Genomic DNA, 72,089 nt, shown 5'->3' on the forward strand with positions numbered 1-72,089 from the left:
ACCTGTCCTTGACCTGATCGCTGCTGCGGGAGGAAGGGTGGGGTAGGGGCAGGGTAAGGTGGGGTGGGGCAGTCAGAGTGAGATACCTTCAAACCATATTCTGGGAGAGGAAATGCCATTTTCATAGTGTTCTCTTTGAGGTCCTCTTTGCACGCCCTAGAGGGCTCGATTCTCGGCTCTGTTCCTTAGGAGCCAGCACCTGGGTCCCACCCAGAGGTGGTTGTAATTTGGCATGGGCATGGGCCTGGAAGAGATCCTGTTAAAGCTTCCCAGATGGCTTCCGTGTGCAGCCAGGGAGGACACCATTGTTCAGGAGTCACAGTCCCTTCTCCCAAAGGCAGTGAAAAGCCAAGGCCTGGGGCAGATTCGAACCTGAGAACTCAGCTCCCCACCTGACCTCTGTTCCGAGGTCTGGGTAGGACACAACCCAAGACACTGCTCCTGCTGTCCCTCCCCACCATGACTGTCTCCACCCCACGGAGGGTAGCAGTCAGAGGACACACCCAGCTACTATTAGGGGATCAGGGCTAACCTCTCCTTGGGACAGCTTGGGCTCTTTCCAGGGATTTGAGACCAAGGTCAGTGTTTCTGTTCCAGCCTCTGGTGCAACCCTGCACAAACCTCTCCTCTCACCTCAGGTGTGGAACAGCCCCCTCACCACTCATTCTCAAGCTCACACCCCTCCTCCCCGAACTTTGCCTCTACTCCATGTCAGATCCAGCAGGCCCCACATTCTGTGTGCTCACCCGCTGACCTCCCTCTTCTCCACTTCTTCCTGTTCTCTTTCTCTTTTCCTTCTTTCTCCTGACCTCTCTCCCATCTGTCCTTTGTCTTTCTCGTTTTCATGGGTTTTCTCACTGTCCTTGTATATGAGGAGCAGGAATGATGGGTGTGGAGCTGGGGAGATGCTCAGTGGTTTCGGGTCTTACACCCCAAGCATGAAGACTGGAGTTAGGGCCAGCATGGCATAGCACCAGTAAGTCCAGCCTCAGAAGGTACAACAGGGCAGAACTTGTCTCACGGCTGAGCTCTGGGTTTGATTTAGAAACTGTGCCTTGGTGAATAAAGTGGAAGAGCTGTGGAGGATGATTCGGACAGTAGCCCCACATACTGTCATACCTACACACATGTATACTCCCACACACATGTGGTCATACATACTCTCATACATACAAGATGTGTATTCACATACACTACATACACACATACACACCATACATAGACACACAAACACACACATACACAGTCACACACCATATATACATACATACATATGCACACACACCATACATACTCACACAAACTCTAACACACATCATACATGTATATGTACACTCACGCCATACACACATATATACCCACACCATACATATATACATACATACATATGCACACATACCATACATATACACATATGTATATACACATATACATACACCACATATACATACATATATGTGCACATATATGCACACATATACACACCATACATACATACTCATACAAACTCTCACACACATCATACATGTATATACACACACCATACATATGCACACTCATATATGCACTATACATACATATATACATATGCACACACATACCATATATACAAATATACACATATATACATACATATATACATACATACCACATACACACATCATATATACACACTTACCCACACCATACATACATATACCCCATACATACACACTCACACATACTCATAGCATACATACATACTCACACACACATACACCATACATACACAATCACATACACTCACAGCATACATATATACTCACACACATCATATATACACACTCATACACACACCATGCATACACACTCACACTCATACCATACATAGACACTCATACACAATCACACCATCCGTATATATTCACACACAGTCACTTCATACATACACACTCACACCATTCATTTATACTCACATATACTCACACCACACACACACACACACATACACACACACACACACTCTCTCTCACAGACACACTATACACATCGCACATGAAATGTATGGAAAAGGGGAAACAGTGGTAATTACTCAAGCATTTTAGAGTTTCAGGGTAAAGACTGACACAGAATGTTTTCAGAGTTCTTCGGAGTATATTAGTGTGCACAGAGATTAAGATCCACTCTCCCAAAGCCACCAGAAGGAAAGGCACAATGAGAAAAGACATGGATGTAAAGTTAGGAGACCCAGGGGCTGCCCAGGACTCTTCCCCAGGTGGTCAGTTGATGCTGAGCAAATCACCCCTCTTGGTTTGCTGCCAATTTCCCAGGCTGCAAGATGGAGAATGGCTCATCTTATCCCAAGCTGCCAGACTGTGTCTGATAGTAGCAAGGAGGTCTGTCTTCAGACAGGTAGACTTCTCTGCTTTGTGCAACCTTATTACTTTTCCCACCCCTAAGAATGAAACCTCACTGCCACAACCAGTTAGATTGGTGAGCCAAATCTCTTTCTCGGCCTTTGATAACACAGGGCCAAGGACATTGTGAACCGAACACAGGCCACCTCCCCTGTTGCCTTGGCCAGGGTGGAAGGAGATGGATGGTAGATCAGATGAAAATTATCCAAAGAGCACTCCATTCTCCACCAGACTCCAGGTTTCACCTCATACTTCTGAGCTCCGGAAGCCCTGTTTGGCAGCTTGAAGTGGGGTGGAAACTTTGCCTCTGTGGTGGGGGTCAATATCTCCCATAACAGGCAGGCACTGTAGCGGAAGACAAATGCACAAGCCGAGTTCTGAAACTGGCCTCAGCCTGTAGCATGAGGTAAGTGACCCCTGGTTCCGTGTCATTGACCACCAGGAGTTGCTGGGTCCCAGGACCAGTTTCCCTGCAGGGTGGGACAGGCAGGTGAAAGAGACTGTTTCTGGAAGTACTCCCAGGGAAGGTTACCGAGCCCCGAGACACCCACCGGCACCCACAACGGCAACTTATCTGCCCAACAGACTCTTTCCCTTTCAAAGGAAGTCCTCTGCCTAGTGGAAAGGACACCCTACACCGTCACTGCCTGCCACTCCGAATCCATAACTATCTGGGCGCAAGCACAGAGGCCTGTCTGTCTGTCTGGAGTGTGTGTGGCTCTAGACAGTGTGCGTTTCCTGACGACTCTACAATCTGAGCCAGGCTAAGTGTGCGGAAAAGGAGCTATGCTCTGATGTTTAAAAGAAAAGATAAAAAAGATGTAGTTTTATTTAACTGTGCATGTGTGTGTGCGCACATGCCCGTGTGTGTGTGTGTGTGTGTGTGTGTGTGAATATGCTGATGTGTGTTTGAGTGTGTGTGTGTGTACACATGCCCGTGTGTGTGTGAATATGCTGACATGTGTTTTCGTGTGTGTGTACACATGCCTGTGTGTGTGTGTGTGCATGCGCATGTGTGCGTGTGTGCGAATATGCCCATGTGTGTTTGTATGTGCATGCGGGTGCACACCAGTGCTTGAGAGCATTCCCGCACTCGAATGCAGGCTTGTGGAAGTCAGACGCTTTGGATTCCCTGGGGCCTTTGGACACGGGTGCTGGGGACTACACTTGGGTCCCAGGCAAAAGCAGTACGTGCTCTTACGCGCTGAGCCATCTCTTCTGACACTTTGAAACCTGTCGGACCGGTTGGCTCTCCCTTTTGGGAGGATGAGAATGTCACAGAGTTGTGGGTGTGAGCTGTGTTCTCTGCACCCTTTCCTTGGGAGGTGTATGGTGAAGGCTGGGAGAAGATGCCTCTCTAAGATCCAGGCTCCTGGGCTTGTTCCAAGTGCACCTAAACTTTTTGAGCTTGAACGTTAGGCTTTTTGTGGCTTTGTTGACATTCACGGTCTGCCCCCACCACCACCACCCCATGCAAGGTCATTTATTTTGTGGTCTCCCTTCAGTGGTTGAATTCCAATTCTCTTGGTGGTAGGCTAGGCTGGGAGAAAAGGGGAGGCGAGGAGGGGCTTTGTTAGGCGAGGCAGAGGCTGCTGCTGTGCTGGAGGCTGGGTTTCACACGCCCTCAGTACTCTGCAGTGGGAAGGTACGGGGTGGGGGCAGTTTTTCAGAGTGCGAATTGCAAAGTAGTTACAGATTCCCAAAGTTGGAAGCGATCTTGGGTCAGGTTTCCATCCACTCGACCTGAGAGAATCCTACGTGAGGCTTACAGTTCTAGAAATGGGGGGTCCGAGAGGTGTGGTGACACATCGGAGGTCTTCCTGGGAGCCAGTCAGCAGAGTGTGAACTGTGCACTCTCCCTGGCTGCCAGGAAGCTCTCAGCCTCTGGATTTGCTTCTGTACCCTATGACCTACTTTTACTGTCCCCGGACTCTGGGAAGGCCACCCAGCTTTGAGGTTTTTGGCAAATGTCTTGAATGGGCTGTCACTCACTCCAGCTTTTCAAAAGGCAGCTCCTTGAGAAGCCAGCTGTGGCGCCCACTGCCGCTCTCCTGGCAAGTTGTCCATGGCTTAGGAAGAATCGGCCATGGAGGGTTTGAGGAGACTTATTGACACCTTCACAAAGGCTTGGTCTAGGCATAAATCCTGACCAGAGTGCTAAAGAGAAATGTACGAAATGATATATGCTCACAGGGAGACCCTCACCGTCGCCTTCCCACACTCATCCATAGAATTAACTTCCAGGGGGGAAAAATGCAAAAGAGGAAGAATTCAAATAGGGCCAGACCTGTTGACTGCATCTGAAGAGAGGGGCCAAGAGACCACTACTAACTTAACTGATCAAGTAAGGCTTCCCACAGAAAAAAAATCACTCAAAAGACTTGCTTTAAAAATGTTACCTTTCACCAGAGAGTTCTAGAAGGAACAGCCCCTCTCACAAGGCCTGTGCCAGTCCCATCTAGAGAGAAAACGTGGGGATAGAGTAGGGATGGCTATTGTCTGAGATCGAGGCCAGAGGTAGTGGCAGGGTCAAGAGCAGCCCCTGGTCTTTCCTGCCTGTCTAGGGCTTAACCTCACCATGTGGCTGTTTGCCTGGGTGAAGATCAAGGCTGCACCTCTGTGTTGCTCAAGCAGGTACCTTGGCAGCCTGCCAGGTGACAGCACAGAGCTGACCTCAGCCTGATAACAGGGTAGGAATGAACTCCCTTCCCCAGCTTTCGGGCTCCAGGAGAGAGATGACAGAAAGCCACAGGGTAGGTGCAGGCATGATTCCAAGTCTCCTCAAGAGCTTCCTGAGGTGAAGTGACCAAGGGTGGGGATGGCGGAAAAACATGTATATGTTAACTGAGGCCCCGGAGGCACTGACCATTTCCAAGACTCTTTCAGTGTGGGAGCTCAGGCAGCTATGCAGCCGGTATGGGCAAGAAGAAAAGCTGGGACCCAACAGGGCATTCGTCAGGGGTAGGGGAGGCCCAACAACCTACAGGCCTAAAAGAGGTGACAGAGAGGTCACTTTTAGCACAGAGGAGACAGGTCCCAGCTGGGGAGGTGGAGGGCTGCTGGTGCAGTAAGTAGGCAGGCAAGGTAGGGAGTCCTCTGGTTCTCCTAGGAGTGACCCATTGTGTCAGGGCCCCACGGCTCAGCAGCCTTAAGCACTCAGGCTTTGCAATCAGACAGAGGGCTGACTCAGCCTCTTACCACCTGTGTGAGCACAGGCAAGTTACTTAACTCTTTGAGCTTTAGCTTCCTTATTGGGAGGGTGGGGATTAGAATGCCAACTCATAGGTCATCGCTGGGACTTTAACACAACAATGTTTCAAATGTTTATCGGAGTGGGACTTTAATACAACAATGTTTCAAATGTTTATCAGAGGTGCCTGGTACCCAGTGTAGATCATCACCATTGTCTTTGTCCTTCCGGGGTCGTTTCTAAAGACTGTGAAACTGCTGGTGTATAGAACCAGAATCTTTACGGAACTTGAATTCTTTTTTTTCCCTGGTACCGAGGAGAGATACAAGAGTGAAAGAATCCATTTGTCCTTTCTGTGAGACCTGGCTGTTTCTTTTGATTTCAGCTAGAGTGGATGGGGACAGTAAGACGTGAGGAGTGGCAATGTGGCTGTATGTCCGCATGCTTCCAAACGCTCTTTCTTACGATGGAGGCTGGAAATGAGGTCCTTCCTTCCCTGTCTTTGTTGAGGCTACTTTTGTCCCCCAGTTCTTGCTAATCTTTATGGTAGGGCAAGGGAGTTAGAAAGCTGACTCCAGATCTAGCTTAAAGCCTTGCCTTGACCCCATGCCTTAGGTAGAAGCCGTTGTCTCTCAGTACTCTATGTGGAACCAGGTGACCTCTCTCTGAGGGCTTAAGCTTGCCTGGCCAGTCTGGTTACTCCAGGCAAGATTCTTCCACGAGTTCTTCCTCAGAGCCTGGGGACCCTTCCTCGGCCTTTGGGCTGTATTGCACTCATAGGCTATGACTCACAGGAGGATTAGGAAAGTGTTGTGCTTTGAGGCATCCTGAGAAAGGGTCTACAACCTCCAACAGACCCGGGGGTGGATCAGGAGTCAGAGCAGGGACTTGTGCAGAATTTCTACAGGCCGAGGTATATCCCTCAAAGACCTCAGCTGTACCTCAAAATCAGCTTAGCACAAATATTTAAAGAACTGAAGTAGAAGATGATTGGCAGGCAGTGAGTGGTCTTGGTCTGAACCCGACTCCACAAAACAATCACACGACGGCAGAGACTATCAACAGCCAAGGCAGACTTACTTTCTTTTTCTTGCACACTGGCCACACTCAGTCCCCATATGCCTTTGCAGCTGGGCATGGCCATGCCACTGGGAGTGCCAGCATGCCCCCACCCCTCCAAGTCCGATATCTCAGATACGTGCCCATATGCCTCTTTCTCCCTTTTGGCCAAATGAAAATGTTAGCCAAGTTGTCACTCAGAACCATGGCTCAGACTGGCAGTAGCCATAGAGGCTGAGTCCCTGCACTGAGTTGACTCATTGACCTACTACATAAACCAGAAATAAGTGATGGACTTAAACTCTTAGGAATTTTGGGTCCATTTTCTAGAGCAGTATACTTACAAGCTTTTGAGCCACAGAGAGTCTCTGGGCTGTCTCTGCTTTTTATGCAGAATTTAGAATCTGTCGAGTATATTGGCTTTGATGTACGAAGGTGTGAATCCACAAGTCTGGAGCCTGTAAGTTATGAGACGAGGCTTCCCTGGCTCACAGCGGAAGCCTGTGTCCTGATGTCTTCATGTGTAAGTCCCAGCCTGATAGGATTAGAGAGGAATGAACTCAGGAGTGTGGGGTCATCGTGGAGGCTGTGTTGTGGCTCCTAGCGTGTCCATTCCTACAGTTTGTGTTTACATCGTTTATTCAAAACCACCTCTCTCCAGGAGGTTGTGATTAATTTTTAAAATGACCGAGACCAGCAGGATGTAGCTTATCCGGGTTTTCCATGGCAGTCTTTAGACCTGACATATCATGGGAACATTCTTAACTGCATGACTGCATGACGTTTGCTTTCACTTCAAGCCTTTGCACACATTCTCTTGTGAGGAAATCCACATCTTTCGTCCTCTTTCTTTTATAATTATCATTTTACATGTGTATATGTGCGTACACGTGTGTGCATGTGTATCTGAGTGTTTGTGTGCGTGTGTGGTGCGTTCAGTTTTACATGGAGACCACGCAGGTTTTTTAACACAGGGGCTGGGGATCTGAACTCTGTTCTTCACACTTGTACAGCTCAGACTTTACCTGCTGAGCCGTCTCACATCTTCTCTCTTCTTTTCCTCATCCCAAGCTCCATGCATCTACCCATCGATTCTTTCAAGTTCGGTTCCGATGCGAGTTCCCATTTGGTGTCAGTCTTTAAACATTTTCAAGGTTCCTGTAACAAAATACCTGACGCTGAGTGATTTACAAAGGAAAGAGGTTCACTTTGACTCGTGATTCTGGAGTGCTAGAAACCCAAGATCAGATGGCCACATCAGATGAGGGCCTTGTGCTGAGTTAGTTCATGGCAGAAAACAGAAAAGTGGAGATGAGCAAGAGACGAAATACAGGGGCAGCACCATCTACTTACAGCCAGCACCCAGCTAACTAAGCGAGTCTAGAGAGAAAGCCTCATTCCAAAAGCAGTTCCTCCACAAAGGCAGATTTCCTAGAACCCAAACACTTCTTAGAGGCCCCTCAGCCCCTACCATTGTTTCACCGGGGACTGGTGCTTCTCCTCTCAACACACTATAGCAAGGATCGCAGAACTTTCAAGAATTTCCCTTAAATTTACCTAACGTGGATGTAGAGATAATATCTTACTATTCTATGGATGTATCACCTATTAATTAAAAAGCCTATGGCCTATAGCTTAGACAGGAAATAGAAGGTGGAGCTGGGAGGAGAAAGAATTCTGGGATAGATTCAGGCTCTGGGAGGAGGGAATGCCTGGAGGGATGTGAGGAGACAGATGTCTGTACCCTAGCACCGGAAACCCTCCACAGGGTGAATGTAGGATAAGATAGATGGGTTATCTTCAGTTATGATTCTAGTCAGAGAAGAGGTTAGTGTAAGGTCAAGGTGTTTGTAAATGTATCTTGGGTCTGAGTCTTATTTCTGGGAGCATGGGGACGGGAGGAAGAACCAGGGCCCAACTGTAACACATAGAAGATGTCGCCCTTGTGTGCCACCTGCGTTTGAGCTGGTGATTGTGCAGGGGGAATGGGGGGGCAGGTCGTAGCATCTGTCTGCTCTCAAATGTGATGTCAATTGAACCTCTGCCTAGGACCCAAGGTGCTGATGGGGATGGGGCATTTCCTAGACATTCTGCCTATGAGTGCGTTTGTTTTAGTACCATCTCCCCACCAGTCTCTACCCATGGCATCCTGATTCCTCCTCTCAGCACACTTACTGTTGTGCGAATTTCTTCTGGACAGTGTAGGCTAAGCCTTTAGCCATTGTGATTTGTCTCTGAGTGACCACCCACATCAGGAAGGGGTCCATTTGGTGATTCAGTAAGTTTTGTCCCTAAGGGCTACAAGGCAGCGAAAGGCTTTCTTTTTCCCTTTTATGAGGCGCTTTTTCTGTTCTTCTCAAGCAGGTCCTGGGGCAGTTTCCCTCTTGCTCTCTGCCGGCTTGGAGACTTTCTGCACGTGCCTCGCCAGCACCTTGCTCTGCAATGTGTTCCTGAGACTCTGCAGGGTGGCCTCTCTCCACAAAGTGGGACCTGTTCTACATGTACCCCAGAGAGGAAGGAAATGTCAGACAGGTGGAGTTATGAGAATTACAGAGGAAGCAGTCAAAATGTCACCCCATAACTAATTCAATGCAATAGAAATGTAATACGGTAGGCTGAGCCTTTTACATCACATACCTTCTTTCATCTGACCATGGAAAATATTAATCTTTTCGGTCCCATGGTCTGGTTTATGCTACAGTCCTTTCTGTGTTTTGTGTTTTTGTTTTTTTTGGGTTTTTTTTCCTATTCCCCAAGGCAAAGAAAGAGTAACTGACTTATTCAGTCTGCTACAATGGTGCCTCAGATTTGAGAGAAGTTGGCACTGGTATTATTTGCAGCCCTGGGGACAGGACAAGGGTTTGGAAAACAAAGCTCACTTCTCTGTAGCCAAATGGTCACCCAGTGAAATGCCTTCCCCGTGGACCGGCTTTCTCAGGTGAGCACACTGATTTAGTTCAAGCTAAAATTAAAAAAAAAAAAATGAAGGAAGGAAGAAAGAAAGAAAGAAAAAGCTAACCTAAATAAAGCGACATGACATGGACTCTCCCAGGTTTCTGAGGGTGTCCCCTGGCTTTGCCCTTGAGAGCCTTTGACAGTTGGCTTGGGAATTCTTTAGACTTATTTTGTAAATATAGCTAAACATATGTGCAGGGACACATTTCAGGGTCCAAGGAGACCCTCAGGGGCCATAGCATCAGAGTTTAGGGACAATGTCACAATGTAACAGCAGCCAAGAAGAGGGGTGGGAGGGGTCATTGGTGGCCACGCTTTTCCTAGTCTTAATGAAACAGTATCCAGGGAACACAGTGTATCAAGTGGTTCTGGAAGCTAAGTTGAGATTCCTTATGGATCTGCCATGACCTTTCTGCATGTCTCCTTCAGATTGTATAGTCCCTTTGTTTCTACCGAATGTATTCGGGGTCTAAGAGAAAATGCTTGAAACAGGAAGACAACAGGGAGAAGAGGTGAAGAGAGAACGCGTGATTAATGAACTCAGGAGGCGGGTGCTTACACTGCATTGCTAGTGGTCTCTCTAAACCAAAAGGCGAAAGCTAGAGAGAAGCAGCAGGTTAAAGTATGTGGTTTGTCGGGAAGGAAGAAGTATTTAGGCTAGGTACTCAGGCAAGAGAACGTTTTATCCAGCACTGTTTTGATTTCTAGAAAAAAAAAAAAACGTTTTGAAAGATCTGTCTACAAAACACATTAGTAGACAAAGGACTATCTTTTTGTCTTTTGTTTGGTGTGTGTGTATGTGTGTGTGTGTGTGTGTGTGTGTGTGTGTGTGTGTGTGTGTGTGTGTAAGGGCAACTGTGTTATTCGATGCCTCTAGGAATTTCTTTATCCTCCATCTGTGCTTGAAGACAGTTAGGGGTGAAGGGAGGATGCACGGGTTTCTGCCTTGTTTTGGTTGTTGATGGTAAAACCAGCTTCTAGACAACTCAAGCAGAAAGGTAAACTTTTCAGAGCGTAGAGTAGTGGAACCATTCCTGGTTACTGGCCAGTGCTCAGGCAGAGCCACGTGGCTCTCAGCTCTGGTGGACAGTCCTTCTGAGCTCATAAACAAGAGGAGTGACATACAGGCTCTTCGTCCTGGCATCCCTGTGCTCGGGACAGAGCACAGTGATGGTCCCAGGTGTCAAAGCTCACACCCCGTGTCTGCTCTTTGCTTAAGAAGGTGGTTCTCAACCTTCCTAATGCTGTGAACTTTTAATACACTACTTAATGATATGGTGACCCCCAACCATAAAATCATTGCTACTTCATAACTGTGATTTTGCTACTGTTATAGATCGTAATATATATATATATATATATATATATATATATATATATATATATATATATATATATGATAGTTGACCCTCCCCACAAAGTTTGTAGCCCAAAGTTTGAGACCTGCTGGCTTAGGGCATGGGAGGAAGTTTGACAACTCCTAAACCTAATGTTATTCATCTGGGAGAGAGGAGGCCCTAAACAAAGTTGGAATGAATGCCCTTTATGATAGCTTTAGTTCTAGCCAGAAACTCAGTGCCAGCCCAGACTGCTTTACTTTAAGAAAACTCCTGGATTCAACACCACATCCTGCTTTCTGCAGGTTTTCTTTGTCTGAATCATCTTGGGGAGTGTTTCACGATTAACTGACATGACAATTGCCCAGTGGTCCATGATCAAAAAAGGAGCCCAGGAGGCGGTGTCTGGGCTTCCCAGGGCAGCCATGACAAATGATCACAAAGAGGGTGACTTCAGATAGCCGAAATGTATACACTTTAGAGTATGGGGACCAGCAGTTGGAACCAGGTCGCCAGCAGGGTCGTGTTCATCCTGAAGGCTATGGGGAGAATCTATACGTCCATCCCCATAGGTTTTGGTGGTTGTCTGTAAATCTTGGAGTCCATTGTGTTATTCCAAATGCTGCCTCCTCTGTCCGTGTGGATGCTTCCTCGTGTGTCTGTGACTTCACGAGGTATTTTCCTCTTCTTAAAGGGTATTAGCAACCAGATGTAGGGCCCACTATAACATACTAAGAATGACTTTTAACAGGTGTCAATTTATATCTACTAATACCGTTTTCAGATAGGCATGCTCCTTAGAGGAAATTATAAGACCCAATAATAATAGAGAATGGAGGTTGTTCCCCCTCTGGTGCTGGAGGAAGTCAATTTAAAGAAACTTAAACAAAAAATGTTTTTGATCATGGATTTTTAACAAGGGAAGCCTCCCCCAGGGACGTTTACTAGTTCCTCCTTCTCCTCCTTCTCTTCTTCCTCTTTCTCCTCCTCCTCCTCTTCCTTCTCTTCTTCCTCCTCTTCCTCCTCCTTCTTCTGGCTCTAAACACCTTCCAGAGGTGCTTGGATTTCACAACTCTCTAAGAAAGCTGTGCGGGTTTCAGACTAGGCCATGGCTATGTCGGGACTTGGTTTCTCAAGTCAGTTTAAGTTTGCTCTATCATGAGGAAAGAAAGACAAACCTCTTTTTTCCTTTTGATGGGTTAATAAATTTGCAGGGTGTGGGTGTGCCCAGACCTTCAGAGTTCTGGTTGCTCTCACCAGCATGTGCTCACTGACTGCAGACCGCTTTTGTTTCTGCTGCCTGTTCTTCTCAACTTCCTTTCCTCAAACAAGGAACCGACATCCCTTGAGTTACTTCCAGAAGAGAAGGATAAGGCGTCTGGTCTCTAAGGGAGATTCAGAAAGGGAACAGGGGCTCTAGCTGTTTTGTCCCTCTCCGTGTTTAAGCTCTCTTTACATTAAGTCACAGAGATGTGGTTCCCACGGAGACCCTCCAGAGGTGGGAGCCTATTCTGTCCCCCCAATAACACAACAGTCATAAGAGGAAGTGAGTGGGTTTGACTTAATGAGGATGGACTGGGTCCTGCAGGATTAGGTCACTGGGTTTTGAGCAATGGGGTTGGGAGTGGTAGACGGGCACCAGAATTGCTAAATGACATGTTAAAACAGATTTGTCCAAGAAACCTTTCCTTCTCAGACTGTAGCATCATAACACTTAGTTGTGAAAAATGAAGATTTTTCCCCCCCTCACCCTCCACCTCCCCTGACCACCGTCCCAAGAAACACTACAGGGAATGTTTATGGAGTCTTGCAAGTAGAAGGCTGGACTTTAAATTTTTTATTTTATTTTATTTTTTTTAAAGACTGGAGTTTTAGCAAGAGTATTTTGATATTGAAGGAGAACAAATTGATGAGGTTGTTTTGTGACTTGGCTTTTTTGTGTTATTGGTTCACTCTGTATCCCTATAAAGCCCGTAGCTTGCTATTTAGACCAGGCTGGCTTCAAACTCCGGGAGATTCACCTGCCTCTGCCTCCCTCCGGAGTGCTGGGTTTAAAGGCGTGCACCACCATACCTGGTAGCGAATCCAGCATTTTGTGCAATACTTCAATACTGTGCTCCACGTGTGGTGCCTGAATTGTCCACCATTTTCGTTGCTGTAGAAACATCGGCTCGCTTAGTTCTTGAAAACTTCCCTAGGAGTTAGTTCTCTCTGTATCTCTGCTCTTCAGCTGAGGCCCTGAGGGAGAGACACTTGCTAGGAGGAAAGGCGTGGTGCTCACTGGGAGGAGGCACTCGAGCAAAAGGACACCAACGGTAATCATTTCACAGAATGTGGGGGTGGAAGTGTCCTCTGTTGGCTCCATGATTCTCCTTTCACATTGTGGTTGGTGATTTTTTTTTTTTTTTAGGAAGGGAGATCCCTCCCAGCTCCTTAGTTACCTTTCTACTGCTGTGAAGGGACGCCGTGACCAAGGCAATTTATAGAAATAAAACAGCTCCCTGGGGGAATCACAATTTCAGCGACTAAGTTCATGACCATCGTGGAGGGGAGTGTGACTGCAAGCAGGCAGGCACGGCATTAGCATAGTTGCCGGGAGCTCACACCTTGAAACATGATGGCAAGGCAGAGAGTGCTAAGTGGGAATGGCATGAGCTTTTGAAACCCCAATCAAAACCCACCTCCAGTGACATGCCTCTGCCAACAAGGCCACACCTCCTAATCCTTGCCGAGCAGTTCCACTGACTGGGGACCTTAAATATAGGAGCCTATAAGGGTCATTATGATTCAAGCCACCACACTCAGGGATGGAGAGCTGGCTCAGTGTCAAGAGCCCTGGCTGCTTTTCTGAAGGACCTGGATTTAATTCGAGACCCACACAGCAGCTCACAACTGTCTGTACCTCCAGTTCCAGGGGATCTGACACCCTCACACGCACATACCAAAATACAAATAAATCATAAGAAAAAAATACCTACCACATTCTACAAATGTACTTCATGTCCGACTGCACCAGACTCAAAATTAAGGAGTCCAGTTCATAGACTCATCTCTCTGTCCATAGCATGCTATGGAGTGAGATATCAATATCAGCTTCTCCATCAATAAAGTGAACTTATCGACCAGGCAATATTTCTTTTGCTGTGGACCTACAAGGACACAAAGTGCCCTAAGTTTCAAAGACAGTATGAAAAAATGCTACCTGGGCCTGTCACATGGGGGTCACTGAAGAGAGAATGGATAATGGGTTTGTGGTGAGGGATTGGAAGAGTTCACACAGGGACAGCACTTAGATCATATGCTGGACACATGAGTATTTGTTATCATTATAGTTAACTCTCAATGTCGCTACATTCAATCATGGCGTCTTAGATCTTTCTAACGACTCATCATCAGTCCAGAAGAAAGAGTGATTGGAACTTGAAAGACAAATAACGTCTGATACCTTCTCTGGAAATTCTCACTCCAAGCACAGACTGAGTAGGCCAGCCTCTCTATAAGTGGCAGGCTGTCTCTGAGTGGCTAAAATCTCACATGGTGAATGTGGTTTCCCCGTGGAGACTGCTTTGCCTAATGGTAAGCATCTGCTATTGGGATGACTGTATATTGTTGTAAGAAACAGATGGGTGTCTTCAAACATCTTCTACATATTGATTAGGGATGTACCAGACTCAGAGTCTCTCACACACTCTAGGCAAATGCTGTCTCGATGAGTTATACTAGAAGACAAGCCTTCTGAAGTTCCTAAGAACTATTAATCAAGGAAAGGTATTTTGGTCCATTTCTTGAGGGTTTTTGATCACATACTTAAGTTTAGAAAGTATCCTTTGAGGGGTTTCAAGAAAATTTATTTATTTTCATTCATTCGTTTATCCATTCAACCAACAGCATTAAGACTATTTCCTTTGAGGCTGGAGAGATGGCTCAGCAGTTAAGAGCACTGACTGCTCTTCCAGAGGTCCTGAGTTCAATTCCCAGCAACCACATGGTGGCTCACAACCATCTGTAATGGGATCTGATGCCCTCTTCTGGTGTGTCTGAAGACAGCTACAGTGTACTCATATAAATAAATAAATCTTTAAAAATTAAAAAAAAAAGACTATTTCCTTCATGCTGAGGTACTAACATGCCGGTGTCCCTGTATTATTTACGTATATTGTAGGTTGTAAGACCAGAAATCATCTGAACCCACTTTTTTCCAACTCTGGGTGCCTTAGGGTCCCGTCACAGGGATCTTCTTGGGGTCATTGACTAGGTAGTCCTTATGTATATGGGAAATTTCTTCTAAGAGAAAGCCTTAGTTAAGTACTGATAACCTTAGGATTCTTTCTGACTGAAATCACATTCAAGCAACTTGTGTTGGGACAGGTAACAGGAGACAGGTAACAGCCTCTCGTGCTGTGGTGGAGAACAGGCTCTGTCTGTCTGGTGGGAAGTTTGCTGCATTTTCAGCTCTGGATTAAACCCTATGGGGAGCTGGGACCACATCTCTTCTCATACTTCCCCTTTACTCATCCCTCTACTGGTTTCCAAAGTTCTCCACCAATTGTGGTTTATTATTATATTATTATTATTATTATTATTATTATTGTTATTATTATCTGTCTCAGTAACTGTTTCCTGGTCTCATACTGTCATAATGTTAACCCAGTGTGGTCTTCAGATTAAAGACTCATCTCTCCATCCCTTTAGGGTTGAAGTCATGAAAAGTCTAGGCTGAAAGGAAAGAGGGACAAGGAGGTGACATGTGAAACATCTCATAGTTCTTTTTAGGCCTATTTGATTCCTGATTGGCAAAGTCTGACCAGTTGACTGCAGCATTGAGGAATAAGGCACCGATTCTTTCTTGGTCTTGAGCTGAATGGCACAGGGAAGGCCAGTGTCCTTTCTAGGCTACTAAGCTTCTTGATGAGTTGCTAAGGTCTTGAGTTTGGAGACAGCCCCTTGGTATCAGGAGCACTAGGCAGTTTGAAGTATTCTGTGGACACCTCAGAAGGCACTGGTCACTCCTGAGAACCTACAGAGATCTAAGGTCAGCCTTTGCTCATTTTCTCATCTTCCTTTTCGGTCATCCTATAGGCCAGTTACCTGAACCATCACGGACCTGATGAGTCCCCAGGTCTGCACAGTGGAATATGGCAGCCATTTGCCCCATACTATGAGCACTGGACAGTCTGTACTGAGATAGTCTATACGTCAGAGTTACCAAGTCTGACAACATGTTACCACAGGAGGATATGGACTATGTCACTGATAATTTTATAACACTGAACAGGGTGGTGGTGGCATATGCCTTTAGTCCCAGAACTTGGGAGGTAGAGGCAGAGGATCTATGAGTTCGAGGCCAGCCTGGTCTACAGAGTATGTTCTAGGACAGCTAGGGCTACATAGAGAAACCCTGTCTTGAAAAACAAAACAAAACAAAGCAAAAAAAAAAAAAAAAAAAGCCAACCCTGAATATATTGAGTTAGATTAAGTATATTTAAAATTTAAAGGGCCCAAAAGGCTCACATTTTGTTCCTTTGGTGGGTGCTGGCCCTCATTCTTAGGCTGCTAATTGAAGACTGTCGGTATTTAAATCCTGAGAAGAGATTTAATTGAATGGGGTCATCTGTCACTCAAGGTACAGGACAATATATAAGCTCAGTCATACTTCTAATCACTTTGTTTTTAGACATTATGGCACCCTTGGCTGTTAACATCATGTTTTTGAAAAGAACTCTTTTAACTATTATAGGCTGGATTGTACACACACACACACACCACACACGCCACACAACACACACACACACACACACACACACACACACACACACACACACACACGCACATACACACACCATATATTGAAGCCCCCAAATTGTAGAACGTTATCATATTTGGAGGATTGAGTTAAATGAGGTCATTTAGGTGGACTATAGAAGCCAGTCTGACTGATGTCCTTCCTTATAAAGAGACGAAATCTAGATACCCAGGGAGACATACAGAACAAAGATCGTATGAGATCACAGGGAGGAGTCTGTCACCTGCAAACCAGTGACGCAGGCGTGAGAAGGTGCCAATCATTGTGGCATCCTTAATCACTCTTTAGCCTCCATAGCTGGGAGACGATACGACCCCCGCCCCTTTTAAATTTTCTTTCTCCTTACATTCCCATTGTGTAACCCACTCAGGCTGGGGGACACCGTGGAGCAGTCCTAACAGACCAACGCAGAGCTGGAGGAAGTTCGGGGATAGAAGAAACCAATGGCCGGAAAGTGGGCTTCCTGCTTTCATCTGTTGGCAACCCAAAGATAACTTGGACTATTTCTTGTTCTGCCTCTGCCTTGGGCCCATGCTCTTTTTCCTGCTCCTATATTCATCTTGGATTTTCCTGTATCTCCAGTTCTGTTGCGCTCCCCTCTGCTCTCTGATAGATAATGATTTAAGAAGCAGTAGTGTGAGAAAAGAGGCATCCTGAAGATTTCAAATCTATATACAGAAAATCTTCCTTTTTGCTATCTTGAGGTCTTCCGTTAAGCATGCAAGAATGACGGAGTCCGGTGGATTAAATGGCCAAGAGTTTGTGAGTGTTCATCCGCAGAACCCCGCAAGCGCAAGCTCACAGCGAGTCAGAAGGGAGGAGAGCAAATCACGTGACCTCTAGCTGGGGGGGGTGTTGTTGTTGTTGCTGTTTTTGTTATTTTGTTTTGTTTTGTTTTCTGCTAGCTTTAAGATCCACAAGTCTACCACTCTCTGCTTTAAGTTTCATCTGTTCCTTTAGGGGAGCTCTCTCACTGATGGATCCGGGAAACATCCAAGTGCATTCTGGGTAGTGAATTCCTGGCTGGGTTTCATCTCTATAGACAGGCTGTCCGCTAGAACAGGGTTAAGGTCAACACCTCTCTGCCAAGAAGTCAAAAACCTGACTTCTTAACTAGCTTCACAGGAGAGACATTAGATATTCTCAGGCGACCACCTGGCAAATAAGGGAGACTTTTCGAATTTCAGAACATGTGTCTATCCACTGGCTTGGACCCAAAATCGATGAGGAGAGAAAAGAAACGCAAAGATTACGATAGACTCAGAGATTATCTCCTTGGCGTTCTCTACAGCAGCTGCCTGGCAGATGTTACACTGAGTCCTAGAGTACTTGAGAAACGTTGTTTTGAAGAACACATAGGGGAACTACCAGATGGATCTGCCCTCGCTGTTTTGGTCACATAAGAATTTTAAGGATGATTTCAGTGAGGTCATCCTGGAGACGGCTTTATCCGTTTCTGCCACAACTGTGAGTTGGTGCCTGTGGTCACCGATGTTCCTCCTTTTCCTCTTCACTATCAAGAAAAATACATTAGTCCACATTTTGTTTATTTGCACATATGCTGGCCTGGAACTCACTACATAGCACAGGCTGGCCTTGAACTCATGATCCTCCCACTTCAGCCTCCCTAGTGTTGGAATTACAGGTGCATGCTTGACTTCCAAAGGAATATCAAATAAAAGAACTTCCCCATGTGTCACTAAGCATCTTGAGTGAGAATGTATGTGAAATTGTGAAATATGTATTTGCTGTGAATTAATATCTGTGTTCCTTAGTTTTCTTTCAGGCTTTATACAAGGGTAATCATTCTATATTTAGTGGCACAGATTGTGTGTGTGTGTGTGTGTATGCGCACTCGTGCACATGCGTGCGTTCACACACACGGAGAGATAGGATATTAAATTATAGCAAAACAATGATCAGAATACAATAACTGGGTACAGGGCTAGGGTAGAGAGCTGTGGCAAAGGGTAAGCTTAGCATAGCAAGGATCTCTCACCGTGTTCTCATTAACACCAGAATTCCAGGGGAGGGGGACAGAAGTCATACACTATCTTGTAGCATTTACAGTCGTTAGAGCCACAAGGTCCATGAACTCTGAGTGCTTGCCTCATTTGACATGTGACTAGAGCAAGTAGTGTGGCTGACATGAGTAGGGCCTCTGAGTGATGAGAGTTCCTCCCTGAGCCCGAGAAGCTGAGGAGAGTACAGCACGATTGTTGCGAGGCAATGCATGGGGAGGCAGGGGGGATCTGACAGGGAAAGGCGTGTGCCAGGCCAGCAATGTGTCCAGAGGCCTGAGCTCTGCTGTGGATCCCACTGACTTTCTGTGCACACCCTGGTTAAACAATGCAAGAATTTGATTTCCAGGCCAACCCCACAAAGCTTTTTCTGTAGGGGTGGAGAGGTGGCTCAGCCATTAAGAGCAGTGCACTCTTCTTCTAGGCGGCGGCCTGCTTTCAGTTCCCAGCAACTATGTCACGGAGCCCAGAATCACCTGTAACTCCAACTTCAGGGGAACCCAATGGGCACCTGCACTCACATGGACATATCCATATACCCACAACACATACATAATTAATGTAGGAAATGAATTCTATACCCCACCCCCAATTGCATTTATATGTATGGTGTGTGTCAGTTAACACTAATTGTGGGGACTTTGTACCTGGTTGGGAAATCAAACTGCAATGTACGGTGTTTCTAGGATCCAACTAATAATTTTTATACATTATGGCTTTTATTTTATTTAATTTATGGGGTGTTGTGCCTACACGTATGTTTGTTTTAACATGTACATGCAGTGCCCAGTAGGGCCAGAAGGGGATATGAGTCCCTTCATACTGTAATGACAGACAGTTCTGAGAAGCCATGTGGGGCTGGGAATGGAACCCAGGTCCTCTGGAAGAGTAGCCAATACTTTTAACTCCAGCCCCCTAGATAATAATTTTCATAATAATCTTCAGAACATAGCAGAGTTTTGAACTGGGGACCCAGCCTGCTTCTCTTAGAGAGAATGGAAGGCCACTGTGGTCCTTGTGGAATGCTGTAGAAATAAAATACTCCAAGCATCCCCCCAAGCCTGGCGTCTCTTTGAGAGTAAAGGGTTAAAGTAGCTGCAATCCACATTAGGGCCAGCTATATAGAGCACTTGGAACGTTTCCATGCACTTCATGCCTTCCACGGAAGAAAGGAGCATGTGGTAGGCGCATGCGTCCTCAGAGGCATGGCTTCACTTTCCCTTTCTGCGCTTGTCATTATATATCCGGCTCAATAACAGATTCAGTAGGTGTTGGAGAATTCTACTGGCACCGAGGTAAAGAAAAAAAAAAGAGCCTTTCTGAACTGCTCCAGACAATGTATATTCAGACAAGGAAGGGAGGAGGGTCATGGGGGGTGGAAGGTATGGAGAGGAATAGAGAGGGGGTAAGGGAGGAAGCAAGGGTAAGCCTGACACTGAGAGAAGAAAAGAGACATGCGCATCCGCATCAGGGAGCAGCAGAGAGGATAGCGGGCGGGACACAGTGAGGTATGCCGGAGTGCTGGCTTCCTGTGCCCCACACTGAAGGAACATGCATCCCTGCTGGCCCCCTCTTAGGAAACCCAGCATTCACACTGGATGGCTTGAAAAGCATCAACGGAAAAAAAAATATGTATTAAAGCATTCTTCCGAATGGAAGCTATTTCAATATTTTAAACTTACTGAAGGTAAAATGAGAGAGCTGTTGCCAAGGGGAGACTGAGGTAGCCATTTCCTGGAGGAGGTGACCAAGGAATGTTTGAAGCCTGCTACTTGGAAGACTTGCAAAAGTAATAGAGCAATCCCCCACCCCTAATCCCCCACCTTCCACCCCCTCAAGCCAACCCCCCCACACACACACCCGCAAGTCTGAATATCCTGCTACCTAGTTTCTACCCTGGAGAATATGTTACTTTATGATGGTAATGTAACCAGCAAAATAAGACAACTCCTGATACAATGTCATGGCCAGTCATCTTCAGTTGCTACTCCTGTCTTATCTGTGCATCCTGTCATGTTCTGGATGAAGGGTGGGCCCGAATCATCAGGTACATGTACCTGTCCACTCTATTTAGTCTCCTTCACTCAGAAGAGTCGTTCAGATTTCCCTAGGCTCCTGTAACTTCGTCACTCCGACTACTGCATATGGATTTTATGTAAATGTCCCTCCGTTTGAATGTGACTGATGTTCCCTCCTGACTGGATGTAGGTCATTCGTCTTGGGCGAGTGTACCACGGGCGGTGCTATAGTGTCCTTGTGTCTGTGAAGGGGGTGAGTGGTTTCAGTGTGACCCAGTCCTTCTGGGGTTATTTGTGCTGACCATGCAATTAAGATGGTGTTTGTAGAGGTGTTTCAGTGTGACCTCACTCCTTTTCTCTGTGAAGTTTGTAAGAACGTGGGGGGTGGAGGTGCTCTGAAGCCATGCACATTTTGTGTTGCTAACTAAATTTCCACTGACCAACTTCGCTGCTTGCAGATGCTCTGGGTTGAAATCATTATTTCTATATTAGTAACCAAGAGATGGCTTTAAAATGTTCATCCTTTCATATTTGTGGATTGGAATTTTACTGCGAGGGAAAGCTGTCTTTTCTAGTTTATTGTTCTCATGCTTGTTGCATAGGCCTGCATTCCTGTTTTACTCGGCGACTACAATATATTATTATCATGGTTATGACCCACTGTTGCCCCAATCAAAAATTATTATTTTGATAGATTGTCTATGATTTGATTGGTGAGTACCTTTTTCCTTTTTGAGCTAGTTTTTTGTTTTTGTTTTTGTGTTTTTTGACTTGGTTCCACTTTTTAAAAGTTGTGAGTCTTTAGGGTGATTCTCTGTTGAGTTTGGTAGATTAGGGGTTCTTCACAAAGTCCAAGGACCTATGCCACCAGCTCCTTTGTTTCCTTCCTTCCTAGTCGTATCTCCTTGAGGGAGTGGTCCTTCTGCTCCAGGCTTAAAATAGAGGTAATTACTGCCTGCAACCATCTGGAGCGGCTGTTGTGAAATTCAGTCTGAGGGAAGTGGAGATTATAATATACCTAACTCCCTTTCCTAGAAACTTCTAGAATCGTTGCATGCACTGATGTTTCACGATGGCCCAGTCAGTTGAGGAGGTACCATTTGGACCATCGGTGTTCTTATCTTGTTGGTAGCCTGAGTTTATTTCCATCCAGTGAGTGTGTCCTTCAGTGGCCCCTTTCATGTCCTGGGGCAGTGAATGGCCGGAATGCTTTCTGCAGAAGTGCTCTGGCCTGGGAGGTGCTCATTTCCTGGGAGGGTGAATCCCAAGAGCCCCTGGCTCTGGAGTGATATCTTCTTTATCTTTCCTCCCTTACAAAGCCTCATCTGCCGCTGGCTCTGAGCCTGACAAACTGATAGAGGGAGATGTGGGAAGGCACAGGACTCCCAGCCCTGTCAAGGCAGTTGTGCAGAGGCAAGAATCCGGTCAGGAATGTCCCCTGTGGCTTTCCAGGTGCAGGTGGCAGGTAGAGGTAAGAAGGACACTCAAAGTCAAATTCTGCAATCTGGTTTTCCCCATCTTGACTTTCAAGCCTTAAAGGGGTTTATGGCCACAGCACCTGGCCTAGTGTCTCCTAACTCCAGTTCCAGAGGATCCCATGTCCTCTTCTGATCTCTCTGGGCACTAGGAATGTACGTGAGGCATTCAGGGAAAATACCTATACCCATAAACGAACAACAAAACGGAAGCAAGGGCCCCAGCATGGAAGCCGGCTTGGGTGTACACGTTCACAACTCTATTGGTCAAGGGGTTGAAGGTGGGAGATGTCCAGTTTCAGTCCAACCTGGACTGCAAAGTTATCTCAAAGTCACACTGGGCTATGGAATAAAACCCTCCCTCAAACTAAGACGAAATGCACGAAATAAAAAGATATACAGTGAGGGTTCCTCCCCTGAGCCCAGCTGTACATGCCTAGCAAGTTCATATCCCACAGGGCAGAACTGAAGAGGCCAAATACCACAGCTCTGCAGGAAGTGAGAGCCTTGGACTGTGAGATCAGCCAGCCCCTAGATGGTCCCCTGAGAAAAGGAACAATTACCAAACAAACAAAATCTCTGGCTCCCTTACACCTCTAGAACGCCCCACCCCTACCCCACCCCATTGTCCCAAATTCCACTCCCACCCCACCCCTTACCCCCGGCTAGGATGGCAGACCCCAGGACCCCTCTCCACCCTAGGGTCTGAGGCTGCACAGCTCCCTGAGCTTGGATTCCAGGCGTTATTTATTTAGAACGGTACTTTCGACACAGCCCATAATCAAGGACTCAGCCTCTCTCGTGCCTGGTGTCTCCTGAGAGGAAGCAGGCCAATCAGGTTTTTTTTGAGTTGCATCCCCCACCCAAAAACATAATTGAGGCCCCGCCCTGGGGACCAACTAGAGAGAAAGGCAGGCTTCCTTCCGAGTCCATTAGTGTGCCTGTGGGTCAGTAGCCTCTTCCTTTAAGAATTCTATCCAAAAGAGGAGAAGAGGAGGAAAGGGTATTTTGCTTAGTCAGGGTGTTAGTTTTCCAGGGTTACCAGAACAAATTATTATGATCTGGGCAGCTCAGCCCAACAGAACTTTATTCTGAAACAGTCCATAATCCAGAAGTCTGAAGCTAATTATCCGCACAGTCACAAACTCTCTCCCAAGGCTGTCATAGAGAAGCTTCTTTTGAGTCTTTGTGCTCTGCTGGCTGTGGAGTCTCTCGGTCTCATGATGGATTAGACCATCCTTGCTTCTAACATCAGTTTTTCTCTTCTAAGAACTCTGGTCTAGGCTGCATCTAGAGATCCAGAATGACGTCATTAGGACAGCTTTAATTTAATTACATATGCAAGTACCCTTTTCATATAAAAGTCGACTTGTGCATTCTTGGACATATCGTCTTAGAGCCACCATTTAATCCACTACACGTGGCAGGATTGATGGGCCCCTTGGGTTTCCTGAGTTCTAGGGGACCCTAGTGATAGTGGTTACAGGACCCAGTTGACAGTGTCAGGAAGAGGAGAGGAGGGTTCAAGATGTAGGAAGAGTCCACGTGACCCTGCTGACTTTCTACTCACCCTAGAATCTGTTACTCCACAAGTTAGTGAGGGTTGCTCTGGTCATTCACATTTCTCTTCTTCCCAGGGATGAAGATTTATTGGTAAATTGGGTTTGTCGCTGCTGTAAGGATAAATACGTCTCCAAATCCCAAGGTTTATAATACCGAGAAATTTTTCTTGCCTGAGGCCCGACAGGTTGACCACAGCCCTGCTGTAGGTCACCTTCATTGTACAGCCTGGCTGATGGAGAGATAGATCTGAGATAGGGCGACCTAGGGCAGGAAGAAGGGCTCTGTTTGCTGGGGAAACACTGTGACCAAGAGCAATCTGAGGAGGAAGGAGTTTATTTCACTTTACAATTTATAATCGACCATTGAAAGAAGTCAGGGCAGGAACCTGGGCCATGGAGGAGTGCCGCTTACTGGTCTGCTCCTCATGGCTTGCTCTGTTTGCTTCTTTACACACCTCAGAACACTGTCCAGGGTGCTACCACCCACGGTGGGATGAGGTCCTCCATGTCAGTCGTCAATCAAGAAAATGTCCCATAGGCCAATCTGGTTTTTTTGTTGTTGTCGTTTTTTTTTTTTTTTTCCCCCCCCCGGAGCTGGGGACCGAACCCAGGGCCTTGTGCTTGCTAGGCAAGCGCTCTACCACTGAGCTAAATCCCCAACCCCCCCCCCCCATAGGCCAATCTGAAGGAGGCATTTTTTTTTCAACTGAGGCTACCTCTTCTCAGATGACTCTTACCTTGTATCAAGTTGTCAAATCACTTACTCTCAATATGGCCTGCACGGGTGCTCTGGGAAGATGGCCTGCTGAGATGCCATCTTGCTCCCCTCGAGGCTTGCTCTCCCGGGTGTGTTAGGCGAGTCCCCAGTCCTGCATGTTTTGACCGTACCCCTGGCTTCCTCCTTGTACATAGGCCCCATTCCCCTTCTCCCAGGAAGGAAAACGACTGAGTTACAGTTTCATGCTGCCCATCTGCTGAACTGCTTTTGGAGGGGGGACAAAAAAAAAGCCTCAAATGGGTGCCTAAATCAATCATTTTCACAGCATCCTTCATCGACTTATAGAGGCTTTGGGAGAGGCCTTTCCTCAATTGCTTGAAGCCCATTAAGCCTAAAGGACCCTGGAGAGAGGCAAGTTCAATTTCTTTTCCTCTGCAAAGATGAAGTCCCTACGCTGTAAGAGAAATGACATGGGTTTTGTTTCGGGTGCATATGTATCTTCTGAAGCTAGGAACCTACCACTTATGTCAGAGTCCCAAAGGCTTTATGAACCCCAGAAGGTTAAGGACCAGGTTGTCCAACCTAATCTCTTCTTTTAACTGTTGACACCTGAACAGAGGTAACGTTCGTTGTGCCAAACAGACTAATCTTATTTAATACAACTCCATCCAAAGCTTGTCCCCGAATCTTGCTCTCTGCAAGCTAATTTCTCTACTGTTACCGTCTACTCTGGGAGAGAGGAGGATGCTTGAGCAAGTTACTTTGCCTTTTAAAGTCACAGGGGTATCGTTTGGTGCATTCCTGCCCCAGCAATTATTACCTTCTGAGAGCCTGCGAGCTGCCTCCTGCTTTCCCCTTGGTCTCCGTAGGGACTCGTTATGTTTCCAGCAGGCAAGTATGAAATCCTATAGCGCTAGCTTACCAGAAGGGTTTGCTACGGGAATTTCACAGACAGAACTGCTTCTCTTAAAGGAATTCACACCCCATGCAGCGGAACAGGGAACGGTTGTGGATGATGGTAACAGGAATTGTATTAATATTACATGTCTGCTAGGCAGAGAACCAATGGGTTCTAATAGCACAGACCTATCTATATCAGTACCCCCCACCACACAAAGTCTGGCTGTGGGGCAGTGGTATTTCCTCCTTATGATTAGGAAAACACGGGCTCAGCGTTTTCTTACCCTCCAGAGCAGGAATCCTTCATCATCATTATTATTGTTATTATCGTTTTTATTTCATGTGCACTGGTGTTTTGCATGCACATATGTCAGTGTGAGAGTGCAGGCTACAGACAGTTGTGAGCTGCCATGTTGAACCCTGGTCCTCTGGAAGAGCAGCCTGCTCTTAACCACTGAGCCATTTCCCCAGCTCACAGAGCGGGAATTCTTAATAAGATCCTTGAGGCTTCAGGTAACTGAGGATTCCTGAGGAGATCTGCAAAGGCAGGTAGGTCATTGATTTGTCCTTGGGTGCAGGGTGGGTGTGGTTTTCCTCTACAGGGTTCTGTGACTGTCAATGGTTCTGAGCCATTATGGTGGCACTCCTACTCTTGCAATTAGCAATACTAATACTAATTAGTAACTATTATGTTTTGGATATGAATCCCCCCTGCCTCCTACTCCTTATGTGTAGAAAGCTTGCTATCCAGCTTGGCGGGCTTAGTCATTTGAGAATTTATTGAATCCCGAGGCCTTTGACTAACTAGTGGGTTAATCCATTCTTGAGGGATTCATACTATGATGGCATCGTTGGGAGGCACAGCCTTATTGGAGGAAGCACATGCCCCGGAAAGAGATAGCGTGGCCCTAACCCTAACCCTTCTAGTTTTCTTTGCTCCCTTATGGCCTTGGCATGAGCAGCCTTTCCTTCCTTGTGCCCTCCAGCCGTGCTGCTTCTGCTTCGTCATAAGCTTAGAGCAGTGCAGTCAGCTGACCATGCTTGAAAGCCCTGGAAGCAAACAGAACAACCTAACCCAGTAAGACGGAAACTTTGCTCCTTCTAAGTCGTATCTTATCACAGTGTTGAACCGGCTAACACAGCAAGTGGGTCCCTGTGGAGGTTCAAGCCCCCATTTTGGTGTGTGTTTTCTCTGACTGCCAGTCTTTCTAATAGTAGGCGAAATCGGATGCAAGAACACTCTTTGGAAGAAACATGTTCAAGTGTTTCCTTACCTATCTCTGTTCTGGAAAGTTTTGCTTCATCTCAAATACTCCTCCCTTCCCCACCCCCGTGGACAGCAGCGTCACTGTAATGCAGAGCCGGAAGAAATCTAAAATCTTCCAGCTACGGAGACAGAGAAACTGAGGCCCAGAGAGTGGATCATGTCCAGATGCTAAGCCAGGGACCGAGTCCTGTCTAGGGCTTGCTCCTTATTAAGGACTGAACTCCGACCATGATTGGAACCTCTTGCCAATATTTCTTAACAAATGACAGTACGACGTGACTCATTTTTGACATTATGCAAATGAAGGAAACAAGACTGAGTGCCCTTCTGTCCAGAGAGCAGGAAGTGAAGGCAGTCTGGGGCCGCATGTTCCCAGGGACATACAGTGTCTGTCACAAATGGGGCCTGGAAGAACCAGCCCTTTGTTCACAGCCGACTTCACTGAGTTCCTCTTCTAAGCCATGTCTAGCAGGATTGGCACCCAACCCGTTCTTCCAGCATCAGCCAGAGGACACTTAGGTTGTCCTCTGGCACCAGAGACACCCCACCCCCACCCCCAACTCTGCCCCCACTGAAGAGAGCATTAGCACTCTCTGGAATAGATGCTTCGGGCTGATTGGTGCCTCCCTTCCACAGGAAGCAGAGCCATTCGCCACAGCGAAGCTTATACTTTTGCTCAGAGAAGAGCTGAGCCGAGGCTGGTAGAGTTTATTGGTGTTTATATTTTAGCTCCCCCCCCCCGCCCCCCTGTCACAGGATAACAGCAGTTACTACGAGGGACCTTCTTGTGCTCACCTCAAGCAGGGATCAGTTATGGAAACTCTCCCAGCTCTGGTTTCTTCCAGTTAGCCAAAAGCAGTTTTTCATCAGAGTTAACTCCGGTGAGATAGCCCAGAAATGGAAGAGTTTATTTATAAGGACAGACGTGCTTTCCAGAGACAAGGAAAGCTGCGGGAGCTTTTAGAGAGCATCAGACACACGAGGAAACTCTGGCCCTGGGAGAAGCAAAGGCTAGGAGACCACAGAAGCCAGGTGGCTGCAGCTGGATCAGAAAGACTGAAAACCGGGCATTAGTGCTGAGCTGGCTGGCACACACTGTGCCAAACACCTGTCTTTCTAGATGTCTCCAGATTTCTGACACAGACCACAAGCTTGTTTTCAAGAGGTATTATTGGTTAACGGAGAGACTCACCAAGAAAAAAAGAAATGTCCACGACTAGGGGCTGGAGAGAGGGTTTAGGACTTAACAGCTCATACTGCTCTTATAGAGGGCCCTGGTTCGGTTCCCATCACCCACAGAGGCAGCTCATAGCCATTTATAGTCCAGCTCCAGGGGAGCCGATGCCTTGCTCTGGGATACCTGCACTCACGTGCACATATATACACACAGACAGGCATATATATGCATAATTTAAAACAAGAAAATAAAGTTAAAAGATATTTTTAAGGACTGGAGGATAAAAGACGTTGAATAGCTTCTTGGGAGCCTTTGAACACATTCTCCCTGGGGTGGGCTGAGGTAGGAAGGCCCCCTTCCTTTCCTGTCCATCTAAATCTTCACTCTTCCTCCGCCTGAGTCAACTGGACCCAGACCAGCCCGACACCCTGTTGCTTCTCCTGTGGCTCGACTGTAACAGGCTAACCAAGCAGAAGGGTCCATTGCTGATCTTGTGGACCTAACTTCTCTTGATCACCTGCCATCGGAGATTTTCAAGCCTTTCCTCGACCCTCCCTTCCCGGCTCCAGCCCGGGTGTTGTGCAAGGGCCAGAGGAATTTGTGATAATGGAGCCACATGCCCAGGCTCAACCCAGGCCCAAGGAACTTGACCTGAAGCAGGAGGGTAAGCAAGAACACTCCTAGCTCCCGGGCCAAAAGGGTGGCCGGCAGCCACAAGGAAACTCCTAGTCTTTCTGAATACTGCCAAGGAGGGGGAGGCTTGCATTCTTATTTATAGCATTGAGATTGCAGGGGGGTGGTACAGGGGGTAGGGGGGAACTCGGATCCCTCTTGAGCTTGGTGTATGATTCATTTCCCCTTGAGAGCTGCGGGCCGAGGCAGGGCGTGCGCTCAGGCAGCCTCCGGCCAGCCGCACACTCCGGCCTGCTCGTTTATTTATGGTGCTTTATCAGGGGCTGTGCACCGCGGCGATAAAGTTTATGAAAAGAGGCGGCGTCTCCGGCGGCGGGCTGGGCCCGGGCGCTCCTTTCCCACACTGATTAGGATCAGCCGGGACTTTGGAAGCGGCAGTTAAGGATCAGGGTGCCGGGAGCTGGCTCGCCTTCCTGCCGCGCCCAGCCTGGCCGGCTGCTGGCCCGCGTGGGTGGGAGGTCCGCGCTGTGACCCGGCACGGGGCGGGCGCAGGGTAGCCTGGAAAATCCAGCGCCCAGATCCCAGCTGAAGCCGTGGACCCGGACTCGGGAGCCATTTCTCTTTTGAATGTGGCAGCTCCGATCCCGTGTTTTTTTTTTTTTTTTAAACTTTTCCTCCTCCCTGTTCTTTCAGTGTGCCTTTGGGCCCCTCCTTTCCTTGGGCACTCGAATCTCTGCAGTGAGAAGACCTTTAATAGCTTGCAGAGATAAATTCGGGATTACTAGTTCCGGTCCGGGGCCTCTCAGAGTCTCAAAGGGTGGATTACAGTGTAACCCACAGCCTAGGGTTATAAAGCTCCGAAGCAGGCACCGAGGCTGGCCCTTGCCTGGGTCTTACTGACTTCCTTAATCTGTGGTGACCTCAGGGAGGTGACACTCCTAGCCAGAACATTTCACTGAGTGATATAAAATGACTCAGAAAGGCAGTGGCTGAACTTCAGTTGGACCTTAGTGGCAGGAAGTGCGGCTCGGTGGTGGCTCAAGGTTTGATTCCCCCAGTCCCCCCCCCCCCCACACACACACACGCTAATCTGAATAAATAGAATCAGAGCCCACTCCGTTAATGTCTGAGAGCGGTGGAAGGCTCTAATGCCCTGCCGGAGAAGGTCACTGAGGTGTCATGGTCTTGAGAACCAGGGGTGGCTGGTGGGTGGGGCTGGGTTATGCGGTCGGTCGTTGTCCACGCGACTGATTTAGAATCACCTACGAGATAAGATGGCTGGGGCTTGCGAGGACGCTTCCAGGGAGTCGTAACTAAAGAGGGAAAAACCCACCCTCAATGTGGGCAGCACCCTCCTATGGGCTGGGCGCCTGGACTGACTATGAAGGAGCTAAACACTGGCGTTCCTCTCTGTTTCTTAAGGGAGATGCAAAGTGACCCTCACGCTCCCAGTACCTTCCATGTCCTGATGACATTCCTTCAGAGCATGAGCCAAAGTGAACCCTTACTTCCTTGAGCTGCTAAGTATTACATCACGGCAAAGAGAAATATAACTCACAGAACTCCATGCTCGCTAGACACGGTGGTGGGAAGGTAGGCGTTTCAGGCAGAGCAAGCGCTGCTTAAAACTGACTGGGGGGTGAGGGTGGGGGTGGGGTGTCTTTTCCCCTTCTGCTTCTCTAAGGAGCGGGAGGGAGGGCAGAAGGCCAGTGATTCTGAATTCTGTGATGGTGGGGTTGCCTTCATAGACTACTTCCTTGATCTGGAGCATTCTGTTTGCAAGCTACTGAAATCCCAGCTCCTCAGATATCTATCAACCACCCGATTCCCCCCCCCCCCCCAGGCTCAGTCTTTATCTCCCTAACATCAGTCCTTCCTTTTGGCCCCCTCACCCCAAACCTACCTTTCTGCCTGAGAGCCCTTTGGAGTTGGGCTCCAGGTATTACCGGACCTCCCTGGTAAAAGTTTTTCCCTTCATATTGCTTTGACCCGGGTTTGCTATGTCACACACAAGAGGTGTTTGGTAACTGTGGTTGGTGAATACATAGGTGTGTATGTCATGGGGGGAGGTTCCGTATTTATCCCTTTGTGGATTTCAAGACCAGGCAGGCTAAAAAGGGTCATCTGTGTCCTCACCAGGGAAGGCCTAGACCACTGTGCCAAGAGAGCACAAAGACTAGAACAGACCTAGCAACCAGGCCGGCTGAGACTAAGTAATCCAAGCTGCTAGCCCTTACAATCCCTCCCAGGGCCTGGACCTAGCGACCAGTCAACAAACGGAAGTCATGTTGCCCTAGTTATGGGGGAGAGTGTTGTGAGGGCTATGAGCCAGGCCGGTCATTGTGCAATCCATCTGGAGAACAGCGAGCCATTCCATGGAGCCAGGGCATGCTGGACATTTGATCCTACGGGGTATAACATCCGCAAAAGGGCACTTTCTAGGCCCATCGCTTAGGGGGTTAGGGTTTTGTGTTGTTCTTTGTTTTGATTTTTTTTTTAAAGTAGATTTTTAGAAGATTAGTCTGAAGACTAATATATAAATATACTCTCAAGAGTAGAATTAGGGGATGAAGAGGCAGCTTCGCAGTTAAGAGCACTGGCTGCTCTTCCAGAGGATCGGAGATTAATTTTCAGCAACCACATGGTGGCTCGTAATTGTCCTCCATAACTCCAGTTCCAGGGCATCTCGACGCCTTCTTTTGACTCCTGTGAATATCGGGCATGAACAAGGTGCACAGACAGACATGCAGACAAAAGATCCATAAAATGAAAAGAGGAGTCAATTTTGATTTAACAGGAATCAAACTCAAAATAAAATAAAATAAAATAATTCAGTACTTGGGAGGCAGAGGCAGGCCTTGTAATCACTATGAGTTCCAGGACAGCTTAGTTGGTCTACGTAGCAAGTTCTGGGTCAGCCAAGACTACAGAGTGAGACCCTGTCTCAAACAATCAGCCAAAGTGGTTATACAAAGAGAATTCCATGCCCAGTCATATACAGCTTGTACCCTCCAAAGTACGAGTTCTCATCAATGAGAACTTCAGAGCTCGGAATGAAGCTTGGTTGATAGTATTCCCACAGCAGGGGTGAAGCCCTGGGTTCAACTTCTAGCATCATATAAAACCAGCGTCTGTAGATGCACAATGAGTTTGAGGCAAGCCTAGGCTATGTGAGACACCTCTTTCTCTCTCTCTCTCTCTCTCTCTCTCTCTCTCTCTCTCTCAATACTTTCTTTCTTCAAAGAGTCAACATTTTGTATTTTTATGATGACCCTGAAGGTTGTTATAAAGTTGATTTATTTGTAGGCAATGTTTACCTGATGGTCTGGATATGAGGACTGCAGTTCATTGGTTTTGAGAATCGTAGATCTAGCCTTTCATGTTCTGAGTGATGTCAGGTACTAAGACAGCGTGGACCACTGTGGTCTGGACCTCTTTCTCACTACCTAGACAAGGTGGGTGCGAAACAGCTCGGATAGATACTGCTAAGCCATTTCCGTGTGGAGAGACGTTCGGGATGGCTCGTGGGGCGATCACCAATGGAGAAACAGCAATTATTTGGCGAGTAGACGCTCACCGATGTATTCACAGACATTCTGTGGTCACTCTGCCATGTGGCATTGGCAGGAGGAGGAGTCGTAGAAATGAGGAGGAGAACCTGCGTCGTCATACAAGAGCAAGCAGAGGCAACTCTGTTCGGCCCCTGCAACCAGCACCATTCAGTCAGAGAAGGAAAGGCTACAAAGAGGTTTAATGTTGAGGCCCATACCAAAGTAAGCTTGTTCTTCCTGGGTTCTCAAGTACCAACAACCTTCCAGGGGTGCTACGCCCCTTCTTAAAGCAATGCTTGCTAGGCCAAGTATCCCTGGGGCCTGTTCCTACAGGGCTGTCCAGCCACTTGAGACCCTGTCTTTCCCCCTACAGTGTGATGGTGTCAGAGCTCCACGCTCTATCTCTCTGTGCTCTGCCTCACACAAGGTCTTACTAAGTCGTCTTTCCAATTCTTTCCCATGGTCTCACTGCTCCCAATGGGACTTTGGTAGGAGTCCAAAGCTTGCATGACGAAAGGATACTGAAATCAGTTGCCCTTCCTTGGCATCGAAGACTATCTTCCTGGATTAACTGGGGCTTTGTCTCCTGTCCCACAGCGTGCAGGTTACCTCCCAGGAGATGAGGGCCTCTCACACAGCTGTCAGACATGCTCAGACATGTCAGGACCCAGCTCAAGTTCAGCCTAGGCTCTGGATTTACGCTAATAATAACCAGCAAGTGTTCAGAAGTTTTTGGACAAAAAAAGATTTTAATGAATTGTTCTACAATGAAGGCTGAAAAGGAGGCTCTGGGTACACATTGTGACAGGGAAGGATTTTAGTGCGTGAAAAAGGCTTTTTCTCTTCCCTCCTTCCACCTGTTTAGGCTTCCTTATTTCCTTCCTTCCTTCCCTCCCCTTCCTTCCCCTACCTTCCCCTTCCTTCCCCTTCCTTCCCCTTCCTTCTTTCCCTCCTTTCCTTCCTTCCTTTTTCCTTCCTTCCTTCCCTCTTTCCCTTCCCTCCCTTCCCTCCCTCCCTCTCTCTCTCTTTCTCTCTCTCTTTCTTTCTTTCTTTCTTTCTTTCTTTCTTTCTTTCTTTCTTTCTTTCTTTCTTTCTTTCTTTCTTTCTTTCTTCTCTTTAAAAGTTCTAAAGATTGAACTGAGCCTAAGGTCTCATGCCTGCTAGGTACTAAGCTATATTCCATGTGCATCTTCTTCATTTCCCCCCTTTGTTTTTGACACTGGTTCTCACCGAGTTGCCCAGGTTGGCTTTGAACTCACGCTGTAGCCCAGACAGCCCTGAACTTGTGCTCCTCCCGAATCAGCCTCCCAAGTAGCTAGGATTATAGACTTGGGCCACCAGACCGGCCAAATCATTTCTTGAACGAGTGCGATCATAAGGCGAGTTATTAGTGTCTCCTCGGGTAAAGTCTAGTATTTTCTTGCTATCGGAGCAAGTTCAGTCCTTGGGGCTCCTGAAGTGAACTGAGGCGCTCCAGTTTTAAAATAGAATATTCCCGGTCCTTTCCTTAATTCAAGCCACATGAGTGTTCCGTGGAGCTTTTTCTCCACACATTTTTTTTTTCTTAACGTCTTAAAACTTTACACCTGCAGGCAACAAAGCTAATGAACAAGCAGTAAACAGATATGAACAAGGAAGGCCGGGAATTACGCTAGCCCGATGCTCTTTTTAAAGGACATGTGTTTGAGGTTTTATGTAGCTGACCCACAATGCAGGCATCTTTTCTGTTCATAGGAGGGAGAGAAACAGACCACTGTTCTCGGTTGTTCTTCATGTTTTGGAAAGCACAGTGACTCTTATTTCTCTGTCAGCCGAGAGCACACTTGAATGCTACATTGTAGGCTAGGGGTAGGGGACTGGCTCCCTTCCCCTCACCTCCCAACTCTGCTGTTTGCACCACCACGGCCTGGGCTGACTCTCCACCTCTGCCAGTCTAAAGATAACTTGTCCATCTGGGACATTACCCACAGGCTAAATTAATCTCAGGGGTGAGCTGGGGCTACCCTGACCTGTGACTCTGGGCAAGCACTAGGGGCACTCGGCTCTAAGTCAACTCGAGAGGTCAAATGGAAGGAGAAGAGGGATAAAAGATACAGACAGGGTTATCGAGAAGCTGCCAAAAAAGACTTCAGAGAAAGAGGGACACACCCCGTGACACACTGTGATTTGAGAATAAGCCTTGTGAGCCTTGAAGGATTTGACTGCTCCTAGCAAAGAGTTCTTCGCTGTCAGTTACAATGTTACTGTAATACAACCCCAGAAGGAAAAGCCCAGTGTTAATCAGGGCTCAAGAAGTCAGTGGACTTGATGTACAGAATGGGGTATTTAATTTTATGATGTGGCTATGGGTTACATGGGAGACTAATAAAAGAACTCCATAAAATGTGGCTTGCAGCAATGGGGTTCTAGCTTCTGCCAGAGGGGCAGCTCGGCTCAGAAGTGGTTTCAGACCGGAGCTGCTCTCTAGCTGGTATGTGCACATGTGGTCACTCTGGTTCCGAAACTAGTCAAACCCTTCTGTGGTCATCATTAAGAAACTACTGCTCGAAGCTTCCCTGAGAGCTGCCCTGCTACCACAAGCTGTCCAACCCTCACCCCAGACATGCTCAGGAGGAGCCAAACAGTAAAAGCAGAGAGCCTTCAGACCCAGCCCTCTAGACTATGTCTCTAATGTTCTCTCCCTCTTGAGAGGCTAATAGTTCTGTAGAATTTTTGTCTGCCCTTTAAATATTACCGGTGCTGCAAAAGCATCTCTTCCTTGGGCCAGACCAGATGACTGTGGGACAGATCAAGGACACGGATCCACCAGATTCTTCTGTAGGAATTCCACAGCACCTATGTGCTTTCCTGGGGAGTGCTGCAAGGACACACCCAATCTTTCCCTTGAATCATACTTGGCAATCTTGAAGGGGAACTTTAATAGGTCTGGAGATGACCTCAGGGCAGAGAAACACTTTGGAAAAAACAGACAACTTTACATAATATTGCCTAACTGAGGTTGCCATACGGTTGGAATCAGAAGGATACTTGCAAAACCTTGAGCTCTCTCTACAGCCAATACAGTCCATTCTACGTCACTGTCTCTGGAGAGACTGACAAATCCTTCTGGGCCACACCCATTGCCTAGCTCCTTAAAAAGAAATCTTCTGTATGAACCAACAGGGCCCAAGATCTCCCACAGAACCTTAAGCGTGAGCCCTCCTGTTGAACGGAAGTCTTCCCCATACGACTTGCACTTCAGTCTCCAGTCTTGATAGAATTATTGCAAGCCCCAGGACAGCCATAACACAGCAGAACTGTCTATTAACACACGCTGTGTTACCAAGTGAGCAGAGAATGAATTTAGCCAACCAGAGTTTGCTGAGCAGCTCCTGTGTACCAGGTAACTTAACGTTGCCTGGTGCTGGAGTCAAAACAGTCAGGGAGTCATTCTGCTCTGAAAGACCACACAGGACACTTGTACTCTTATTAGATGGTGGGAGGAGACCTAGCAACTTGGGCGATCATTGCCTCTGAACTTTGTTCCTGGCTCAGGGCCATCCTAGGTGGGGTCCTTCCTAGGTGACTCTGGTCTTTTGCTTCTTCAGGTTACCATCAGCCTGGTGAGTCCACTGGTGAGCTCGTTTTCTAGACTCTGGGGTGGAAATTCCAAGCTTTGATTAACCATCTCCTCCATTCTGAAAACGTTCATGAGAGTTGAACAGGGTCTCCTTCTAATGTGTCTTGCTGAGTGAGCTCCTGGGCAGAATGATGATTTTTGTCTCTCATCAATAGGAACTATTAAATGATGTAGATAAGAAAAAGATATGATATTTATAAACATAGCATCCAATGATAGCAATGTGGTGTTTACCCATGCACACGTTTTTGGTTTTGTTTTTATTTAATATGCCTGTAGATGTGGGAGACAGACACACAAAACACACCCATATACGCTGCCTTTTCAACCACTTTATTCCCTTATACACACAATTTTAATTTAAAATGACATGCTTGTTTGTTTATCATCTGCGTGTGCACGCACAACTGTACCACAACATGTATGTGGAGGTCAGAGGGCAAGTTGGTTCTTTCCTTCTACTTTGTGGGCCCTGAGGTTTGAATTAAGATTGTCGGACTTAGAGGCATACAGCTTTTCCCACTTGGCTATCTTCCTGGCCCATAAACGCAATTTTAAAGGAAATCCAGTGAGCCCAGGGTATTTCTTTAACACTTACAACTTTGAAGATTTTTTTTTCTCTCAAAGAAATCAGAGGAAAGCACATGTTAAATCATTTCAGCCAGGGCCAGCAGAGCCAGTGTGTCCTTTCTATTAAAAGACGTTTGGGGGTTGTCTAGGTTTTGCCAGTGTGGTAGACTCATTGCCGATAGTCAGTTCTCCTGGTGGGACCAATGGAGGTAGACCCTGGAGAAGTGAGAGTATGTTAGACCTTTTGTTGCTGTGACAAAACACTTCAGAAAACCTGAAGTGGGGAGATTTATTGTAGCTCAGAGATATAGATGTTTCGGTCCACAGTTCTGGGTCTGTGATGAGGCAGGGCGTTATGGGAACCTATGGCTGAAACTGTTCACTTGGTGGTAGACAGGAAGCAGAGAGAAAGAATGGGACCAAGGATGAGGCCTAAGTGTCAAGGGCAGAATCACTTCCTCCAGCTAGGGCCCAGCTCCCAAAACAGTGCCTCCAGCAGGGGACCCTGCATTCAATACACAAGCCCAGGAGAGGGGAGCCTTTTCTATTTACACCATTATAGAAGGCTATCCCAGGTTTGATGGAGCCTGGCAGAGATGGCTGGGATGGGGATCCCTTCTCTGGGTACCAGAGGTTGGATGCCAGAGGCCTGTGCTTGGCCTTTCACATCCATGGCCCCAGGGGAAAGGCCAGTCCACATTCGTGTTGGACTACCCTCACCAACTCAGCTGAGAAGAGGCTGGACTAGAAGAGACAGTAGAGCTCCCCATCCTGATGCCTCCATGGCGACTGGAGGGGCCCCGGGTGCTACGAAAGCCCATGAAGCAATTCCCTCTGCGGTGGTTTGCATGAGAGCAGCCTCCACGGGCTCATCTGTTTGAATACTTGGTCGCCAGTTGGCGGAACTTGTCTGCTAAAGATTTAGGTGACACCTCCATCCTTGGGGGGGTTGTCTCACTGTGGGCGAGCTTTGAGTTTTAAAAGACTCATTATCCCCAGCGTGCTCTCTGGCTCCTGGTTGTGGATCAAGATGTGAGCGTTCACAAGTTCTGGTCACCACATCTTCTTCACCCAATCATTGTGGACTCTTGACCCTCCGAAATCACAAGCCCAGGGCTTTCTTTTGTAAGTTGTCTGGGTCATGGGCTGGAGGGTTTGCTCAGTGTTTAAGGGCAAAGGTATTGTGAAAGACACAGGTTTGGTTCCCAGCACCCACACGGAGGCTCTTGACCCACAGGTGCCAAGCATGAATGTGGTGCATAGACACACATGCGGGCAAAAACACTCTTAAGTAATAAAGCCTAAGTTTTTAAAGTTGTTTTGGTCCTGTTGTTTTATCATAGAAATAGAAAAGTGACTAAGACTCATTCCTAGTGACAGGCTTTTGGAACTTCAGGGGCTGAGTCACAGAGGGCAGCGATGTCTCCATGATATGAACTATAATGCGGTGAGGTACCTGGTGGGCCCACGCCTAGGGGTCCCCCTGAGAAATCACACCATGCAACCGATCTGGTATAAGGGGTTTGATCTGGGGGAAGGGAAGGGTCTGAGGGCTTGTGAGAAAGGGTGAGGCAGATGAGTAGACTTACATGCAGATAGACAGACAGATGGACAGACATGAACAGAGCCATGTGGGCAGAGAAGAGGATGGGCACAGAGGAGGAAAGAGACTGGCTGGGAGCACGTGGGGACAGAGAGAAAGAGAGCTGGAGTGCTGGACAGGCCTTTTATACACAGCCCATCTGGCTGCAGCAGGTGATGCCTTCCCTAAGCCCCTGGAGGAGCCTAGTGGAACTGCCTGGAAGCTAACACATGGATCAGGCCAGAGGAGAAGAGAAAACCACTAAGAAAACAATGCTACTGAACGTTAAGAAACAAAACAAAACAAACAAACAAACAAAAGAAAAAACAAGCAAACAAAAAAACTATCAAGAAATTTAAAAGGCATCCTAGAACTCAGGTGCACCCTAAACCAAAATAATCTGTTGGGTGAGTTAAAAAGAAGTGGCTTTGAAAACCAAATGTAAAAGTAGCCCAGTCATAGGAACCAAATCAAGAGATCAAAGCCCAGGAAACCGGATCGGGGGACCTAAGATGTCCATATGGAGTTGCAGAAGAAAGAGAAATAGGAACAGGTGAGGAAGAATAAACAAGGAGGAGGATAATCTCTCTTAGAGAGTTGGGCCAGATGTCTGTTACTGCGTTTCGCATTTACTTGCTGAGGTAGAGGCTCACTCTATGGTCCAAGCTGACCTTGAACTCACCATGGAGCCCAGGCTGACTCCAAGCCTTGCTCCTTCTGCCCTCGCTTCCCGGATACTGTCATCGCCATGCTAGGTGGACTTGAAAGGCTCAAGGAAAGCCCTGTCCTCAAACTCGCTCAGGACACTGTTGAACGCTGGGTGTGCAAAGAAGCGCAGGCGTCCTTCCATATCAAGGAAACATAATCACATGAGGAAAGGAGAGAGGCAGTGCCACCGTGTCTCCCCTCTCCCCCTTACGACAGCGGAAGCCAGAAGGGAATGCTGGTTGTGGTAGAGTCAGCCATAATTCCCTTTACTATGCAGGATGGATCTCTCTCTCTCTCTCTCTCTCTCTCTCTCTCTCTCTCTGTGTGTGTGTGTGTGTGTGTGTCCCACCCCGGAAGCGACTAGTTGATAAGGACATTGCCCCAGAGAAGGGAGCAGGCCGGGGATATGACTGTTCCTTGGAGCTTAAGGCAATTCCTGGAGAGGGGTTTGTAAGGGCTGTCAGCAGCTAACACGCAGCCGCTGGAGGGGGTGGGGCATGGCTCTCATCACCCCTCACAGGGTATGGCATGGTCACATGCAGTGTGTGTGCAGATGCTGCTATGTGCTGGGAAATGTTCCACAGAGGGCTCAGGGCAGAGGGAAGAGGAGAGGAGGGAGTGTTCCTTTGTAGATTTTTACTGATTTTCATGGTATAAATAGTTCTGCTATGACTGATGTCCAGGTACCAGAGTGATGTTGCTGAACGGGGCAGTGTACCTCCAGGCAGACTGAGTAGTTTTGGGGAGCTGTGAGGATGAACAGGCTCACACATTTCCATCAGCAGGGACCTTCCTGGTTTCTTCTCTGTTTGCTCCGCTCATTGTTCCGGCCCTCTTCCTCCAGCCCCACGTTCTCTCCATCAGCGGAGTCCCTTCCCATAGCACTCCGGGAGGAATCCCAGACACTTGTTCATTGAAGGTCGGTAGAGCCAAAGCCTGCTTCATGGTTGGAAGCTGAGGAGACCAGGCCAACTTTATGCAAGAGGCTAGCAGGAAACAGTCTTTGCTTGAGGGACCTGTAGTCCTTGATGCAAAGACAGACCTCCCCCAGGTTATGGTCCTTTGACCCCTGTGTGTGACACTCTTGTATCCCAATGATCAGATAAGGGCTAATTATAGCTATTTCAAAGGCCTCCGAGGGAAGAAATTGATGGAGTCCAGACTGTTGAATCATCAGACTTAGGGGAGGGCTATAGGCCTGAAGGTGGTTATGAATGAGCCCTGCTTCACTAAGGCTAAGGTGGTTGTGATTGTTTTGTTTTGCTAAGTATGAAAAGGAGAAACATTAGAAAGCAAAAGCAAAACTCAAGCCCAATTCTACTAGCAAACCTCTTTCCCAACCAGGGTCCTATTAACTCAACCCTGTGACCAATGGCTGCCAGATGTTGAAGCCATATCCACCCACGCCCATCAGCATGTAGGCACACAACCAGGAAGGAGGCAAGCCTTAATCGTACTATCTCTGAGTAGATCATCAGCACAGACTGAGTACAGTAAGCAAGAACCTTGACATGGCTAAGAAATTAACCATTCTTGGTTTCCCAGCTAGCATGGCCCTGGAACTGCAGATAAGAAAGTCAGAAATCTAGTCACACAAATGGAGTGCACAGGAACCTGTCTTTGAAATCTTTGCGTGCTCTCCCAGCATGCTGATGTAGATACTGAAGCAAGAGCTTCCAAAGACGTTTGGGGCAAGCCTCTTTTCTCCTGGTTCCAAGTTTCACGTCTTTAAATGAGTATTTTAGATTTCTCGGGCAGCATTATGAATTTCTTTGGCTGCGTCCTTGCCTAGAATCTTGAATTTCAGTTTTGAAAAAAGCCCGCAGGTTTAGACCTCTTAACCACCTGTTTTGTAGTTAGTTGAATTCGGCTGTGAATGTTGCTTACTAGCGATTGAAACTTGAACCCCCGAGTCTTATATGTGATAAACATGTGTTCTTCTCTGAGCTAGAACACAATGTAAGACGTCATGAGAGCCGTTCTGTGTGGACATGTTTCTGTGGGCTTGTGTATTAATGCTGATGTTGGGAGAGTTCTTTTTTTTTTTTTTTTTTTTTTTGGTTTTTTCGGAGCTGGGGACCGAACCCAGGGCCTTGCGCTTCCTAGGTAAGCGCTCTACCACTGAGCTAAATCCCCAACCGGGAGAGTTCTTTTCTAAAAGAAAGTTCTTGATTTACTGAATTTTATAGAAGCTTTAAAAAGTCAGAGTGTGAGACGTGCTAATTATTACGGAATACCACATTTCTGCTTGTGGCATCCTTTAAAGTAAGACCTTATTGCCTTGCCCTTGGTGACCAGAAAACTCAGAGAAGAATTCAGTGTCCAGCTATGCCCATCCTGGTTTTCCCAGGAATTACCTTTTGGAGAAACTCTTAATATTTTCTGATTCACAACTTTATGGTCATTTTAAAAAGATATTTTTAATATAATTTTTGAGAGAGAGAGAGAGAGAGCATATGCATGTGTGTTTAGTTCTGTTGGTGTTATCTCTTTCCTGACTGAGGTAACCACCTTTACCCTAAGTGGTCAAGATACCTAACATTGACACTCCCCGCAGTGACACTCCATGGGTCTTTCCTGTCACGAAACCATCTCTTTTGTACCACGTCCACCTCCTTCCCTCCAGCCTAGCCTTTCTTTACCTTTTGGCGACATTGAGATTTTCTAAGCCCACACCTAGTTGTATAACCTACATGTCCCCAGACCATTACCAATTTCCCAAACACTGTTAAGATGCATCCTCATATTGACACATCACCCCGGCATACTCAGTCTACCGTTAGTCCATTAGGTCGCTGTTCACTGTTGTTATAAAAATTACTGTGATGAGAAACTTTATATACGTGTCTACACATCTGTTATTTCCCCATGGTATAGTCGCAGGGTTGACATTAGTATCAGAAGGGCGTAGAGATGCTATAAGTATGGGTTTGTAGTACCAGATTGCCTTCAGAAAGGTTTATCCTTTCAGGTCCTGTCAGTAGAGAGGAATACATGACATACTATCTCTATACTAGATCTTCCTTTTGTAATCAATAGTTACAAAAGTGATTAGGGTGTGTACTGGCTGGTTTTGTATGTCAGCTTGACACAAGTTGGAGTTATCACAGAGAAAGGAGCCTCCCTTGAGGAAATGCCTCCATGAGATCCAGCTGTAAGGCATTTTCTCAATTAGTGAACAAGGTGGGAGGGCCCATTGTTGGTGGTGCCATCCCTGGGCTGGTAGTCCTGGGTTCTACAAGCAAGCTGAGCAAACCAAGGGAAGCAAGCCAGTAAGCAACATCCCTCCATGGCCTCTGCATCAGCTCCTGCTTCCTGACCTGCTTGAGTTCCGGTCTTGATTTTCTTGGTTGGTAAACAGCAATGTGGAAGTGTAAGCTGAATAAACCCTTTCCTCCCCAACTTGCTTCTTGGTTATGATGTTTGTACAGGAATAGAAACCCTGACTAAGACAGGGTGTACATGTTTTGTTTTTACATATGTTCTTGATCATTAATAAATAATTGTGCATATATTTTAGTGACATATATTTTTATCTGAATTATATGTCCACATTTCTTTCATGTAGAAAATGGCAATGCTAATATTTTTCTCATTAACCTGCTACAGATAAACCAGTGAAGGGCTTAAGAATCATTTTACAACAAACCTGATTTACTTTTATTTTTCATATTATGCACATTGGTGATTTGACTGCACGTCTGTGTGGGGGTGTACAGGAGTTACAGACAATTGTGAGCTGCCATGTGGGAACTGAACCTGGAACTTCTAGAAGAGCAGCCAGTGCTCTTAACCACTGACTCATGTCTCTAGGCCCTGTGACAGAGTTAGTGGCATTTTCCTGATGCTCCCTCAGAAAAGCAGCCCCATATATAAGATGGGATCTTCTCAAGCACAGCTGCGGTGCTGTTGGGTGCTGAGTCCTTTCTTTGGGTGGTGTCCTGGTTGTTTTGTATTGCTGTCTGTTAGCAAAATATCTAACAGGAAAGACTGGAGGCAGGAAAGATGTGTCTGGGCTCACGGTTTCAGACGGACTCCAGTCTGTGGTCATAATGTGTGGACATGGTAGAGGTGTGGTGGCAGAAATGTGAGGTAGGGTTTATTCCCCTGTGCTTGTGCTGCTCTGACTAAGAATAATATCTCCCATAGGCTCGCCTCATACACTTAAATACTTAGTCCCCAAGTGGTGGAGCACTTTGAGGAGGTTGAGGAGTTTGTGGCCTTGTTGGAGGAAGTGTGTCACTGGAGGCAGGTTTTGAGCGGCTAAGGATTCCAGCCATTTCCAGTTTGCCCTCTCTGCTTTGCATTTTGCTCTCAGCGGGCACGCTCCTGCCACCGTGCCTGATGCTGGTTTGCTCGTGCCCTATCATCAGCTTTCATCCCTCTGGAATCATAAACCGGAATAAACGGTCTCTTCCTCAAGTTGCCTTTGGTTGTGGTGTCTTATCACAGCAATGGACAAGTAACCAGTACGGTGGTGGCCCACGAAACAGAAAACACAAGCCAGAACTAAAGTGTGTGTGTGTGTGTGTGTGTGTGTGTGTGTGTGTGTGTGTGTGTGTGTGTGTGTTGTGGGAGGTGCGGGGAAGGGCGGGAATAGCTTTCCAAGGCTAGCTTCCATTGGCCCGGCTCTAACTCACTTCAACTCCTTCAAACTCCTTCAAAAGAAGTTTACAGGTTGGGAAACCAAGCGTCCCCCAAGCCTGTGGGGGGGATGTTTCAGATCCAAATCAGAACAGGTAGGAGAGAATACCCAGGGCAGTGTGCTCCATTGCATGGTTGCTTCCCATTACACGTGCCCTTTGGCCTGAATGGATTTCAGCTGTAGCGAGCAAGACCATACTGCTGGCAAAAACCACAAGGCTTATTTTCTCCTGGTCTGTGCTCATGCAGCAGTAAGGGAATCTACAGCCCAGGCTAGACCTTCAGAATTCTAATCGCAGGATTACAGCTGGGTTAGCCAAGCGGCATTGACTGGAGCATGCGCGTGGGCACCAGTGGAACGGGGCCTTAGTTTTGGTGTAACGCCGTGCTATCTATTGAAGTATCATTATCATATTGAAAAATGCCCAGGGCTAGCATTTTTCTCCTGCTTTCCTCCCTCCCTTCCCCTTTATCTTTCTGCTGTTCTAAGCTGTCAAGAATCACTTAGCCCGTTAGACTTGCTCTATTTTCCCGAGAGGCCTCCGTTTTATGTGTCTTCTTCTTTGACGAACACAGGTTTCTGAGGGGACGCAAAGAATAAAATGGCATTTTGAAGGCTGTTCCTGAGGTAGCCCTGGCCGTTTAGGAGAGTGAACAACCAACAACTCCTCTCGGGTGGGCATCCTCTTCAGCCTGATATTTCCAAAGTTTGTTTTGCTTGCCTGTTAAGCAATTTGCTCAATGTCAATAGATAGCACGGCGTTACACCAAAACTCAGGCCCGGGTCCAGTGTCGCCCACGCGCATGCTCCAGTCGATGCCGCTTGGCTAACCCAGCTGTAATCCTGCGATTAGAACACCGAAGGTCTAGCCTTCAATCATGGACCATCAGAAAGCCTGCCCAAAAATCCATGGCAGGTGTTCAGGGGATGGGGCACACGTGGGGCATTTGTCAGAACATTGGATTGCGGGGCTATGAGAATCAGCAAACTGAGAAGTGAGAGAAAAATCTTTAATGGAGACCAGGACACCCTTCCCCTGGGTCAAATGGCTGTGAGGGAGATTGGACCATTGGCAGAGAAAACTAAAGAAGATTAATGGTGATAGGAACAAGGCGGTTCATTTCTCTCCTCGAAGAGTAAATTTACAAACTCCGTATGTTGTCTGGATCAGAAATTGTAAAAGGCTAGGCTGGATATGGTGGTGCACACTTTAACCCTGCATCTGGGCAGAGGCAGGTAGATTTCTGGTTTGAAGCCAGGCTGATGTACACTGAGAGTTCCAGGCCCGTGAGAACTACATAGTGAGATCTTGTCTCTTTAAAAAAAAAAAAAAGAAAAAGAAAAAAAGTTTGCCTCCCCCTCAAAAAACCCTCTGTAGCTAAGGAAGAGTGGGGTGGGGAGAGAGGGTATGGTGCTTAGTTTTGAGAACTTGGCACAATCTAAACTTACCTGCTGTATTAGTTATTTCTCTGTCATGTGATAAAGTACCATGACTGAAGCAACGTCTAGAAGGAAAGAGTGTATTTGGGCTCATGGATCCAGAGACAGAGAGAATTTGGAATGGAGTTAGGGCAGGAGAGGAAGGAAACATGGCAGCAGGCAGTTAGATGAAAAACAGAGATCGCATCTTTAACCACAAACATGAAGCTGAGAGAGCAAACTGGAAGTAGAGCTAAAGTGCAAGCTCTCAAGGTCCAACCCCAGTGACCACCTCTCCAAACAGCACCATTAATTGGGGACCAAGAGTTCAAGTACCTGTGCTTATGGGAACATTCTTATTCAAACCACAACTGGGGAGAGAGTCTCGGTGAGGAGTTGTGTGGATCAGGTTGACCTGTGGGCATGTCTGTGGGGGCTTATCTTGATTACGTTGTTGATTGAGATGGGAAGAACTGCCCATGGTGGGCGGCACCATTCCCTAGATTTGGGTCCAGGACTGTATAAGAATTGAGAAAGTGAGCATGAAGTTCTTGTTCATACTCTCCCTATGTTCTTTTTTTTTTTTTTAAGATTTTTTTTTATTATATATGAGTACACAGTCATTGCCTTCAGACACACCAGATGAGGGCATCGGATCTCATTACAGATGGTTGTGAGCCACCATGTGGTTGCTGGGATTTGAACTCAGGACTCCGGAAGAACAGTCAGTGCTCTTAACCACTGAGCCATCTCTCCAGCACCTCTCCCTATGTTCTTGACTGTGGGTGTAGCTAGCTGCTTTACCAGCTGCCTTGACTTCCTCATAATGATGGATTAGGACCTGGAATCCGGAGTTAAAATAAATTCAACCTTCCTTAAGTTGCTCCTATCAGAGTAATTTATCACAGCAACTGGCAACAAACCGAGGATGGTAGGGTTGTGTGAGGTTATGCCAAGGCACAGCAATGAAGACCAAGGCTTGATCTTTAGGTATAACCAGAAGGAACATATATGACTCCTGGCTTTTACATGTCAGTCCCTCTCTCAAGGTGCATGGTAAATTGTTCCTGGTGAATTTCCCCATGGGACAGGAAATAGAGCTTGTAAGAATTGGGTGATGTGATAGGGTGCTTTCTGGGTTAAAGGAACAGATTTCCTAAGGCAGTCACTGCTACACATTTTAGATAATAGAAGAATGGAAGGTACGTTTTCTATCCTAAGCCAGAGGCGATGGCGGACATGTAAGACTGTTACAAAATATGTGCAATGTACTCAGGTCGATCCCCTACCTTCTCCTTTGGATAAACAAAACTCTGGTACCTCTTGCTAAATTGATTGCTCAATCCGTTGTTGGGTCATGACTTACTGAGCAAAATCTCTCCATTCTGAGTTGCATTATATTCTCTAAAAGGGCAATGCCCATGGGTGTCATCACCTGCACCCTTTGTAGATACAACACCATGGAAATTATACACAGAAATTTTTCCGAAGAAAAGTGAATTTTTTAAAAGTGAATGTTTTGTACATAATTAAAAACAACCAACTAATCAACCAACACAACCAACAAAACCCAACCCAAACCAACTAACCAACCAAAGAAAAAAACAAAAACTTGGGAGTGGAGAGATGACTCAGCAGGCAGAGCTCTTACAGATCTTATGGAGAACCCAAGTTTGATTCCCAGCTCCCATACCATGGAAGCTCATAGCCATCTGTAATTCCAGCTCCAATAGATTCAGGACCCTCTTCCAGCATCTGTAGGTAGGCATTGCACTCACATGTACAAACCTGCACGCATGCACACACGCATGCATGCACGCACGCACACGCACAGGCACCAAATATGTTTTAATTCTGGTTAACCTCCATCCTTTTAACCTATAGAAGGATGCCAGTACGTTTGAAATTGTCCAGAGGGTGGTTCTGTAAGGCCAGATCTGCCCCAGCCTTATGTGACATACACGCAGAAGTTTCTAGAAGATCACTTTTTGAGTCTTGTTTTTGCTTAAGATGGGGCATCAATCCCTCGCCAGGTTCCCAGGGCCCCTTGGCTGTGCACACAAAGAGAACCCGGCCTTTCTTGTTTGGGCCTTTGCTTCTTCCTATGCGATTGAATTTACAGAGGAACTGTTTGCCTTTGGTTGCACATCCTGAATCAAAATCAGGATGCTGCTGGCATAAAAACTGCTCCCACCCTTGCCTGAAATAACTGAATAGGGAAGTAGAACGACCCCCCCCCCCCCGCCTTTCCAACCTTAAAGAAAGAGACTCATAATTTACTGTGTTCTGGCAATATATCAAAAGTCAACCCATTCACTTACAGTAAAAGCAGGGAGGGAAGGACAATGGATAAGCAGAGAGGTAAAAGCACCTCATTAAAAGGAACAAATTGTTCAGCTGACACAAGAATAGTGGGGTTTAGGTGTTAGTTAACCAGAGTCCAGCGGCCTTCGGGGATGCCTTCCTTTCTGTGGGGTCTGGAGAAGGTGCAAAGCCACGGGCTCAGCTCTTTCAGTTATTCAGTCTGACAGATGCACTTTAGCTTCTTCTTTAGCATTCTAGTTTTCCATGGGAGGTACAAAGTCATCTGTCGTCTGTCTGTCTGTCTATCTATCTCTGTCTATTTATTTTTCTCTATCTATATCTCTATCTATCTCTATTTATCTTTCTCTATCTATCTATGTCTATCTATCTCTGTCTATCTCTCTATCTCTGTCTGTCTATCTATCTATCTATCTATCTATCTCTATCTCTCTATCTCTATCTCTGTCTGTCTATCTATCTATCTCTGTCTATTTATCTTTCTATATCTATCTATCTATCTCTGTCTATCTATCTATGTCTATCTATCTGTATCTCTCTATCTCTATCTCTATGTCTGTCTGTCTATCCATTTCTCTGTCACTTATCATCTGCCTATCTATCATCTATCTGTTTATCTGTCTATCATCTATCATTTATTTACATCATCTGTTTATCCTCTATCATTCATCTATCTGTCATCTATATTTATCTATCATCTATCATCTATATATCTGTTATCTATCATTTATTTATCTCTACCATCTATCTATCTATCTATCTATCTATCTATCTATCTAGTCTATCTCTATCATTTATTTATCATCTATTTATCTATCATCCACTTGTCATCTACCATCTATTTTTATCTATCTATCATCTATCTATCTATTATCTATCTACCTACCTACCTACCTACCTACCTACCTATCTATTCCTTAATAGTTCTGAAGGTCAGAAATCTGCAGTGAAGGTGTTGGCAGCCACACTCCTTCCTTAGGCTCTGACAGGGGCCCTTCTCTGTCTTTTCCAGCTTCTGGCAGCTCCAAGCATTCTATGGCTTATTGTGACTGGTGCCACTCTGGCCTCTGCCAGTGTCTTCACAGGTTTCTCCTCCTTGAATTTCTCCTCTGTGTGTATCTCTTGTCTTGACAGATACTTGTCATTGGACTTAATGCCACCTAGCAAACCAAGATGATTTTGACCGGGAAGACTTAATTGCATCTCTGAAGACCACTTCCACTCCTACTAAGGTTACTTAATAAGTGCTGAGTCTCGCACAGAAATTCAACCTGCATTCAACCCACCATAGGGGACGCAAGGTAAAAAAAGACAGGTCTCTTGCTCTTGAGGGACTCAGTCTAGTGAAAAAGACAAATAATTAAATAACAATGTCAAAGCAGCACCAGGGCTAGAGAGATGTCTCTGTGGTTGAGAAGCTCACTGCAAAGGATCTGAGCTTGGGTCCTGGAACCCACATCTGGAATTTCACCACTGCCTATAGCAGTGGCTCTAGGAAGGTCTGATGTTTCTGGCTTCCACAGGGATCTACCCTTATATGTGCATACAAATCCCCTATCAAACTGTGCTGGTTTGAATGAGAATATCCCCAGAGGCTATTATGTTGATTTGAATGCTGGGTCCATGGCATGTGGCACTATTAGGAGATGTGACCTTGTTACAAGAAGTGTGTTACTCTGGAGGCAGTACTTTGAGGTCTCATATATATGCTCAAGTCTGGCCAATGTGACAGAGTCTCCTCCTGGATGCTTTTGGGTCAAAATAGAACCCTAGGCTCTTCCAGTACCATGTCTTCCCGCACACCGTCATGCTTCCCACCATGATGATAGTGACTGAACCTCTGAAACTGAAAGCCAGTCCCAAGTCAATGTTTGCCTTTATAAGAATTGCCTTGACCGCTGTATCTCTTCACAGCAATAAAGCCCTAAGACAGCTCTTACGTTTGAATACTTGGTTCCCAGTTGGTTGGAACTATTTGGGAGGGGCTAGGAGGTCTGGTCTTGATGGAGAAATTAAGTCACTGTGGCCAGCCTTGAGGTTTCAAAAGACTCAGTTCCATCCCCAGTGTGTTCTTTGCTGTATGGATCAGGGTGTGAGCCCTCAGCTGCTGCTCCAGTGCCATGTTTGCCCACTTGCTGCCACGCTCCCAACTATGACGGTCATGAACTTCCACCCTTCGAACCTCTAAGCCATAACACACCCTTTCTTCTAAAGGCTGTCAGATCATAGCAATAGAAAAGTCGCTGAGACAAAACAAGCCTTTAAAATGTGTATAGTTTACAGGGAAAGAATGTTTGTAGACAGAGCTAAGCTCAGAGGGCTGAGAGGATCTTGAAAGGCAAGATAGGAGTTGATATGGGGACTGTGGCGGGGCAGAGGTAGGGCATATGCTTCTTATCTTGAGACACTGTAGTTTCCTGGCATCTCAAACTCATCCTTGGGAGCCAACAGACTGAATCAAAGTTCAGTCCATAAAAGAAGGGCTGATAATAGCACAGCCAGATCTGTGGTTGAGTTCAGCCAAGCCATTTGCTCATCTGGGGGTTTTGGGGACTTGGTAGTGAAAGCAAGGACGGTGACAGACATAAATGGTTGGGATCTAGGGCACCATGCTGTAGGTCATTGGCTTCCAATGCTGTTCCTGGGAAAGGAGCATTTGCATTGCCCTTAGAGTCCAGTGGTATGCGACCCTTCCCAGGTCAGAGCATGAATAACCCTGCAAGGATACATGGGCCAGAGCTGCTGTCCACCAAGAAAAACACTCTGGCTTTGATTCAATGTTATGTCTGATCTGTACTGTGTTGGGGAAGGTGGTCGATGCCCTGGTATCCCATAGAGAGACAAGACAGAGTTCTACTTCTGTTTTTTTGCAGAACATCATTTATGGTTCTTCATACTCTTGTATTTGTTGTGCCACAAAGATTCTCAGCTGCAGATATAATGGAAATATGGTTGATATGCCTAAATGTCATTGACTTGTTGTTGGAAAGAAAAATACTTTTATTTTTAGAAACACATACTAAAGTATTTATGGGTGGTTCACTAATGTCTTCAATATTTAAATGTTCAGGCAAATGTATTATAGATCAACCTAAAATAGAAATATACAGAATTGCTGGATGGGTATGGTGGTGTACGCTTTTAATCCTAGCACTCAGATTAAGGGCATTTTGTGTGTGAAGCTAACCTGGGCTACATAGCAAGACCCTGTCTCAAATTATGTAAATAATAAATAAACAAAAAAAAATAGGAAAGGACTATGGAATTGCTAAATCCGTGTAAGATTTGTGTGGTGATTAGCATATGCTTGGCCCATGGGAAGTGGCACCGTTAGGAGGGACGGCTTTGTTGGAGTAGGTGTGACCTGGTTGGAGGTTGTGCTCCTGGGGGTGAGTTTTGAGGTGCTGTGCTCAAGCATTGCCCAGTGTAGAAGACGGTTTTCTTCTGGTGGCCTTTAGATAAACGTAGAGCTCTCTGGTCTTCCATTACCGTGCCTGCTGCACAGTGCCACCCACCAGTGCCATGCTTCCCACCAGGATAGAGGACTGAACCTCCGAAACTGTAAGCCAGCCCCAGTTAAAGGTCTTCCTTTCTAAGAGTTGGTCACGGCGCAACTCTTCCCAGCAGTGGAAAGCCTAAGACAGTTTGCTAAACATATGAATATCCATTGTCCTATGCTTTCCGTTCATCTATGAGATTTAAATGCTTCTTAGTGCAACTTGGAGAGAGAGGGAGGGAAGGAGGAAAGTTTATGAAACAGAGTTTAGTCAACTATGTTTCTTGGGACCCAGGAAGGCGAAATGGATGAGAGTTAGGAACCAGAAAGCACTGAAGTTTATTTCTTAATTTTTGTGTGGGTACATGTATTTTGTTTCTTTTTTTGGAGGGAAGGGTTATTGTTTGTAACTTCCCTTTGATTCTCAAAGGTGACAATTAGCTCCATTCCTCAAGGTTAAACAACAGTTCCTAAAAGGAGAAAGAATTTTTTATGCATTTTTTTTGTAAATGTGTGCAAGCAGGAAGATAATTTCTTGTTGATGCATTCACTACAAATACTTTGTTACAAAATTTAGACTAAGTATAACTTAATGGTCTATTTATCAATTTCTTGGGTTTTTTTTTTTTCCAAGACAGGATTTCTCCATATAGCTCTGGATGTCCTGGAACTCACTCTGTAAACTAAGCTGGCCTCAAACTCACAGTGTCTATGAGTGCTGAGATTCAAGGCATGCACCACCACTGCCTGGTAATTTCTCGATTATTCTTTTCTTTCCTTTTTAGACATTTTTAAAAAGATTTATTTATTTGTTTATCTGAGTATACTGTAGCTGTCTTCAGACACACAGAAGAGAGCATCAGATCCCATTACAGATGGTTGTGAGCCACCATGTGGTTGCTGGGATTTGAACTCAGGACCTCTGGAAGAGCAGTCAGTGCTCTTAACTGCTGAGCCATCTCTCCAGCCCTCTTGATTATTCTTAACTAGCGCTTTTATTATTTCAGTTCAATTAGAATTTTTAAACTTTCACATAGATTTAAATTAGTGAGTATTAACACTCACACATTTTCTTTCCCTGGTGGTAATTTTAAATTAAAATAATAACTTTCATATATTTCTAGATTATAAAATGTACATAGGCTCATCATATGCAATTTTTAAACAAAATGTGTGAGAGATGGCTCAGTGATTATGAGTACTTCCTGCTCTTGCATAAAAAGGACCAAAACCAGTTACATTCTCTGTATAATTCAGATAGTTCACAACTTCCTGTACTGACAACTGTACAGGATTTGACCCTCTCTTCTGGCTTCTGCGGGCACCCCCCCCAAATAATGACAATAATTAATTAATAAAGCTTTAAATAAATGCAGGAAGAAAGAAGGAAGCCACCACTAGCCCATGCTCCAGAGGGGGTCACTATCAATTAAGCTGCCCCCTAAACCTCCAGGTTCCACATGGCCATATAACTGTGGGTGAAAATGTATCCTTTTAAGACCCATCTACACTCAGGACTGGAGGGTGGTTACGAACACTGTCTATTCTTCCAGAGATCTTGATTCCTAGGAGGCTCACAACCGTCTGGACTGGATCTGACGTCCTCTTCTGGTGTGTAGGCTTACAAGCAGATAGGGCACTAATATATGCAAAATAAACAAATGAATCTTTTATTAAAAAAAAAATCCCAATTTCTGGGACAACCCCCTGACAAGCTCCTTTATTTTGACATCTATACAACTTTGGAAAACTTTGTTTCCCAACTTTTCCAGAAAAGCATTTAGATCAATGTCTTTGGTTTTTTAAGTATAGTTTTTCTAAATCGACTTTTTTTTTTTGTTTTAGTAACTTTCTCTTGGGGTCTCTTCTCCTCTTGTTTAGTAGCCTGAACTTATTATTCTAGCTCATTGCCCATAGTTACATGGATTTGACTCCATTGAGCTCCTGTGTCAAAAAAAAAAACCCAAACTTTAGTTTTCTTAAAGATAGTAAATTAGGTTTTTATGGTTTTTTTGTTTGTTTGTTTTCTTTCTCTGTTTTTTTGTTGTTGTTCAGAAAGGGAATTAGGACAATAGTTCTAAATTTAGCTGAATAAGGTGGAAGAAATCAAACCAAACTAAAACAAAACAACACAAAAACACACAAACAACCCCTCCCCCTTACTCTTGGATGTGACTCATTCTTATGACTGATGTATGCTGGGAACCAGGTAGTGTGAGAAGAAGAGCGAGAGTTCAGGCTGCCTGTAAAAGCCAGGAGCTTGCCAGGCCTCCAGTCCCCAGAGGTATGAGGGGAGCAGAGGAGCCCTGAGAGGGCAGAGAGCTAAGGGCAGTGCTGTTTGCCCTCCTCTGGCTTTCAACACTTGGTAAAGGCCTAATCTCATTTTGATTTAAACCACAGTAATTTGTTTACTTACATCAACATGTGTAAAGCCTGACAAAGCGTCTTGCACTTGATAAGCAGGAAACATCTAATTTCCCTGGTGAGTGCTGGTTCTGGACCGTTTGTATCTTTCTGCACAGTAAATAAGACCTTGGTGGTCTGGGTCCAAGCACACCTGTTCTGGGCCTCGAGTTTGCTTCTAATTAGCACTCAGACCTTAGCAAACTTGCTTAACGACTCTGGAGCTGGTTTCTTACTTGTAAAATAGAATCATAATAGTTTCCACCTTACTGAGAAATGGAAAGAGTTAAGCAGACACATCCCCATAATGATGTCTCCTATCCCCCAAGGGCTTGCTTCACTTGGGGGTGGGGGCGCGAGATTTTGGTAAGGCCACCTGTCACTGAGCACAGCAGTTTTGGTCCAAGGTTGGCTAGACTGCCTGCTTTGGCTCTGAGGTGAAGCAGGATACTATAGAGACTATGCAGATGCATCATGGGAGCAAGGAATCGGGAGACAAGATATGTCCTTCAAAGCCACACCCCCTGTCTCAAAAAAAAAAAAAATCCCCATTCTCCACAGGTCTATTGCTTTCTATAATCTGTTTGAATTTTGAATCTACCAATGTATTCATACATTGATAAAGGCAAAACTCTCACGATCTTGTAACTCCGAGAAGCTCTGTCTGTGAGGAGCTTCATCAGGGACCAAGACTTCAGTCAGTACATGAGCCTTGGCCGGTGTAGGTGGTGGTGATGGTGGGGGAGGGGGAAGGGTTGGGGTGGTGAAGGTGGAGGCGGTATTTGTGTGTGTGCATGTGCTTATGTGTGAGTACGTGTGTGTGTGTGTGCGCACGCGTGTGCACATGTGCATGTGTGTGTGTGTGTGTGTGTGTGTGTGTGTGTGTGAACCTGTATTAGTTACTGTTTTTTGCTGCTGTGACACAGTGGAATGAAGGAAGGATTTCTTTGGGCTTATGGCTTGAGGCTAAAGCCCATCCTAGCTGGGAAAGTATGAGAGAGGTCAACTCCCTGTGAGCAGTGCTACCCTTGGGAAGGCGGTCCTAGATTGTACTAGAAAACAAGCTGAGCAAGCTATGGGGAGCATCCCCTAAGCAGATTCTTCCACAATCTCTGCTTCAGTTCCTAGCTCTGCGTTCCTACCCTGAGTTCCTACCATAGCTTCCTTTGATGAAAGATCCTAAACTGTAAGATGAGATTAGACCCCTACCTCCCCAAACCGCATGTCGATCATGATGTTTAGTATAGCAACAGGAAAGAAAACTAAGACAACATTGAACTCCTGATCTCCATGGGCTTGTGGTCACCTGATAATGCAAAATATATTCAGTCCAACGTCATAATTTTCCTCAGTCTTTGACAGTTTCAATACCATTAAAAATAGAGACAAACTTTTAGCCATGCCCATTTTTAAATAAAATAATAAGTTATGTATACAGAAGCACAGAGTTACTATCTTGGAATGAGAATATCCCCATTCCAAAAGAGCAAGAACTAGCAAAACAGCAAAGCAAGCCCAAAGGCAAGTGGGGAAGGTACAATCCCTGTGGATCTGCATCCAGCATCTGGGGCTTGCGATGGTATCATCTGGGCTCCGACGGCATTCGGAAGCCCTGTCTCCCCAACTGTGTTCCTATAGCACATATCATATTTCTCTTGGGCTGTCTCTGAGACAGGCAAGCATAAGAGATAGTTTAGCTTGGGACCCCATCTGGTTTTCAGTTATAAACATCACCTCCTTGTGATAATGCAAAACCTGGTTCCTTCATCTGAACATACTACGTTCACATCTGCCTCTAAACAACGCCTCTAAATAACTTCAAAACCTCTTGAAACGCACCTCCACACCGGGCTAGAGGTAACCTGTCTCTGAGCAATAGCATAAGTTTTTCCTTCCCTGGTTATAATCAAATTTGTACAGTTTTTATTCTAGTCTATTCTCAAAATATGAATGCTGGAAGGGCTGGTCTGCCTTGAGCTGGTTTGGGCTTCGGGCACAGTAGGGCACATCTTGTAACCTCTTGGGGATAGTACCCTATTTACCGTCTCATCCCTGTACATGGTGGCAAGTGCATATAATTTAAGTCAGATATATTGTGGGAAGGAACATTCAAAGTAAGGAAAGTATTATATAATCTAATTTATCAGTCAAAATGGAGAATCCACCCAAACTAGACCACTTAGTAGCCAGTCCTTCGTCTCTTGAACCCCATGGAAAGAAGCCCCAAACAATAATTGGGGTCCTTGAGTTCTGTCACTTGTGTGGTTCAGTGTCCCTCTTTTTTGCCATCCTTCTGTAATCTCCTGTCCTTTTGATCCAATGAGTTGATCTTGCTTCTTTTGCAAATCTGGGTTAGCCCTTGCTGTCAATTCTCTGGCAAAGTGAGTCAAGTGTCTGGAAACACCCAGCTCAGATCTTGACCGTGGCTGAGTGTCTACTCAGTGTCTATAGTTTTCCTTGGTGATGTCTCATGTTTTAGATAATGTACTATACAATATAACAATATCATGATACATGGTGTCCCCACTGCAACTCAGGAGCTCCCCATAGATCCAGCCATGCCGAATGATGTCTGGCTTCAGGGGCTTCCGGGAACTTTGGTGTAAGCCTCTTTGACCCCTCATTCTTGCTTTTTTGCATTTATGAAAAACCAGTCATTGTGTGAATGATACTAAGTTCTTGCTGCCAGCTCAAGAAATAGTCTGCCCCCTTGAATCACAGCTGCAGTGGCCCCTGAGTGTCTTCCTGACTGAATGTGGAAAACATTTTGCCAGGGGGCTCTGACACAGCAAAATGCCTTTGGTGCTGTCTGTTCAATCTGTTTTCAAATGGAAGCCTTTTTTCAAAGGAGTTTGCATCGTTACACACTTTCCCTGAATGCGGTCTTGCCTTCAAGGCACCTTTCCAACCTTTCTCACTGCAAACTCTGGTTTCTCTTTAGTAGCACTAAGTACAGATGTCCTCCTTCAAACGCAGTTTGTCTGGACCTTTTTAGTGAGATGGCTCAGTGGTTAAAGAGGCTTGCCACCAACTCTGAGGACCTGAGTTCAATCCCCAGAGGGTACATGGTAGAACAGAACTGACTCCCACAAGTTGCCCTCTGACTCCACACCAGGATACAAACATACACACATGCGTGCACATGTACACACACACACACACACACTCACACACACACACACACAGACACACACAGGTTCACACTTCTTACCTCACCATCTTTCTCCTTTGAATTCTCCCTAAATCTGATGGAAGGTAAGGAGAAGTAACAATGCTGTACTGAATGTCACACGGTCTTGAATTTTCCCATCAAGCAACGTAGCTCATTACTTTGTCAGGACAAGTTCCAGCCATATCCGTAGTATTTGCCAGATGTAAAATGATTCCCAATAGATCCCTTATTCTTCTGAGAAGCCTCCTGAGCAAGGGTTGCCTTTCTCTGTGGATTCTGGGGTCCCATACTCCACCAAAATGGTCTATTAACCTCTGCTTGCAGCATGCTAGGGCTTTGCTATCCCAAGGCTCTAAACGCTTTCACACTCCTCCTGTCAACCAGTTCTAAAGGCTTAAGAACCGCAGGGTCAGGTTTATAATGGCAAATACCCCACACTCTGATAACAATTTTCTGTATTAGCTACTTTTCTGTTGCTGTAACAAAATACCTGTTAAGAACGGAGTTGGGGTTGGGGATTTAGCTCAGTGGTAGAGCGCTTGCCTAGGAAGCGCAAGGCCTCGGGTTCGGTCCCCAGCTCCGAAAAAAAGAACCAAATAATAATAATAATAATAATAATAATAATAATAATAAATAAATAAATAAAAGAACGGAGTTAAGGAAGAAAGGTTTCTTTTGGCTCATGGTTTGAGGGTACAGTCTGTTTTGATGGGGAGGGTGTGTAGGAACTCAAAGGCTGCCTGCTCTCATCTCAGTGGACCGGGAGACAGAGGAGAAAAACCCTAGCACTTGCCTGGCCTTCTCCTTTTTCTCTTTTTATTTAGTCCAGGGCCCAAAACTGTGGGATGGTGCTACTCACATTAAGGACAGGTCTTTTTCCTTCTGTGAATCCCGTCTGGATACTCTCATAGGCGTCTTACAGCGTTACTAATGTCCTTAATCCAATCAAGTTGTCAGTGAAGGTCCGTTAGAATCTCCAAACCTTGACAACACTATCTTATTTAACTATCATAGCTCTGTGAGTTAGATATTAGCCTCCTCCAGTCACAGACAAGAAAGCCGAGAGCTACAAGGGGCAGGCAAAGCAAACCAACCTCTCTTTTGTTGTGTCTTTGCCTAAACTCTGCCTGAAACAGCTATTGGAAGACTCCAGGCTTCGTACAGGAGTGTGCCAGGGTGAACCAGACCCGTGTTGGGTCAGTGGCTGATTGCACCTAAGGAGGGAAGGTCAATAATTGTCTTTCTGAAGTGATGTAGGTTTTTATCCCTGACCTTAGTTTCCCCACATTCTGTGTATAAGCTTCCACTGCAGTAGTGAGTGGGAACAAAAGGGGGGGGTGGTATAAAGAGAGAAGAGAGAAAGGAAGGAAGGAAGGAAGGAAGGAAGGAAGGAAGGAAGGAAGGAAGGAAGGAAGGAAAGAGGCAGGCTCAAGTACATCGATAACGGGTTATGTACCTAAGGCAGCCATTAGAAAGGAGACCCAGGTAATGGTGGTGGTGCACGCCTCTTAACTCAGCACTCAGGAGGCAGAGGCAGGCGGATTTTTGTGAGTTTGAGGCTAGCTCGCTCTACAGAGTGAGTTCTAGGACAGCCATAGCTACACAGAGAACCCTGACTCAAAAACAAACAAGTAAGTACAATAAACAATAAATAAATGAGTAAACAAACAAATAACTAGGAGAATGGGATTTGAACTGAGGATGCTTGGTCCTCTCCGGAGCCTTTCCATCTCTCTTTGCACACATGCACTCAGTGATGACCTCAGGACTGTCTCCCCATGGTGGATAAGAAGACATGCTTGTAAAAGCTGCATTTACCAGTCTGCTGTTTAACTCTTCGAAAGAATGGCATTAAAGCTCACATTCAAATAACCTCCCGGAAAAGGGCCCAGTCCGGTGGAGATTTCTGCTATTCCGTGTTCCAATCAGCTGCTGAGATTGGGCTGCAGCTGGACTCTTCTCCCACATGCATGAGTGTGTTACCAGGAATGGAGACCTGGACGGGCTTGCCAGGGCCCGGGCACCCTGCCGAGTCACACCCAAGTGGTGAGCGCTTGCCAGCTTCGGGGGCTAAGCTATTGCCCTGAGAGTCTGGGCAGGGCAGGCAGCTCTGTGCTGATTCTTTTGTCTCCTGGGCAACAGCCTGGAGCAGGCTGTGGTCACCCGTGGGAACGTTCCTCCTGAGTCAGCAGTGCCTGGAGTGTCTCAGGGTGTGGCTGTCTGTTCTTTGGGGCCTCTTTATCTTGCAGGATGTCACTGCGCCATCATGGGTTCGGGGCTAGAGCTACAGGGCAAGGGCTGTTTGGAAACCCCTGTTAACTGGGTTGTTGAGGCATGCGTAAATCACTTGGGGAGGGGGGCGGGGCTATAACTGTAAGTGCGCTAGCGTAGAGCATCAGACAGCAACTGGAGGCTTCAGTTCTAATCGACCCCTCTTCTGGTTAGTTATATTAATTGGGGGATAATTCGCATTCTCATCTCCGAGCCTCAGTTTCCCCATCTAGACAATGCCAGGTCCGTTTTTGTCACTGGATTGTCTCGATTCAAATGAGATACTTGAGTACAGGCCCTTCGAGGCAGTGTTTGATGTCTCAATGAGGCGAGGAGCCTTTTTTTTTTTTTTTAATTCACTCTGTAGACCAGGCTGGCCCAGAACCCAGAGATCCGCCTGCTTCTGCCTCCTGAGCGCTGGGATTAAAGGCGTGCTCCAGCACTGCCGAGCAGTTTCGGGAGCCAATTTCTTATGTAGCTACAACTTCCTAATTCCTCCAGACTGCTCGTCTTTTTGAGGAATCTGGCCCATGGCTGCATTCTGAGGTGCCGGTGGAATTCCCGAGAAGTAGGGGAATGGTAGGATGGGCTGTGGAGGCCCCAGGATGAGCCCATCATATTGTATGTAGTTGCGGAACTTGATTCTATCGCCGACTTCCGTGGTCGGGATTTCAGTCTGTTAACCAGGAAGTAATATTTCCTCCTTGGTGCCTCTTAGCGGAACCTGTGAAGCCTCTTGCTTTGGGGATGAGGAGTGTCCATGGGACACAGATTCCCTGTGCAGAGCGAAGAGCTGTCCAAACCGAGAACCAGAGATGATAGAAAGGCTCTGAGGAAGTTACATGTCATCCCAGTCAGAACCAGACTAAGGGGGTTGAGGTGGGGGGAGAACAAAGGGAGATTCTGGAGAGAGATGACAGCTGTTGGGGCTTGGTCACCCTCCCTGTCCACTGTGTGTTTGCATTAGGAGCGACGTAATGTTTTCAGGTGGCTTTGGGGACAAGGAGATGGGTGGTATCAGGCGTTCCTTCCCATACGTCCAAGGGTGTTGCCATCAGCCTGTGCACATGAGGACCCAGATTTAGCCGCAATGTGACCATGTGGTGTCAGTTTGAATGACGCTGGTTCCGGTTACTTCTAACTTCATTCTGATCATAGATACCTCCAGGATCTCAGCCAGGAGAGCAAGCAACTGGAACCCAGATGATAGAAGGTCATGGGGACAGGGATGTTTGGTTTGGAACATCAGACTCCTCTCCATGTACCCGAGGAGCCATTAATTCTGTTAGGTCTCTCTCCCTGTTGTCGTTTCTTTTACTCTCCAGGGAAAATATTTGGCTGAATGTAGGAAAGTTGTATCAAGATGTCTGAAGTGATGGGGCAGGGGCCGTCTATCCATATGACGGGACCATGTGGAGCCGATTCTGAGATACATGGGGTGAGCCTAGATCTCCAAGTCCCAGAGGACTTAATTTCACAGTTAGCATGTACTTCCACCAATATTGTCTTGACAGGTTTCCAGGGGTTCCTCAGTACGGGACAGAAGCATTTTCCAGGACAGCCTTGCTGGCTCCAGCTCCACGGGAGAATGCCTGTGGGGCGCCTCCAGTCCCCTTCCCTCTGGATTTGCTGGAGGGGGAGGATCATTCTGGTTTCTGATGAGCTTCCCCACCCCCTCCCATTTCTATTTTTTTTTTTTTTAACTTGTTGCTCTTGGCACAAGAGTCTTTGGTTTGCTTGTAACAATCACCTTCTGCCTTGAGAAGCATGCAGAATGCTTTGGTGTATTCTTTATAAATCTTGGGCCCTGTCTTTTTGTGGGGGGAGGGGCTGGAAACTCACCGGAGGACTAGTACAACCCAGGTTCACTGACTCAGCCTTGCATGTGGAGGACGCACTGCCTCACTGCCTCCTGATTTTATACTAAACCCCAGAGCACATAGTGCACTTCCACAGACTTGATTCTTCCTCACCCTCGAGGACTGTGTGTGGGGGGAGGGGCTCTTGCAGTTCTGTGCTTTTATCATGGAGTCTCTGGGCCCTCCCTCTACCTTCTGAATGCTACCTCTGCTCAGTTCCCATCTACTTGCATCAATTTTCCTCTCTCTTTCCTTTTAAAAATCTGTAGTCCTTGAGCTGCATGGAACCAGTTTGAGTCTCATGAACAGGTTTCACCTGCTTCCTAGAAGGCTGTGTAGCCGAATATATTTAGCTCATTGTGGAGAGGAGATGACAGGAGTAGACTATAGCAATAATAATAATAGTTGTCTTCTTCTTCTTCTTCTTCTTCTTCTTCTTCTTCTTCTTCTTCTTCTTCTTCTTCTTCTCCTCCTCCTTCCTCCTCCTTCTCTTCCTCTTCCTCCTCTTCTTCCTCTTCCTCTTCCTCTTCCTCCTCTTCATCTTCCTCTCCTTCCTCCTCCTGTTCTTCTTCCTCCTCTTTCTCTTCATCTTCCTCTTCTTCCTCCTCTTCTTCTTCCTCCTTCTCTTCTCCTTCCACGATTATAAAGTCCTCAGTCCACTTCTGTAGTTTAACTATTTTGATCATTGTCTTTCAGACTCAAGCATAAAGACATTTTCTTGGTGCCATTCCTTCCAAGCTTCGGGTTTTGAGGCCTGAGAAAAACAAACCATGAACGAGATCCTACAGAACTCTGTGTTGCCCCATGGCTCCACAGCAGCTAGACAGCAGCTAGCTGTATGACAGATATTAGCACAGACACCGAGGACAAACAGATTGACTGACGGCTTCCTGCCTTCAGGCTTTCTGAATCACTGTGCGGGTGAAGACATTCCATGGCACCATTGGTGCCAATCCAGGTGACATAGCCACCCAGCAGCGGCTTGACTTGAGAGCGTCGGCAGAGTTGGGATAGGCACGTCCTCTCCGCTGAACGGGTGGCCTCTCAGATGGGCATAGCCGTCTAATACTTTCAAAGGAAGATAGGATGGTGTGGGCAAAAGAAAGGGTTTAGAGAGATAAAGGAATACGAAAAGTGCTTAGATGCCAAGGAGCAGCTGAGAGTAAGTTGGCTGCAGGAGGAGGAAGGGCGGGTCATCTTGACTCTCACATGAGGGGTCATGGAAGTCTGGAATTAGAGGATGAGAATCACTGAGCTGTTTGCAGGACACTCCTGCTCACAAACCGATTCCCCTCCACCCTGGGAGGTGCTCTGAAAGACTACATGTGCCTGTGTTTTAGGAAATCCTTCAGGCTGCAACTCAGAGGGCAGATACAAATACTGGGAGACCAGTTGTGAGGATATGCCCTGGAAAGTTTTTATGAGGCAGGTTGTGACTCCAGAATGCCCAAGAGTCACTGAGTATATGACTGCACAACCCACCCAGTGGCATGTGTTCTACCTCAGTCTTATAGCCTGACACTTGGTCTCTGTGGTTACCCACTGTACCCTGTGATTAACTTCACCTGTCTCTTTGGACGGATCTAGAATCACCTGGGAGATGGGTTTCTGCACGTGCCTGTGGTGTGTTATCTCAATTAGATTAATTGAGGTGGGAAGACTTGTCCACTGTGGACGGTGCCATTCCCTAGGCTGGGGTCTTTGACTCTGAAAAAACAGGAAGCTGAGCATAAGTGTTCACCAATCTCACTTCCTGACTCTGGACACAATGTGAGCAGAGCCTCAAGCTCCTGCTCATCTCCCATGACGAACTGAACCCTGGGACTGTGAGACAAAAAGAAACCCTTTCTCCCTTAAGTTGTATTTGTCAGGGCATTTTATCAACGCAGCAGGAAATTTAACTAAGACAGCCTCCTTGCCACAGCTCTCTACCAGAACACATCCCCAGTTGTTTAGGGGCCGACTGTGACTGTGTCACCCGAAGTCTCTTGGGGACCATCGTGGAGATGCACCGACTGCCTTAGGTCACTGGGGAGGGGAGCAGAGGATCTCTTTGTGTGCCGGTTGAGTTGAGGTCGGGCTTCCCATTTCCTCCCTAAGCAGTGAACATTCTTCTCACGTGAGTCATGAATAGATCGGTTGGGCTGGGGTAGCTCGAACTCAAAGGCTCCCTGCACCTGGCGTGGGAAAGGCTTCAGACCTGTTTCTACAAGTCTTCCGGCTGTGCTTTGGCAGTGTTGCTACATTACCTCACCCAAATGAACAATGACTGAAACCTCATGTGCTTCACAGGCTTCTACCTGTGGGACACTAAGGCCTGCATGCCCAGTCCTTCACAATGGACGTTGCCTCCCAAGGTTTAGACAAGATGGCCGGACAGAGATCTCGTGGGGTCAGATGCTTTTGGGAGAACTGAAGTTCACCAGCGAGGAAACAGTCTAATAGACTTTTCACCATCTTTTTAAAAATTATTGTTTTTTTAAAGTTATCACGTCAAATAATGCATCTCACAGCATGGCTACACATACATGCCATTATACGTTGGTTTTTATCTATCTTCTCATCCCCCCCCCCACTTCTACTTTCTCTCCCTTGCTGGTCCCCTTCCTTACCCCAAATAGTCTTTCCTGCTTCAGTGTGTCTAACTTCATTACCCCGTCTTGTTCTCCACTCCCTTTCTCTCTCCCCTCCCCTCTCATTCTTTCTGCTCTCAAATTTACATGTAGATTCTGCATACGCATCTCACCATCTTCACGATCACAAAGAACAACATTAAGTCTCCAATACATGCTAAGAGTGTGGCTTGCCCAGTTCCTGAACCTGTTCAATGATATAACTCCTCCAGAGCCCACCCCTTGTCACCGTGACTGCCTCTTTGCAGGCAAGAAGTCAGCTGAGCTTTGTCTGGAGGGAGATTCAGAGGGCTGCTACCATTTGCTCTCTTGGCTTTGGAGGGGACTGTAAGTAGGGACAGCAGTAAGCACATTAATCTGGGGCAGTCTCTGCTCATACGGGCTCCCCCAGTATAATTATAATTCACCCCCTTTTCTCTCAAAAGTGCCCTGGTTTGGGGTGCAAACGATAGGAGCCAGAGTCCGTCCGCTTGGCATTTTGAAACCAAAGAGCTGTTCATTGTTAGATTCCTGCTGCCCACAACCCAGTCTGATGTCACCCAGTGACTCACCACTTGCTCTCTGGCAATGTCTGATATTTGTCACTGGGCCCTGAATTCTTTCTCCTTTATTCAACCATCATACTTGCTCAATCTAGAAACCACCTCACCTTGACAGTCATTCTGCAAAGGAGTGAAGAGAACAGCAGTCCCCCCACCCCCAAACGCCATGTCTGTGACTCTTCCGATCTTCTCTTTCAGTGGTTTTGAGACCCTGGGCATGAAAGCCTGGACTCTGCTCTGGTTGGCTGGCTGTCCAGCCTTTGCTGGCATTCTTTCTCAGCTTTTAGCCTCCTTCTGAAACACTTTCTTGCTGGGAGGTGTCCTTACTCAGGTGATGAGAAAACGGGAGGGATTAGCCAAGTGTAGAGGGTAGGATCTGATGCTCACAGACTATACCCAGGAAAAGAAATTAGACGCACACAAAGAAAAATCCAAAGTAAATGATTTTTGTTTACTCATTGCCCCATCCCCCACCCCCACCCCCACCCCCTGCCTCTCTCCAGGGTTTCTCTATGCAGCCCAAGCTATTCTGGAACTCACTCTCTAGACCCAGGTTGGCCTCAAACTCAGCTCCACCTGCCTCTGCCTCCTAAGTGCTGGCCTTTTTTTTTCCTTTAGTAGACCAAACACAGCTGTTTGAAAACCAAAATGCAGATGCTTGTCTTTTCAGACTCTTTTACAGTCTTTATAGGGGAGATGCTTTCCTTTTTACTTGTCAAGAGCAAATAGTGAGAAATATCTTTAATACTTGAAACCCCCCCACCCCGGAAAAAAAAAAACCAACCCCAACCCTTATCATTTAGAAACTGATGGAGGGTAGTGTGGTAGTAGGTGTTTGTGATCTGTTTTGTTATGGGTAGTTTCGAGTGTAAATCCTTCGTTCTGATTTACCTGATTGTCTTAGACAGTAGGGCTCCCATGGCTTCGTAGTGAATATTTTAATGTTGGTACACATCTGGGACAGACCCTTAAATCTGTGTCTTTCTTGGAATTAAAAAAAATAAAATAAAAGGAAAAGAGAGAAGAACTTTTGCTTTCTAAGAATAATCTTTAACAAGTTATTCAGAGTAGAGGTCTTATAAAGCAACTGTCCCCTTGAACAGCCATTTTGCATTTTTTCAGCCTTCTCTATTCCCAACTCCACTGTACAATTTGCTTGGTCATCTTCTGAGCACGTTGAGAAAATGCATACTTCTATTTTTCTTAACTCTTTTGCTTTCTGGGTTATCTGCTATTATCCGGCATTAACACCATGCTTCACTCGCTTACCTGTATGTCTTCAGTCGATTCAAATTGGCTTTAAATACCACAATTTTTAGCTTCTCTTCATGATTTCTCTTATCAGTTCAACCTGTAATAAACGTCTAATCAACCCAACAAAACCTGGCCAAGGCATGTTAGTGGCTTTACGCCTCTGACTCTGACTTTCTTCCTGCTGTTGATTCAGAGAATTTATCTAGGCATGGAAATGTGTTTCAATATTTTGTTTCAAATTCTGTTTTACAATATGCTGGAGCCTCAATATATAGATAATGAATGGAACCTTAAAGAAATATTTACACATGGACATTGAAATCAAACCTTAGTTCAGCAAAGCTCCTCTCCATTTGGCTGATTTATTTTTAGAGGGCAGGCCATTTAATTTAAAAAAAAATCTCCTTTCCTTTCTTTCCTTCCCCTCCCCCTCGGCTTTGATTGTCTCCCAGGACCAGGAAGTTTATATGTAAACACAAGGGGTAATGGACCCCTGACCTGCTCAGGGCTTTCAACCCAGTCAATCCACAGAGGGATTAACCCCAAATACCGACTGGATCTCGGAGGTAAAATTGTTCCCCAGGCGGGTCCAACCAAAGGGTTTTCTCCTCTCTGGGCTTTGGCATTCACCCCACAAATAAAGTCTCCTCAAAGTGGAGCTTAAAGACAGACACTAGAAAGCAAATTGGTGGCACTGGAGCTGGGAGGGTGCTATCCATTCTCTGAGCCCTCAGGTCCTTTCACTCAGCCTTTGTAGCCCCCAGGGGGTGGTGGTGGTGAGGGGCTTCACCATTTACACTCCTGTGGACTGTTGCTCCTCATAGGGGCTCCCCAGGGCATCCCCTGTCTGCAAGCAGGGGCTGTGCCTGTGCCAGTGCATAGATTAGCGTTTATTTGCCTTTGGGAGAGACAGGAGCAATTGTCTTGGTCTGTTGCTCAGAACCTCAGCTATAAGCCTGTGAGGAGAATGTCTACAAATGCTCTCCTAATGTCCGCTTGGAAGGGAGCACTGTGAACCCTGTATCAAGCTCTGGGCCAGGTTCCAAGTTAATCTTGAAAAGAAAGCAATCTCCCTCTCCTTTTCTGCCTGATCTACAGGGTTCCAGACCTGCATGTCCTCATACTGCACAGACAGACTTTTTCCAAGTCAAGGAACCTGCGAACCAGATTTTCTTCAGTAGAACGTCTTGCAGCTGGGAGGCAACAATCGCTCACAAGAGACAATGTATCTGTATTTTAGAGTCTCTGTTGCAAAAGGGTCCAGAAGTTTCCCATGTTGTTAAGAAGGGGGTGGGGACAGAGAAGGGGCCCAGAGAGGCTACGCGCTCAACAGCCCCTAACAGCTGTGGAAAGTTTGATGCAGCAGGGGCACCCAGACAGAAAATTAAAAAACTAATAAAGTCCTCAGTGTGGGGCGCTGGCATCAAGACAGCTTCCCTTCTCCAGACACCTAATAAAGAGACATTCCGGGACACTAACTCATAAGGGGGATCTGCAGGGGTCAGGGACAACAGTGGAAAGTGAGCCAGGGAAACAGCAGTCAATCCACTCGCCGCCGCCCGCGGGGAGGGTTCTCGGCTTCTCTTCTTTCCCTGCCTTTTCAGTTTAGAAGAAATGGCAGGGTGCACAGGACTGACTAAACACAGGGTGAGCCATGCGGGAGCCATGGTCGTGAAAACACTTTCCTGGCAGGGCGAGCACACCGCTGCTGTTTGACACTGCAGGATAGGGGGTGATGGTCACTAACAAGACCGATGTTGAGACTGGCAGAGAGATAGATGGCTCTTCGGAGAGCAGGGGGCTTGAGAATGAAGCACGTTGGTCGAATTGGATTTGATGAAGCAGATTCTTGACGGGGTTTTCACGGATTTTTCCTCTGGGGTTTCTTGGTCACCGTGGCATCGAGTTTCGAGAGCATTTATACTGTTTGATTTGATTCTCGAATTGGCCCATGTCAATTCCAAAGGTCAAACAAGGAGGAGGGGGGTGTGTGCGACTCCGGCTTTCCCAGTCAGTTACAGTAGTTTGTCTTTATCCCGTTTGCTTCCTGTGGTTTTAATTACAGTGATCAACTACGGCTCAGAAATAAAATACTAAAGACAAAATGCTTTACGGCGCACAGCACTTTCAGGAGGGTTGGAAGCCCTGTACTGTCCCATTGGATCCTCCCAGGACCTGAACCTTTCCTTTGTCCAGAGCCCTCACACCGCGGTTCTGACTCACTGACGGTGGCCACTTGGTTATCTTAGCTATCAGACTGTTCATGGTCAGTTAGCGCCAAGGCTCTCAATCTGTGGGGCTTGACCGCTTTGGGAAGTTGAAGGACCCTTTGATGGCCTTCAAATATCAGACATGCTGCTTATCAGATATTTACATTGCAGTTCATAACAGTAGTCAAATTACAGTTATGGAGTCGCAACGAGAGTAATTTTGTGGTTAGGGTGGGGGGAGGGGGGCTCACCACAACATGAGGAACTGTATTAAAGGGTCGCAGTATTAGGAAGGTTGAGAAGCACTGGGTTCATGACTCTTCCATTTAATAATGTCCCTAAGTACAAATATCCTGAAGGGACCAGAGCATAAACTGTGAAAGGACAGATTAACTCTGGTCTTGTGTGGCAGCGTGGCAGGACAAATGCGACCTACCTCAGGAGGTGCACAGTTCAGTGCAGTCCTACTGGAGGTTTGGGGTTCCCTCAGGGATGGGAAGGGCTGCCATACTTGGTATGTCTCCTCTCACACGAGGAGGAAAGCCATAGTCTGTGAAGGAACGAATAAACCCAGCTGGCTTTGTTCCCTCGTTTTCTGTGTTGAGTTCAGCACAAGTATTTATAAAGACTTGGGGTAGCTGTCACTATTTTGTCACAATGTTTATTACTTTGCCACCTGGAGAGTCTCCTCAGGAGTGGCTACAGGTGTGTGGTGTTAATTTTGCTTTAGAAAAGTACCCGTCTACATTGTAGGAATCTGAGAAAAGGCTGTAACACCCGCACCTCCAGGTGGTCTCCTTGTAGTCTCCAGGTGTGAGAGTAGGAATCAGGTGAGCTTGGCCACCTTACCCTGTCCTGCCACTCAGAGGCACAGGCTGTTGCAAGAAATAGCTTCGTGGACCTCAATTTCTTGTACGGGACAAAGGGATGGGAAATGACTGGAGCCCCCCCCCCCCACCGTGGATCCCACATGGTGGTTCCCTGAGGCCAGAGGGTGGTGCTGGGGATTTTATTCTATGCTCTCCCCTGTCAGACAGAGGGCTTCGCTTCTGGCTTTTTTATTCAGCTGTGGCTTGGCAGAGACTGAGCCCCAGCTCTTGGCTGTGATGTAGGGAGGTCTGTGGTTTGGGGAGTATAACGAAATGTGTGCTTTTGAACTTTGCGTGCCCGGCCTTTCTTCTCCTCTCTTTCCTTCTTTCCTCCCCTCCCTCCTCTGTCATTCCCTTCTTCTCTCCTTCTCCTCACCATTTAAAAAAAAAAAAATCACATTTCTGTCCATGAAAATAGCTTCACATTTAAGAAAAGGACAAACCAGGCTGGGCATGGTGGTTCATGCTTTTAATCCCAACACTCCAGGAGACAGAGGCATACAGAACTCCGTGAGTTCGAGGCCAGTCTGCTCTACAAAGTGAGTCTAGGACAGCCAAGGAAATTGGTCTCAACCCTTACTGCCACCCCAGGCCCCAAAACAAAAGGACAAACCATGTGGCTGACAGTGTGACAGAGGCTATATCCCAGTAAGTAACTGTTTAAGGAAGGCCTGGGCAGCATCTAGCATGGATGTTAAAACACAAAGCACTTAGGTGTCTCCGTTCATATCTTGATAAATTCTGATTGGTTCAGCAGGTTTAGGGGAGAATAGAAGACTCTGCGTGTCTGGGGAGCCCAGAGGTGCCGCTGTTCCACACGCCCTACCCCAGGAGGAACTATATTAAAGGGCTGGAGCCTTTGGAAGGCTGAGAAGCACTGAGTTAATGCTTGTTCGATTTAATAATGTCCCTAAAGTTTGCAAATGACATCTTCGAGTCTCCTTAAAGGAGGGAGAGGGAAAGAGAGAAGAGAACCCAGATATGCAAAGTTCAAAGCACACTGAACCACACTGTTACGCACAAGGGTAGAGAACCCCAATTCGTATCTCCTACGTAGGCCCACTGAGAGCAAAGCAAGCTCCCGCGGTATCAACACTCTCACCAGACTTTGAAACTGCCCTGTTTTTTGGTCAGCCCCAGAACGAGCCAGGCCTGTTTTTAACACTGGGAGTTTCGTCCCTTGGAAGGCTGGCCTGTCTCTTTTGCCATCCCACATAAGGGCTCTTCTGGTTTATCTTCCTTCTTTTCTCCCCAGCCACCAGGAGGAGAAGGGTTGGGTGACAGAGTGAGGAGGGACTGTACCTCTCAGTTAGAAAGAAAGACACAGTTCAGGGGTTAAAGGAGCCCCTTGGCTCCTAACAACACTTTGTTACTGAGCAAGACCGGAAGTGATATTTCAGCAAAGCAATGAACTGTGCACCACTTAATATACCTTTCTTAATTGGGCCGCACACCAGGGGCACCCTCTTAATGGTATTATGGCACCAATTACCTCATTAGGAGGAAAGAGCTGTTTTTATGACAGGTTTTGGAAATTAAAACAGCAGAGAGAAAGAGAGACATCTTTCAGGGGCATTGCTTCTGGGCAATGGCCCTGCGCAGCAACGCGTGTGCGTGGAGTAGGAAGGCAGTCTGTGACACCCGTCTGGTCTGACCCCTCTTGGGCACCAGATCTGGAGCTCTCTGGGTTCACATCCAGTAGGGAACGTGAACCCCATGGCTCAGGCTCTGTACTGTGTGCAAATGCCGCGGGAGAGCCTTTTCGGAAGTTCGGTTTCTATGGCTGCACCCTGCAATTCCGCCCCTGGAAGTCTGGATGGGGTTCCAATCAAACTGCTTTTCGGGCAAAGTCCTTGAGCAACTCCCACACGAGAGACTCAAAGATACCATTTGTAATCACTAATAGAGGGTCCTGATGACCCCAGCCAACCCAACATCTCTCAGGGTCTGGATCTTGGCAAAGCTTGGACCAACTGAGATTCCTTGCTTTGCTTCTCTGAACATATTACAGCTCGTTTTCTCACCCCCCCCTCCTGTGGTGGTTCCATAGTTGGGGTCAAGCTGGGTGTCACTGTGTCCCCTTGAATGCTTGCTTGTCTGGTCACCTTGCCTGGTCCTCATCAATGATAGAAGAATGCGACCCTCAGATGTGAGCTGGGTGAGCCTAGGTGTGGACTGGGTTTCTCTTTCTGGCAGCCTTTCACATTTTCCCTCCCTGCAGTCGCAAGAACTACAGCCTCCAGATTTTGTGCAAACACTGGATTTATAGCAATGGTTTTGTAGCGCGTTCCCGTTTGCCGAGTTGATGATTAATGTGGTTTTCTCGGAGAGCCGCTTGCTTTTCCTGCCAGCCTGGTGAATCGCACGAAGCCTGTGCAGTCTCTGCTTTTCTTTATGTCACCCTGTGGCACTGTGTTGCCGGAGGGGGAGAAAAAGGCTTAGTTGGGAAATGGCAAAACTGGGCTAATCTGTAGAGGATTTCTTAATAATTACTCGGGCTTCCATTGGTTCCAAACCTTTGTTGGCTGTCTACAGCCTGCAGATTTCTCCATGCAGCATCCAATCCTCCATCATCTGGCCTTCATGGGCTTTGGTAATCCTGGGTGCTCTCCCTAAGTAACTGGGACTGAGTGGCTCTAGTTTACTTTTGTGAGGGTTACTCCCCAACCCAGCCCTGCTCTATACTTCCAAGCAGCCGGAAACACATCTCCAATGGTCTTGTCATTGCTACAAACTTAAAATATCCTTAAGTATGTCCATTAACTTAACCCCAGTACTCTCCCCATCTCCATCTATCTCATTTCAATCTGTGTACTGCTTTAGGGAATGAAAAATAACTGGCAAGACCCAGAACCTCCTCGAGTTCTTACCTTTTTCATGAGGACCCGTTGCTTTGAAATAACCAGAGTTTAATAGACATTTTTAAAAACTCCAGTTCTTATAGCCTATATTATTTTCTCCTCCTCCAAATCAATAGTAAAATGGGTTTTGAGTCTGGTTAAATCCGATGTGCAGGGGATCTAAATTTGTTTACATTGTAAACAAATACATTTGTTAGCAATAGGCTATAATTAGAACTGCTCCTTGGTAAAAGTGGATTTTAAGCCATTTATATTTATTTTTTTGCGGTTGGTTTTTACATTAGCGAGGTTCCTCCTTCCTTGCTTGCTTTCAGATATAACCAATAACTTACATTAATCCAGAATTCTTTTCAATTAAAATATAATTACATCATTTTCCCCATTGCTGTTCTCCCTCCAACTGCCCACTCGTATGCATCCTCCTCCAAAATTCATGGCTTCCTTTTGTATTGTTTTACACACACACACACACACACACACACACACACACACACACACAAAATTCATGACTAGGGAGATGGCTTAGTTAGTCTTGAGTTAAATCTCTATCTAGAATCTATGTTCTTGAAAAGCCAAATGTAATACGTGGTGTTGTTGTACACACCTTTAATCTCAGCACTTGGGAGGCAAATGAAAATGGATCTCTATGAGTCTGAGGTCAGCCTGGAGTACTGAGTGAGTTTCAGGATAGCCAGACCTCCAGAGTCCTTTGCTGGAGAGGGAAAGACAAGTGGATTCCAGGTTCAATGGCCAGGCAGCCTACTTTCTGTGAGGACTTCTAGGTCAGTGAGCAATGATGTCAAAAAACAAACAACAACAACAAAAAAAATCGGTTAACACTTGAGGAATGCCACTTGAGATCATTGTCCTCAGACCTGCACAGGCATGCATCCACATGCACACACATGTGTAGGGAGACTCTCTTATATAATGTATGGAAGAATCACTTATCAATAAAAAAGCTTTTGGCCAATGAGCTGAGGCAGGAAATAGGAGGTGGGACATCCCGGAAAGATAGTGAGAGGGAATTCTGGGAAATAGTTAGACATGGGAGATTCACAGTGAAGTGCTGAGGAGACAGACATAAAAAGTTGAGGAGAGGAAGGCAGCTGTGTAGCTGAACTTAGGTTAGAATAAAAGAGATAATTGAGTTATGAGCTAGTTGGAGAACAAGCCAGAGTTTATGGCCTAGGCATTCATTAATAAAAAAGAAATCTCAGAGTAGTTATTACAGGAACAAAGTAGTGTGGGAGGAAAAGCCCAAAGTTACATACATACTCCCACATACGTGTGCTCCTTCACACATACACACACACACACACACAAATACATAAATACACACATTCACACATTCACACACGCACTCACACATATATGTGCTCCTGAACACACACAAATACATAACTACACACATCCACACATGCACTCACACATATATGTGCTCCTTCACACACACACACAAATACATAAATACACACATTCACACATGTACTCACACATATATGTGCTCCTGAACACACACACACACACACAGACACATAAATACACACACTCACACATATTTCAAACAATTGAAATTGAAAATAGCACTA

General features: G+C 46.4%; 2 long non-coding RNA genes across 3 annotated transcripts; one reads left to right on the top strand and one right to left on the bottom strand.

Moving 5' to 3' along the window:
• Nucleotides 1–23,308: 23,308 nt before the first annotated feature.
• LOC134481017 (uncharacterized) lies at nt 23,309–32,470 on the bottom strand. The gene is made up of 3 exons (XR_010056165.1): nt 30,415–32,470; nt 23,825–24,078; nt 23,309–23,544 (listed from the first exon to the last, which is right to left on the bottom strand). It is a non-coding gene; the product is annotated as an uncharacterized LOC134481017 (long non-coding RNA).
• LOC102547530 (uncharacterized) lies at nt 28,764–53,315 on the top strand. 2 transcript variants are annotated; one of them, XR_010056164.1, is made up of 4 exons: nt 28,764–29,554; nt 29,934–30,104; nt 48,062–48,228; nt 51,058–53,315. It is a non-coding gene; the product is annotated as an uncharacterized LOC102547530 (long non-coding RNA). The 2 variants fall into 2 exon arrangements; XR_595115.4 differs by having other exon boundaries at nt 28,766–29,554; nt 51,062–53,315.
• The last annotated feature ends 18,774 nt before the right edge of the window (nt 53,316–72,089 follow it).

Source organism: Rattus norvegicus, chromosome 11 (genome assembly GCF_036323735.1).
Source record: "Rattus norvegicus strain BN/NHsdMcwi chromosome 11, GRCr8, whole genome shotgun sequence".
NCBI classification, from domain to species: domain Eukaryota; kingdom Metazoa; phylum Chordata; class Mammalia; order Rodentia; family Muridae; genus Rattus; species Rattus norvegicus.